Below are 72,089 nucleotides of genomic sequence, written 5' to 3'. Positions count from 1 at the left end.
CGGTACAACAACATATCAAAGGAGACAATATAAGTTGTTGGAAAATAAATTTTATAAAGTACAATAAAGTGTTATGTATAACTGACAATATACTTTTATACTCTTGACGATTGTTTGATCAGTTGGAGGCTAATCTAATCAGCTTTCTTGTAGAAATTAACTCTCCCTACATATTGAATTACCCGACAATATTTTAGGTCCATGAAGATAGTCTCCAGGGTGAAAAGGAAAGGAGATTGCGGACTCCCCGTCCTTTGAAATTCGATAAGATATTGTCTTGTCAGATGTTCTCACATCTCTCATGTTGTATTACTGTGGAAATAATTACATAACCAACCCCCAACCCACGAAAAAAATATACTAAAAGGATAAAGAAACGCAGGGTAATATTTATTCCGATATTTTGAAAACGCGTTCTCCAAATAAAGTGAAACTTTGTGGATTGAATAATTAGGTCATTTAACACCTTGTCATGTATCGAAAATTTAGTCACGGTACAGTGCGCAACTCTGGTAAATGGAGGAAGGAAAAAAACAAGAATCTCGTGCACCGTGTTGTTCTGGTCTCATGCAGCGTTGGTCAAGTCACTATTCGTTAGTCTTTATACAGACCAACTGCTTCCCTAAATTTGATTGAGAATTTGATTCGTTTTAAGAATGGCACGACTCACAGAAATTCAGAGGGGTCAGGCCATTCAGATGCTGATGCAAGGACAGCTGCAAAATCAGGTTGCTAGGCACTTTGGTGTTAAAGTTTCCACCATAGAACGTCTTGTAAGACGTCTTCGGGAAACTGGGCGATTGGCTGATCGACCTAGGTCAGGACGTCCGCGCGTAACGTCACGACGTCAGGATCGCTATATCGTCGTCTCTCATGTGCGTAATCGGCGCCTTACTGCCGTTGAGAGTGAACTTAATGTTCGTGGAAATCATGGGCGTCCTATAAGTTCAAAAACTGTAAGGAATCGATTACGAGAAGTTGGTGTAAGAACACGTCGCCCCTACGTTTGTCCACACCTTACCCCTGCTCGACGTCAGCGTCGTATGGCCTGGGTCGCTGCACATGCTCCAAGACGGTTTCCACTGAGGCAGTGGAGACAAGTTTTCTTCACGGACGAGTCTCGATTCTGTCTTTATCGATCTGACGGCCGTCAACGTGTCTACCGACGTCGTGGCGAACGCTTTACGGACGCTTGCGTTGTAGAGAGGGATAGGTTTGGGGGCGGTTCAGGAATGGTGTGGGGAGGAATATCACACGGGTTAAAATCTAACATAATCTAACCCTCCAGCAGGATAATGCTAGGCCCCACGTAGCAAGGATTTGCAAAGTCTTTCTGGCCAACAACAATATTCAACCACTAGATTGGCCGCCATATAGCCCTTATTTGTCCCCGATCGAGCATCTTTGGGACCAGTTGGATAAACAGGTTCGAAAGCGCCAGCCACCCCTTGCTACTCGAGAGCAGTTGACCAGAGCTCTGATTGAAGAGTGGAACAACATCCCCATAAGACGGATTAACGCTCTCATGAACTATATGACCAGAAGAATAAGGGCCGTGACCACAGCAAACGGCAGACACACAAGATATTGATGACTCAGTTAAATTTCAAAATCCTATGGGTCCATTCAATTTAATCGTTAGTACCTCTAAACCAATTGTCAGATGCAAAATACAGACTTTGGAACTTTTTAAGCTTCAATTTATCTGTAAGTATACAAAATTTCGTTTTAAATGAAGCCCAATTTCATACTTAATTTCTGGTTTAAAGTTCACCCTGCGTTTCTTTATCCTTTTAGTACATGTTGCGATTGAGTTCAATAATTGAACAAGAGTTACTTCCCCTTGATCAGTGAGCACCGATGCAAGCCACACCATACCAGCTCCTGCTAAGAAGGCAAGTTAGATAATAATACTCTGAAGTAGATATATGTGGTTATGAACTAAACAAGAAAACTTGTGCCGGGGTCAGATAACGAATTAATAAGAAGTATTCTTCATGACATGTCCGATTTAAGATGGTTCTGTAAACACGGCACGATTAGTTTTATGTATTCCAACAGCGTACACCAAATCATAATCAGTGATACACAAATCAGGCAACATTATTCTGTTTGTCACTTGTTATAAAAAGCGTTTCTTTGCTTGCTTGCTTGTTCTTTTGTTTGTTTATTTGTTTATTTGCTTGCTTGTTTGCTTTTGCTGTTCATAAAATCTATGCGCAAAACATTAAAATAAGTATGACTCCTCAGAAGTGCTACTAACATCCCGTTAACTTGATATGTAGTTTATAACGTGGAAATACAAGAAAGACATGTTAAATCATTGGGACAGTCTATTTATATATTAATTACAATATTCGCTCGATTTCAAAACACGTCACAAAATAAACGGGCACCTGACTAAGCTTTATAAGTAGCTTGACCCAGGCTCAATTATCCATCGTAGCTATTTCTATTGTTTCGTGATTGCGTTGTTAAAATTTACATCACTTCAATATTCTCTTCTGGCTGATCCTTACATATCCTTAATTAACAACTGGTCTTTATCTTACTGTGGTTTTTCACCAGACTTAAACTTTGCTTTCGCCCAGTTGTTTGGAGCAAGGAATAGTTTCGATACGACCAGCTGGAAACCATGCTAAACATAGGTGTTTTCATAGGGTTTTTTTCTTTTCTTGTTTTTAATTATTAAGCCTTGTTTCCAACCCTTTTTCATACCTCGTGCATTTGAAAACTCCCCTACATTGTTCCACAAGAAGTGTCAATTGTCAGTTGTGATGTCGTTCCTTACTCACTGTTATACAGATTCTCTGGGTGACTTTCTGAGAAAATCCCCAAGTACATGTATACCCAATATCTGTTATACATTTTCTTCGTGCAGGATGCGAGTCATTCCCTTGTCAACCCATTGATACGGACTCTGGTACACCTAATATGTAATGACGTCATTGCACGAGTTGCGGTAGGTGCCATAGAACGTTTGCCCCGCTCAACATTTAAAATAAAGTTCTGCGAACCAATTGTTTATTTATTTCAACTTTCTTCTCTAAAATGAAGTTATCGTAGACTCATTTCATACTGTGTCTCGTTTGAAATGGAAACTCATACAAATTGTCAGGTACGATAAAAGTGGCTTACAATTAATAAATAATGTGTAAAATGCTGGAAATGTTTCAACATGGTCAGCAGTTCAAGAAAGAGAACTCCTGGACCTACTATTTTACAGATGTTTAAGCACCATTCTGTGGTATCGCGGCCGAGACCTTTTGTATGTACGAACTGAACAAGGACCGAGCAATATATTACACTGATTAAATTATCTTTCTCTGTAGTTACAGTGTTGAGATCTACCTCATGATATCATTTACTGTTTAGTTGCATAACTTACTCGATAGTTACATTCTCTACTGTGAAGTTACGCTATGCGCTATATATTGACCTCTGTGAACTTGCCTATCATTTCTTTCTGTTTACTTGGTCGGGCTACATCCTAGGAAATTATAAGCCAAATATCGCCATTATAAATATGTTGGTTTATCAGAAAATGTCTTTTGAAACTTTTACAAAGATTTTATCCATATCACCATGAATATTGATCAAGACTTTTTTCCATCTTTGTCTGGAATCGTACAAGGGATCTATGGGCCGAGATTCCTTGTCTCTAGGTAAATCAAATGAATTACCTCAACTGAATTTTTTTTTAATTTGACCCCTTTATGATCAGCTGAATTGAAAATAATGCATTCATTTGATAGACCAAATAGTCCCTCACTGACCTTTTAAACGCCACATAATCCAGCATGTATCACCATGTAAACCCATACCTCTAGAATTGTCCTCTATTTCTCCTTCATTCGAGAATCAATATGACTGTCAGCCATAAAGCGTCCCAAACACTACAATACACTTACCGAGGACATTACTTCTGTTCTCACGAGCATGACCTCTAACTCATGAATATTCATAAAATGCGACAATGACTCGGGGAGGAGGTTTTGAAACCGCCTCAGTGTTGTATTTCCTTTGTTGATAAGGGTTACGGGGTACAATTTCGGCTGATACAGCAGTTTTCTATATCATATCGAATTCTAACGATATTGTACTGAAGTATTTTGTTTACAACGATACCAATTTATTCTAAACTTCTGCATGGTTTTCACTTTTGTGGTCACTTCGTGAAAGCAATCTTGTAGACAACTTAAGTTAAGTATGTTTTGATGTAAACAAAAAAAAAGCAGAATAGAATTATAACTGCCAAAAATTCAACCAAATTTCATTATAGAGTACTTAACGACAAACCTTCCAAACAATAATATGTACATACAACTTGTCAACACTACTCTAATATTAGGTCTTCAAACTATCACCGATCACTCATGCACAACGCTTTAATTTCATGAAGCAAAACTTAAGAAATTTTATACTGTTTTAATTGATTATTTCGTGTAGACGATTGTGTAAGATTGAACAGATGGATGATTTGGCAGTTTTCTACAGGTGTAAATTTGGCAGTTTTCTACAGGTGTAAATGAAGTCAACCATGACGGGTTCCCACGGTACCTGACTGTTGTCTGCAGGATAAATAAGATTTTTTTTTCTTTCAAGCGAAACAAGATTCGCGTCACCAAGACCTGATATAAAAAAAAAATTGAAAACATGTACCACATTCTTAACAATTTCAGTGTTAATGGGAAGTGTGACGTTACTATGACTTAAACTATGCACTACCTTACTTTTCATCAGAAAAATTAACATGAAAGAGTATGTACACCATTGTGTCGAACGAGATGAGCAAAATTGCCATTCAGTTCAGTTCGATTTATCAACCATACTCGATGAAAATATCTTGGCCCTTTCATCTCGCTTCAAGGCTTCATCAGGTAAAGATCCGAGGTGTGTTGTTCGACACTACCTACCCGTGGCGGTTTGTGTTTCTTGGGAAGGTGGTTAACCGCCTCGACTGTGTTGACGCTGTGTCATTAGGCAAGACACTTTGCCCTAATTGTTCTGAGCGGCATGCAACGGGCCTCCCTATGTTGTTCCGCAAGGTAACTATAAGGAGACGACTCAAAATCACCCCGACTGTTCATGGGGCGTTAAACTCGGTAAACACACATACAAAGTTACCTTATCCTGTTTTCAATTTTCAATTTTTATGAAGATTTATCCAGTGCCGACAAAATGTGAGGCAAATTATAGGGAAAGTTCTATCACAAATTTCCTTGGATATACAGAAATACAATTGTCATTCATAATATAGCAACCCGCCCGCCATTTTGTAATCTATTTATTACTGGTCAAGACAATAGTGGACCGAACGGAAACCAACTACCACCGAGAATTACATTAGCAAGATTTCTCAGTTTTCCACCGGTAATAGCGATGACAAACTTTTACAATCAAAATTCAAAATGGCCGCCATTTAACCATTGTTTTTTTTTAAATTTCAAAACTAAACGAACTCGTGACCAAGAATAAACTTGTTTTTTTTTCAAAATTAATAGTCGAACATCAAAATAATTGCTCAAATTAAAAATGGCAGCCTGCCTTTTTTCCGACCAGTCTAAAAATAGCACATTTCCAAAAGCAAATTACTAAACGACAGACATTTGCGCATGGAGACATTGTATAAATAAGAAGGCGAAAGCCGTAGATGTATTGCACGTTCTGTATTGATTGTTTGGTCATTTTGAACAGTTGGTCATTTCATGTTTGGATCGACAAAATTGTCTAGAAACCTGTTTGCGGAAGCACTGATTGTTTTTTTTTTGTTTTTGTTTTACCAAAGTTATTTTTTAATATTCCTCGCCGTCTTCCTCGACATTTTCATCGAGGGAGTCGACTCCGACCTCTTCGTAGTCCTTCTCCAGAGCAGCCAAATCCTCACGAGCCTCAGAGAATTCTCCCTCTTCCATACCCTCTCCGACGTACCAGTGGACGAAAGCACGCTTGGCGTACATCAGATCGAACTTGTGGTCAAGACGAGCCCAGGCCTCAGCGATGGCGGTGGTGTTGCTCAACATGCACACGGCACGCTGGACCTTGGCCAGATCACCTCCTGGAACAACGGTGGGTGGCTGGTAGTTGATGCCGACCTTGAAACCAGTGGGACACCAGTCGACGAACTGGATGGTCCTCTTGGTCTTGATGGTAGCGATGGCAGCGTTGACATCCTTGGGCACAACATCACCTCTGTACAACATGCAACAGGCCATGTATTTGCCGTGACGGGGATCGCATTTCACGAGTTGGTTGGCAGGCTCGAAGCAGGCATTGGTGATCTCAGCAACTGAGAGCTGCTCATGGTAGGCCTTCTCGGCAGAGATGACTGGGGCATATGTAGCCAGAGGGAAGTGGATACGTGGGTATGGCACCAAGTTGGTCTGGAACTCGGTCAAGTCGACGTTCAGGGCACCATCAAATCGGAGGGAGGCAGTGATTGAGCTGACAATCTGACCAATCAGACGGTTCAAGTTGGTGTATGATGGTCTCTCGATGTCCAAGTTACGGCGGCAGATATCGTAGATAGCCTCGTTGTCGACCATGAAGGCGCAGTCAGAGTGCTCAAGGGTGGTGTGGGTGGTCAGGATGGAGTTGTAAGGCTCAACGACGGCAGTGGAGACCTGGGGAGCTGGATAGATTGAAAATTCCAGTTTGGATTTCTTTCCGTAGTCAACACTGAGACGTTCCATGAGGAGGGAGGTGAATCCAGATCCGGTACCACCGCCGAAGCTGTGGAAGATGAGGAATCCCTGGAGTCCGGTACACTGGTCAGCCAACTTCCTGATGCGGTCAAGAACCAAGTCAACAATTTCCTTTCCAATAGTGTAGTGACCTCTTGCGTAGTTGTTAGCAGCATCCTCTTTGCCTGTGACAAGTTGTTCGGGGTGGAAAAGCTGGCGGTAGATTCCTGTACGTACTTCATCTGGAACATAATAAAGAATTGCCATTTAGTACTAAATATTATTTAAACAACACTTTCAATAAATCAATAATATTGTTAAAAGTCAACAGTCTAGCCTGGATCATAGTATTTAATCGATGGTATTCGGAGCATCTTTAACATGTGACGTCAGCATGGAAATAAATATCGTAATTAACCCTGGCGTTCTGACGTCAGCAGTGCACGATGTTTATTAGCAAGTTATTGTTTCGTAAAATCTAGTAAATTTAGTAATTCCATATAACATCCTAGGATTACGTATCTGTTTTACAAATTACCGTGGATCTGTATGTATAAATAGTAACATCGATGATGACGTCAGTGAATGTGCAGTACCTAATGTTCCATGAAGTAAATTATGGCTCTGAAGATCTCGATGCTGAAATACTACCTCGCATTTGACTAGGAATACAAGACAACGATACAACTGGTTACAGATAAGGGTCCAGAAGGACAGGATCTGTACCGCTCACATGGGTAGCTAAATGTGTTCATGGTGTCTATGTGAAGATGTGTCAGTGTGATGCAGGTTTGCCAGTATGATGAAGATGTGTCAATGTGATGAAGATTTGCCAGTATGATGAAGATGTGTCAATGTGATGAAGATTTGCCAGTATGATGAAGATGTGTCAATGTGATGCAGGTTTGCCAGTATGATGAAGATGTGTCACTGTAATGCAGGTTTGCCAGTATGATGAAGATGTGTCAATGTGATGAAGATTTGCCAGTATGATGAAGATGTGTCAATGTGATGAAGATTTGCCAGTATGAAGATGTGTCAATTTGGTGTGATTAAGATCAGAAATGTAGCAAAGAATATCTTTACGCGATACTCTTATTTTCATAGGTTTTTAACAATTTCAGCATCGACCTTGAAAGCATACCACTTGAAAGTAACCACATCCTAGTCACTGCTGGCAAAACACCATGACCTTGTGAAGACATTATTTTCACAAGTTTTCGTTGAAATTGACCTTTGACACAAACTAGTCTTGAAATGTGATCTTTCACCTACGTGTTTGACCTTTGTGACCTTTAAAGCTGACAAAGGTTACTTATAAGTGAAAACTTTACAGCAATCTGTCCCAGGTACAAATTCTAGCAAAAATTAAATTTTCAGAATCTTTTCGAAATAAAACAATGCATGACAGTTCTGTAATTTTCACTAGAGTTGCGAGAATACTTACCAACAACGGTGGGTTCCAGATCTACAAACACGGCCCTGGGAACGTGCTTGCCAGCTCCAGTCTCACTGAAGAAGGTGTTGAAGGAGTCATCTCCCCCTCCGATAGTCTTGTCTGAGGGCATCTGGCCATCAGGCTGGATACCGTGTTCCAGACAGTACAATTCCCAGCAGGCATTGCCCATCTGGACTCCGGCCTGGCCGACATGGACGCTGATACATTCCCTCTGTAACACAAAGGTCGGTGTTTAGTAGCAACAATCTAGAAAAAGAATCTACACCAGAGACACACAATGTCATCGTTTATTTCCGGATTGTTAAAATTAAAAGTTACACAGAAATATAAAAAAAAAAAAAAACTTTCTTTACCTTGATTTGTGTATAGTTTGTAATAGTTTTTTTTTATCCAGAAATTTGCAAGTTAGCATTCTATCAATATCAAATTAACAGACGATATTCGTCTGAAGTTCCAAACTCGATGACTCAAACCCAGCACATCGTTCGATAATGGATGACATCATTATTTATTAATAATTCGGATAATGAAGATAATGCTTTTATCTTCCAGCCTAAATTTTGTTTTGATATCTATTAAGGTTATCGACATGGACGGATGTAGATAAATATTTAAACTCTCCTGAAAAATAATGAGGTACTCTCCATACAATATATAGATCATCTAACGGGTGTACGATGCTGTCAGATATTACATTAGTCATAGCCTAGACCGAATGTATATGAAGAAGAGGAAAATTCGAATTTATTTTGGTAGCAGAATTCTATCATGTTTAAACTTACATTCTATTAAGATTGAAAAAGACATCAACTAAATTCGAAACAGTTTATGCCAAGCACATGGCGGCCCCGCCCAGACAGCACACATCTGCCGCGTGAACCGTTTTAATGATATGCAGGCTGCTACAGCGGCTGTAGGATGACGTCATCAATTGATCGCAGCATATGTATCATGTCTCACGGTTTTAAATTATAGACCTATTTAACCACGAACTAATAAAGATCGTGAGAAATATTACATACCACGACTTAATCCTGAAGAATTTAGTATATTTCACTATTAAGTTTTACATGACTACACAAGACATATTCATAGCCCCGAGGAGTCTGCTACATCAAGGTTTGTAGGTTCATCATCGCAATCTGCTTTGTTTCACATAGTTGTACCATAAATCACGTGGCTCTAAGTATTGTTCGGTAGTGAAATAGTAGTAGATGTAGATGTATATATATATACCACGTAGACATAGACTGAATAATAGTGAGTCACCCAGCCGTGACCTAGAGGATGGGCGGACTCCATGTAGCTCACGATGTACCTTATAATACACGTTCACTGAACAGGAAACCAACTTCACATTGCAAAAATTAACTTAAATTTGTATTTTAGAATTTGGCCAATAGTTTAAATTTAAATTTTAGTTTTGGAGACACACCCTCCCAAAAAACCCCAGCCCCCCCCCCTACCCCCACTCCCAACATAAACCCTGCCCAACCCCTCCAAATAACTAAGCAGTATTTTTTTTTTTTTTTTTTAAATATTTCCACGTTTTTTTCATATTAAATGATATTTAGCATCTGTATGTCTCTGACATTCACCACAGCAAAGAGTTCGGTTTAAAATTTAAAGACACAGATATGGCCGACATGACATCCAACTAGTTTGCCGGCCGGCAACTTACCGACATCACAATCTCATAAATAGCACTTAAGGAAACATATCAAAATGACAAGCAAAATAAATAGAAACAGTTTAACTTACCATTTTTGTTGGATTAAGATGGCGAGTATTTGAAACAAAGAAAAATTAGACACGCTAAACCTCAGATTGACCGGCGATGAGTCAGGAGGTTTTCTGTGCGGAGTGTGACTAGTCTGTTGAACCAGCTGGCTTTATAGTATCGCGTCAGTACATCATTTGGGGCCGCTTTCACCGCGTGCAGGCCCCGAACCAGTATGCGATGCCTCATTCATAATGCGCTTTACATCGATTGTGCTGTGTGATTCAGTGCACGTGTTCGCCGCAACGGTCACGTCATTTGTAGCATGCGCCGCGAGACACACGTGTGGCATATAGTCTGCTAGTCACATTGCACAAATTCAGATTCATTTCATATCAATTTTATTTTCACTTAACGGCGTAGATCTTCAGAATTTAGTTTTAAAAATCGTCTGAGAACACGGGAGCTGATTCAATGTAATATTCTGGTAGATGGCCGGCGGGTCCGTTTTCTTAAAAGCAGTATGCAGTTTTAACTAGGAAAAAATACATACACACATGCAAGTTCAGAGATCAGTGAGGTGATATCAAGCGATCATTGATATGTCAAAATGATGAATTCATCTAAAGATTGTGTTGGGAATCCTTTCATTACAAAGGAGACAGTCTTGTAGAAAATATACACTCCGGAATGTCTCTGAGCAGTATAAAATTTACGTTTCCTCGAAAACAAAAAGTAGTCACTTGTGTTTACACATTCTATTTGCTGCTGTGACGCTTTAACTATAAAAAAAATGTATGTTTAAGAATGACCATAACGTCTAAACTATTCATTTTTTTAAACTATCAAACAGCTGTTCTATCAGTTATCAGACATAAAGCTTCACCAAATGGAAACATCTGACTCCAGCTTGTATGGAAATCAATGAGCAAATTGCCAGGTTTTAACTAAATTGTTATTTTCCTTTAGGATCTATCAATTTTTCTTCTGTCAAAGAATTCTTACCAAATCTGAATTCTTTCATGTAGAAATTTCATTCTTAGACTCTGTCAAGTCTGATATCCAAAATCATACCTAACTTTGGTCTAGTGTTCAAACACATACCTACAAGTAATCTGGTGTTCTAACATACCTAACTTTGGTCTAGTGTTCAAACACATACCTACAAGTAATCTGGTGTTCAAAAATACCTATCTTTGGTCTAGAGTTCAACACATACCTACAAGTAATCTGGTGTTCAAACATACCTAACTTAGGTCTAGTGTTCAAACACATACCTACAAGTAATCTGGTGTTCAAACATACCTAACTTAGGTCTAGTGTTCAAACACATACCTAACTTTGGTCTAGTGTTTAAAACACATACCTACAAGTAATCTGGTGTTCAAACATACCTAACTTTGGTCTAGTGTTCAAACACATACCTACAAGTAATCTGGTGTTCAAACACATACCTAACTTAGGTCTAGTGTTCAAACACATACCTAACTTAGGTCTAGTGTTCAAACACATACCTTCAAGAAATCTGGTGTTCAAACACACCTACCTTTGGTCTAGTGTTCAAACACATACCTACAAGTAATCTGGTGTTCAAACACATACCTACAAGTAACTTGGTGTTCAAACATACCTAACTTTGGTCTAGTGTTAAAACACATACCTTCAAGAAATCTGGTGTTCAAACATACCTGACTTAGGTCTAGTGTTCAAACACATACCTAACTTTGGTCTAGTGTTCAAACAAATACCTAACTTTGGTCTAGAGTTCAAACACATACCTACAAGTAATCCGTGTTCAAACGTACCTAACTTTGGTCTAGTGTTCAAACACATACCTACAGGTAATCTGGTGTTCAAACATACCTAACTTTGGTCTAGTGTTCAAACACATACCTTCAAGAAATCTGGTGTTTAAACATACCTGACTTTGGTCTGGTGTTCAAACACATACCTAACTTAGGTCTAGTGTTCAAACACATACCTACAAGTAATCTGGTGTTCAAACACATACCTAACTTTGGTCTCGTGTTTAAAACACATACCTACAATTAATCTGGTGTTCAAACACATACCTACAAGTAATCTGGTGTTCAAACACATACCTAACTTTGGTCTAGTGTTCAAACACATACCTACAAGTAATCTGGTGTTCAAACATACCTAACTTTGGTCTAGTGTTCAAACACATACCTACAAGTAATCTGGTGTTCAAACATACCTAACTTTGGTCTAGAGTTCAAACACATACCTACAAGTAATCTTGTGTTCAAACACATACCTTTCAATGGTCTGGTTTTTAAACATATACCTTAAAGAAGTCTGGTATTTAAACGCATACCTTCCATTATAATACTTTTCATACACAAAGCTACCAGTAGTCTGGTGTTCATACACATACCTACCAGTAGTTTGGTATTCAAACACATACCTACCTGTAGTCTTGTATTCAAACACATATATAACACATACCTACCAGTAGTCTGGCATTCAAGCACATATATAACACATACCTACCAGTAGTCTTGTATTCAAACACATATATAACACATACCTACCAGTAGTCGGGTATTCAAACACATATATAACACATACCTACCAGTAGTCTGGTATTCAAACACATACCTACCTGTAGTCTGGCATTCAAACACATACCTGCCAGTAGTCTGGTATTCAAACATATACCTACCAGTAGTCTTGTATTCAAACACATATATAACACATACCTACCAGTAGTCTGGTATTCAAACACATACCTACCCGTAGTCTGGCATTCAAACACATATATAACACATACCTACCAGTAGTTTGGCATTCAAGCACATATATAACACATACCTACCAGTAGTCTTGTATTCAAACACATATATAACACATACCTACCTGTAGTCTGGCATTCAAACACATACCTACCACTAGTTTGATATTCAAACTGGTATTTCAACACGTGCCTACCTGTAGTCTGGTGTTAAAACACACATATAACACATACCTACCAGTACTCTGGTATTTAAACACGTGCCTACCTGTAGTCTGGTATTCAAACACATTCATACCTGTAGCCTGGTATTCGAACATATACCTACCTGTAGTTTGGTATTCAAACACATACTTACAAGTAGTCTGGTGTACAAACACATACCTACCAGTAGTTTGGTATTCAAACACATACCTACCTGTAGTCTGGTATTACAACACACATATAACACATACCTACCAGTACTCTGGTATTCGAACACAAACATACCTGTAGTCTGGTATTAAAACACACATATAACACATACCTACCAGTAGTCTGGTATTCAAACACATACCTACCAGTACTCTGTTATTCGAACACAAACATACCTGTAGTCTGGTATTCGAACACATACCTACCAGTAGTCGGGTATTCAAACACATACCTACCAGTACTCTGGTATTCGAACACATACCTACCAGTAGTCGGGTATTCGAACACATACCTACCAGTAGTCGGGTATTCAAACACATACCTACCAGTAGTCGGGTATTCGAACACATACCTACCAGTAGTCGGGTATTCAAACACATACCTACCAGTAGTCGGGTATTCAAACACATACCTACCAGTAGTCTGGTATTCAAACACATACCTACCAGTAGTCTGGTATTCGAACACATACCTACCAGTAGTCTGGTATTCAAACACATACCTACCAGTAGTCTGGTATTCCAACACATGCCTACCAGTAGTCTGGTATTCGAACACATACCTACCAGTAGTCTGGTATTCCAACACATACCTACCAGTAGTCTGGTATTCGAACACATACCTACCAGTAGTCTGGTATTCGAACACATACCTACCAGTAGTCGGGTATTCGAACACATACCTACCAGTAGTCGGGTATTCAAACACATACCTACCAGTAGTCGGGTATTCAAACACATACCTACCTGTAGTCTGGTATTCAAACACATACCTACCAGTAGTCTGGTATTCAAACACATACCTACCAGTAGTCGGGTATTCAAACACATACCTACCAGTAGTCTGGTATTCAAACACATACCTACCAGTAGTCTGGTATTCAAACACATACCTACCAGTAGTCGGGTATTCAAACACATACCTACCAGTAGTCTGGTATTCAAACACATACCTACCAGTAGTCGGGTATTCAAACACATACCTACCAGTAGTCTGGTATTCAAACACATACCTACCAGTAGTCGGGTATTCAAACACATACCTACCAGTAGTCTGTTATAAAAACATATGTATCTACTAGTAAACTTCTTTTTAAACTCAGTCGAGCATTATACAGCTATTCAAACACATTCCAACTAATATACAGGTGTTCAAACGCATACCGGTCGAAATACTGGTGTTGGCGTTTTAATTTAGTATTGTTCAAACTTTCTAAAATTATCCACAGAGCTGTTGTTGATATTTTGATTACATTGATATTAAAAGCATTTGTGTGTAGTGAAAGTAGCGAAAGTGTTTGTGAATTTCACCTAAATAAGAAAATAGAACATTAGACAAAGCCACTTCTTTGTATCGTCCTATTCTGTTTCCTGTACGGTTGGCGCCTCTCTCTCTCTCTCTCTCTCTCTCTCCCTCTCCCTCTCTCTCTCTCTCTCCCTCTCTCTCTCTCTCTTGGAATACATTTATAGGCATGTTGGTATTTTCAAGGGAACTAACTCATTAATCACTGGGACACTCGAGGGGAGATTTGATTACACCGAAAGGATTCAAAGACAAAGGGGGAAAACTCCGACATATCTTGCCGATGAAGAATATTGTATATCTCACATGATTGTGCGAGATTTCCTTCGAAATAAAATAGGAGAACTTTGGTGAAATCACCGTCTTGTCTCCACCAAGAGCGAATACATGGTCAGTGTCTTCAAAATATAAGCTGTGTTCTGGCGAGAGTGAAGAAAGAAGTGGCAAGCCTCTGACAGGCCACTTATGTCTTTCTGTCCAGAGCAGTGAATATGTGAATATTTATATATGTATATATCCAAGTAAAATCAGAAAATAATTCTGTCGAACTAACGCACGTGCTAAAATACAGCTGTTTTCCGTCACTGCCGAATACAGCACAAATATATGTGGCAGGTATTTTCCAACAACAGCAGCGCCAGTTGCAAGATAAATTGAAGTCTATAATGGAGAATAGGAGGGGTCGGAGGGACAATAATCCGGAATGGTTATGGGTAGAGGGCCACAAAATGACTTTATCTCCACATTTTATCTGACAGTGATCCTATCGAGATATCAGAGACAGATCTTACCGCCCTGATATTTTCCTGGTCATTTTATGACAAAATGGCCGACATGCGGCCATCTTGGATTTTGGAGCCGAGTTTGGCATTGTTACTTCTTAATAGGTAATGGATGGATTCCTTTCAAGATTGACTGCATCTGTCACAAATGTTTGACTTCGGGAATGATTCATAAACAGATGTCCCGCAAGCGAACATTTAGATTTTAAGACAGAGAAAGCTTGGTATTTCACAGAGTAATAGGCTGTTTTTAATCCGTTTGTAATTTCTCCTTTGTTCTTTCAATTGTGCTTAAGATGCATATTTTGAAAACTTTATTCGTCGATATGAAATGAACGACAAGTAAGGGGAAAGAAGAGAAAACTAAAAGAATTCAACCGACAAAAACCCAAAATGATCATGGAGGGCCAATCTCTCTGTAAGATCTCTCGTATTTATAAATCTTCTGGAAAACGTGTTAAGACATTTTCATTCTTCTTTTAAAGGAACTTTTTTAATACTCTTACTTGTAACCCAACAGTATATCATGTAACGACTGCCTCATTGGTAAACTTGCCCCTTAAGTTCATAAAAAAGCGATCGTATAGTAGAGAGGTAATGTGAAGTACATGTACTGTAAACGCGTGATAAATTGTACATTTTTAATTCACAATAGGTGTAATGCATTGCCTTCGGAAACACTTAACATTTAAATTTCTCGATAAACACATTTAAAACTCCAACTAGAACTGAACTCAGATGATTTTGGGTAAAGGACCTGTGCAAGTGGAAAAAGTGTCCGCGATATCCAATTATCTGTGATAATTATATTGACCAATGAATAAACGTGTTTCTTCAACTCAATGAATACATTCATATTATCTGAATGCATATATTCAATGCTATTAATATTTGTTAATGATATCACTGATGTTTATATGAAAGAAACGCGATATTAACGTGTCTAAAATTAATATTACAATGGAAATATATTTATGCGTGTACCATGTACCTTGCCTTCTCTGAAAGTGAACAAGGGAGAACGGACATTCTAGAACACAAAGAGTGACGAGGAGGAAGTATTCATAGCACGGGAAGTAATGAACATTGACAAGTTGCGTGTTTTGGCGGACAGTGTAGAGCAGATGTATGATTTTGTATATACAAATTCTCGATGTACAAAGCACGTGCATTACGCGCACACTCATCTAACGTCTAGTAAGCAAGGGTTAGCAATTACGGGTATTGAACGATATAATTTCGGCCATTTCGACCCAATTTTGTCAGGCCAGTCTTCAAACAATGCCCAATCTCTTGGGAGTGGAAACTTGGTGTAATGATAATAGCCCTTCACTAAATTGTGATGTTATTCATTTGGACTTGCAACAATTCTGCCCTTCACGTGGTCGAGGACCAACAGTATTTTATCATTCCGTCTAGGTTTTTGACCTTTTGTGTAAAGTGAAAAAGTATCTTGTAAATATGTATCACTATCCCTGGCGAACGTCCGGTTGGAGATATTAGTTATGGGTCTATTTTATATGCTGTCTTCATAAAGTACTTCAATAATGAGTATTTAAGTGGATTAAATTTTAAATATCTATTTCCGACCCGATCACATGAAACTGTTCACATCACAAAGTACATACTTTTTACAGAAATTAGTCCCCTCCAAGAGGATGAAAACCTAAATATTGATGGATCATGCTTAAAAAAAAAACCCATAGCAGGTTTTGCTTCGACTGGATGAGTGAGAATAACCAAACAATTCAACCAGTTTTCAATCAAGTTACCGAGATTTTTTTCCCCAATGTCACATCAAAAGACTTCTCTACCTATCCTACCAACTATAGGGGGAGTCCATTTTTATACGAGCATAAGTGACAAAACACTTTAGTAAAAATTAACATTGAACATACAGGCATTTAGTATGAATGTATCCTCCAAATTAAATATATTTCAGGTTAAGATTAATGCTTCGAGTAATTCTGGTGGAATATACAGCCTGATTATCAAGCCAATGTTTGTTATATTTTATGTATAACTTGAATTCAGCCTATTACTGTCATGCCACACTACTTGGAAAAAATAAGTCAGGAGGAAGTTTTTATCAGATCAGGTTTATTAACCGTCCCAACATGAAATATATCTTGTAAACAAACACAACATTGTAACACATAGCAAGGTGTATTGGAAATGTGAGTTAACAATGAGGTCCAGGTCTTAAAGACAACATATTCAATCGGGTAGTTAAAGTCATTTTGGCAGGAAATTTAATATTCCTCACCCTCCTCTTCTCCTTCACCCTCAACGGAGTCGACTCCGACCTCTTCGTAGTCCTTCTCCAGAGCAGCCAAATCCTCACGAGCCTCAGAGAATTCTCCCTCTTCCATACCCTCTCCGACGTACCAGTGGACGAAAGCACGCTTGGCGTACATCAGATCGAACTTGTGGTCAAGACGAGCCCAGGCCTCAGCGATGGCGGTGGTGTTGCTCAACATGCACACGGCACGCTGGACCTTGGCCAGATCACCTCCTGGAACAACGGTGGGTGGCTGGTAGTTGATTCCGACCTTGAAACCAGTGGGACACCAGTCGACGAACTGGATGGTCCTCTTGGTCTTGATGGTGGCGATGGCAGCGTTGACATCCTTGGGCACAACATCACCTCTGTACAACATGCAACAGGCCATGTATTTGCCGTGACGGGGATCGCATTTCACCATCTGGTTGGCAGGCTCGAAGCAGGCATTGGTGATTTCAGCAACTGAAAGCTGCTCATGGTAGGCCTTCTCGGCAGAGATGACTGGGGCATATGTAGCCAGAGGGAAGTGGATACGTGGGTATGGCACCAAGTTGGTCTGGAACTCGGTCAAGTCGACGTTCAGGGCACCATCAAATCGGAGGGAGGCAGTGATTGAGCTGACAATCTGACCAATCAGACGGTTCAAGTTGGTGTATGTTGGTCGCTCAATGTCCAAGTTTCTGCGGCAGATATCGTAGATAGCCTCGTTGTCGACCATGAAGGCACAGTCAGAGTGCTCAAGGGTGGTGTGGGTGGTCAGGATGGAGTTGTAAGGCTCAACAACGGCAGTGGAGACCTGGGGAGCTGGGTAGATGGCGAATTCCAGTTTGGATTTCTTTCCGTAGTCAACACTGAGACGTTCCATGAGGAGGGAGGTGAATCCAGATCCGGTACCACCGCCGAAGCTGTGGAAGATGAGGAATCCCTGAAGACCGGTACACTGGTCAGCCAACTTCCTGATGCGGTCAAGAACCAAGTCAACAATTTCCTTTCCAATAGTGTAGTGACCTCTTGCGTAGTTGTTAGCAGCATCCTCTTTGCCGGTGATGAGCTGCTCGGGGTGGAAAAGCTGCCTGTATGTTCCGGTACGTACCTCATCTGTAGCACAAAAACAGATAATTCAGATACAAGCCTCATTTAACAATCAGATCAGCCATCAAAGGAGTGATCAGCAATACAAATCATTTTATTTTCCAATTCAAAATTATTTCATTTAATTTACAGAACTCTTTGAATGAAGATTTGAAAATTTCAATTTGAGCAATAAATTTACATACCAACAACAGTGGGTTCCAGATCTACAAACACGGCCCTGGGAACGTGCTTGCCAGCTCCAGTCTCACTGAAGAAGGTGTTGAAGGAGTCATCTCCCCCTCCGATGGTCTTGTCTGAGGGCATCTGGCCATCAGGCTGGATACCGTGTTCCAGACAGTACAATTCCCAGCAGGCATTGCCCATCTGGACTCCGGCCTGGCCGACGTGGACGCTGATACATTCCCTCTGTAACACAAAGGTTTTACATAATGATACTATTCATCAAAACATATCCTACTGCAATACAGATACACCAAACTTACTTCTTATATTATTGGAGTTTTCAAAATTCATACAAGTTATATTCCCACTCCTATCTCTAACTAGAGTGATGAGATATTTGAAAAAAATTGCTATGAAATACTTATGTAGCGTACATTATATTAAGTAAAAAAATATAAAACTTGACAAATACCTATATATATATATTTTTCTCCCATTCCTTTATTTAATCATGCCAATACTACACATTTTTAATTTATCAATTAAATGTTTTGCTTTCTGTCCCATGTTGAACGACTTTTCATTTCAAACATTGTCATCCTGATTGCGTATTGCTTACATCTGCCTTGTGGCAAAATGTTCACATTTAAAACATGCGACATATTAATAAGTAATTAAATTTATAATCTCGACAACTGATATCCGGTTTATTCTAGAAGTTAACATTTAAACCAATGAGTGCAAAACATTTTAAACTGGTGACACACCTTTACAACGACCCGGACAGGAAATCGCTCAACCGTTGACAAGTTTAAACTTGTACACAAAGAGATCTAAACACCTGCTAATTTAAACTTGATTTAACCTCGTAATCGGATTGAACTCCCTTTTCCATCGACTATAAGATTCGTAAACTGCTGTTTTAGATACTCAGATATTTCATCGTTTCCTAAATTCCGAAATATTTCAACAATCACCTTTCTCGTAGCGTTTAACACGTGGCCAGGAGTAATATATGTTTTCGGGGAAAATACCACAGAGGTAGATATATTTCACATGAAAACTTGACCAGGTTTGGTTCTTCAGCCAATCAACGAGCTGGGAATGCTGTTTATTAATTTTATACGAAAAGTAACATAGTTTAACATAATAACAAGTATACAATCGATATCACCATGGTGACACGGACATCACATTCGCGTCGAAAAATCAATTTATTCCCTTTCAATAAACATTTCGGTATTCTTGTATCGGTATTTAGGTCAAGAGTATACTCCACAGTCCCTTAACCAAGTAGAAAATTCCATGGATAACAAATATTACTAGGTAACTCGGCAAATGGTCGCATCGTCATCCCGCCCAACTCGGTGGTTGAAATGTGTCGGTTATTTTTAGATATTTACCGGTAGAATAAGAGCTCAATAAATGACACACAACTGCTGCTTATATTCATGGTGACAGATTACAATTTTCCCAAAAATATGATCCATGATAGATTATAATTGACTTACCATGATGAAAAGTTGGTTTCAAACGAGTTGAAAGGGGTAAGAAGATGCCGGTTAAATCCTCACGGGGAGTTCGATGATCCGCTGGTGAGAAATTTGAATGGCGCGATAGCGGGTTTCTCGGTATTTATACACAATATTTAACTTTAACCCTTAACCTGGATTCTGATTGGTCGATTCTGATGTCATCTGCTGTCCTGCGTGTTTCCATTGGTTGTTCATCAGGAAGAACCTGTAAGTGATATTTTCGCCTCGTTGACCTGTTCTGACTTTGGCGGCAATATTACCTGTATCCCAGGTGTGACGTTAGCTTTGTTGTAGCAACTGTCACGTGACAGCTGATCGATCGGCCCATGTAGATAATATTGTAACACACGAGATAGTGTCTATACCCCGTCATAGATTTCAAGTAAGTATTGTATATATTTTCAACACGGCAATACTCACCTTTGTTTAACAATCGTTAAAACAATTGTTAGACAATTGACACTTCAATCATTTGTAATAAACGCCATTTGTCTTGTCGATACCTGTTTCGAATAATATTGATATTGCATTAGCAACAAGTTAAATAAAGCGGTTTCTTAAAGTGATTTTGTTTTGAAAGTTCATAAAAAAGAATTTAAAAAAACCAAACAAACATATAATTAAACGAATATAAGCATTTGATTGCACCGAAAGTTGCGCAATTATTGAAGGAATGTCTAAGTCATTATTTAAGAGAAATATTTGAACCTTACTATATTGTGATACTGAGTGAGAAGGGGGAATGGGAAATGGAAGAATTAGGAAGGGAGCTGGGTGGGAGAGGGGATAAAAAGGAATCGAAAGAGGGATGAATGGGGAATTGAGGGAGGGTGAATGGGATGCGAGGTGGAGGGGAGGAGAGGAAGACTGGGAGAGGGAAGGGGTGGTTATACGTTGGAAAGGAGAAAGAATGGAGAGACATTGATGATTATATTTTTGAAGGGTGAGAAGAGAATGATAGATTGGATAGATGTGTTGGGGACTGGGAGAAATGCGAGGAGACTGGGAGGAGGATGGGCTTAGGAGCTGAAGTAAGGTGGGGGTAATGGGATAGGTTATTTGAGAAGGGGAGAGGACCAAGGACGACGGAATTGGGAGACTTTGGATAGGGGAGAAAGTATTGTGAGAAAAGGACTGGATAGGGACAGCAAGAGAAGGATTGGAAGAAGGAATTGGGAGGGGAAATAGTGAGAAGAAGGTGGGATGGCGTGGAGGAGTTGAGAACTGCATCAGAGAGTGAACAAAATGTATCAGAGATAGAACAGAATGTATCAGTCAGAGAGAGAGGGGGGTGTGGTAGAATGTATCAGAGAGAGAATAAAATGTATCAGAGAGAGAATAAAATGTATCAAAGAGAGAGAGAGAGAGAGAGAGAGAGAGAGAGAGAGAGAGAGAGAGAGAGAGAGAGAGAGAGAGAGAGAGAGAGAGAGGATAGAATGTATCAGAGAGAGAGAGAGAGAGAGAGAGAGAGAGAGAGAGAGAGAGATAGAATGTCTCCGAGAGAGAATAAATTTTATCAGAGAGAATAAATTTTATCATAGAAAGAACAGAATGTATCAGTCAGAGAGAGAGAGAGAGAGAGAGAGAGAGAGAGAGAGTAGGGGGGGTTAGAATGTATCAGAGAGAGAATAAAATGTATCAGAGAGAGAGAGAACAGAATGTATCAGAGAGAGAATAAAATATAGGAGAATGATAGGGAAATGAGAATTCGCCTAGGACTAGGAGACCGGGGAAGGTTAGATTTTTGGACTTGTAAAAGAAGGAAATTGGGATTGTGAGGAGGTAAGTAAGAGGAGGTAGTTAGAATATCCTTGAATTCCCATCGTGTGCTGAACGTAGCGCCTTTATGCCGCAGGAGTGGACAGGTATCACACACACAAGTCAAGGCGTTGCACAGCAATAACGTAAACAACAAACAACAGTGTGTATGATACTTCTATATCTTACAATATGTTTACACAAGGAACGTCAATAGCGATCCACTTCAACACAAACTGAAATTAAATACATTCCCGTGTAGAATAAAGGGTGGAGACACAAAAACACTAATTACGGACCATAATTTTAATCATGCTTTGATGTATAAAGATACATGGTTATAATCAAGCTTTCGTGACATTCCAGTACTGATAGATATTTAAAAACGCGTTTTTTAATACTTCAGTATCACACAGGTGGTGATATGTAAATGATCCTGCTCAGGTGGACTCTTTTTTTAATATCTATCGCTTTTTGTCGGAAGCCTGTACATGTTTATAAGCTCTCACATAAAATCAATACAATATATATATATATATATATATATATATATATATATATTACACACAGTATATGATACATTGAAACATTCGGTTACACACAGTAACCTGAAGTGATACATTGAAACATTCGGTTACACACAGTAACCTGAAGTGATACATTGAAATATTTGATTACACACAGTAACCTGAAGTGATACATTGAAATATTTGATAACACACAGTAACCTGAAGTGATATATTGAAACATTCGATTACATGATAACCTGAAGTGATACATTGAAACATTCGGTTACACACAGTAACCTGAAGTGATACATTGAAACATTCGATTACACACAGTAACCTGAAGTGATATATTGAAACATTCGGTTACACACAGTAACCTGAAGTGATACATTGAAGCATTCGGTTACACACAGTAACCTGAAGTGATACATTGAAATATTTGATAACACACAGTAACCTGAAGTGATACATTGAAACATTCGATTACACACAGTAACCTGAAGTGATACATTGAAATATTCGGTTACACACAGTAACCTGAAGTGATACATTGAAATATTTGATTACACACAGTAACCTGAAGTGATACATTGAAACATTCGATTATATGATAACCTGAAGTGATACATTGAAACATTCGGTTACACACAGTAACCTGAAGTGATACATTGAAATATTTGATAACACACAGTAACCTGAAGTGATACATTGAAACATTCGATTACATGGTAACCTGAAGTGATACATTGAAACATTCGGTTACATGATAACCTGAAGTGATACATTGAAACATTCGGTTACATGATAACCTGAAGTGATACATTGAAACATTCGGTTACACACAGTAACCTAAAGTGATACATTGAAACATTCGATTACATGGTAACCTGAAGTGATACATTGAAACATTCGGTTACACACAGTAACCTGAAGTGATACATTGAAACATTCGGTTACACACAGTAACCTGAAGTGATACATTGAAACATTCGATTACATGGTAACCTGAAGTGATACATTGAAACATTCGATTACATGATAACCTGAAGTGATACATTGAAATATTCGGTTACACACAGTAACCTGAAGTGATACATTGAAATATTCGGTTACACACAGTAACCTGAAGTGATACATTGAAATATTTGATTACACACAGTAACCTGAAGTGATACATTGAAACATTCGATTACATGGTAACCTGAAGTGATACATTGAAATATTCGGTTACACACAATAACCTAAAGTGATACATTGAAACATTCGATTACACACAGTAACCTGAAGTGATACATTGAAGCATTCGGTTACACACAGTAACCTGAAGTGATACATTGAAACATTCGGTTACACACAGTAACCTGAAGTGATACATTGAAATATTTGATTACACACAGTAACCTGAAGTGATACATTGAAACATTCGGTTACACACAATAACCTGAAGTGATACATTGAAGCATTCGGTTACACACAGTAACCTGAAGTGATACATTGAAACATTTGGTTACACACAGTAACCTGAAGTGATACATTGAAGCATTCGGTTACACACAGTAACCTGAAGTGATACATTGAAACATTCGGTTACACACAGTAACCTGAAGTGATACATTGAAACATTCGGTTACACACAGTAACCTGAAGTGATACATTGAAACATTCGGTTACACACAATAACCTGAAGTGATACATTGAAACATTCGATTACATGGTAACCTGGAGTGATACATTGAAACATTCGATTACATGGTAACCTGAAGTGATACATTGAAATATTCGGTTACACACAATAACCTGAAGTGATACATTGAAACATTCGATTACATGGTAACCTGAAGTGATACATTGAAACATTCGATTACATGGTAACCTGGAGTGATACATTGAAACATTCGATTACATGGTAACCTGAAGTGATACATTGAAATATTCGGTTACACACAATAACCTAAAGTGATACATTGAAACATTCGATTACACACAGTAACCTGAAGTGATACATTGAAGCATTCGGTTACACACAGCAGCTTTAAGTGATAGTTAGAAACCTTCATTTACACACAGAAACTTTAATCGAAGCTGACAAATGGGATCGCTAAATTACACACGATAGAAGTGACACTCGGAAATCCTCGGCAATTACACACATGGAACTGAAGTGACCCATGGAAGCCATCGACATTCACACACAGAGACCTGAAGTGACACATAGAAACACTCGGCAGTTACACACAGAGAACTGAAGTGACACATGGAAACCTACGACAGTTACACACAGAAAACTGAAAAGATACACGGAATCCCTCGACATTCACACACAGAGAACTGAAGTGACACATGGAAACCCTCGGCAATTACACACATGGAACTGAAGTGACCCATGGAAGCCATCGACATTCACACACAGAGAACTGAAGTGACACATGAAAACCTACGACAGTTACATACAGGGAACTGAAAAGTCACACGGAATCCCTCGACGTTCACATACAGAGAACTGAAGTGACACATGGAAACCCTCGGCAGTTACACACAGATAACTGAAGTGACACATGGAAACCCTCGACATTCACACACAGAGAACTGAAATGACACACGGAATCCCTCGACATTCACACACAGAGAACTGAAGTGACACATGGAAACCCTCGGCAGTTACACACAGGGAACTGAAGTGACACGCGGAAACCCTCGGCAGTTACACACAGGGAACTTAAGTGACACAGAAACCCTCAGCAGTTACACACAGGGAACTGAAATGACACATGGAAACCCTCGGCAGTTACACACAGAGAACTGAAATGACACATGGAAACCCTCGGCAGTTACACACAGAGAACTGAAATGACACGCGGAAACCCTCGACAGTTACACACAGAGAACTGAAGTGACACATGGAAACCCTCGGCAGTTACACACAGAGAACTGAAATGACACATGGAAACCTACGACAGTTACACACAGAGAACTGAAGTAACACATGAAAACATACATAATCCAAACAGCATCATAACGATAAACATATTGTTACCATGCAAATGTTTGGTTATACGGACAATTAAACTGTCGAACACACAAAAACCCTCTTTTACAGACGGTAACCCCTACCTTCACATAGTTATATGTTAACATTTTCAGACTCATCATAACCCTTAATACTTCAAAACTCTCGTCAGATTCATACAAGTGATGAAATGATTCATGAGATTTTACTGGTAATATAATTTTTTACGGGCTTGGTTGGGTCCTTCTTTACCCGTATTGTTTAAGTGCATGGAAAAGAAAAGTTCCTCCTACCACTTCACCAATACCTAACGACGATATGTTTGCTTGTTCTAAACCTTGTTTGTTTGACAAATACACACATTGTATATTAAGGCCGGTCAATACCTTAAACACACATCGTCTTTATAATAGATCTAGCACATTCTTGCCATTGTGAATTGTCCCGGGCGATATAGGTCTGTTCTTAATTAACGGACCAACAGGAGACAGACTACCTACCGTATTGTGTAAAAGGTGCGGCGAGTTTGGTTAACAGGTTTAAATACAGACACGCCTGACTACGTTTACTGAATTACAACAGCATGAACGCCTGTAAGGACACGTCAACACAAAAATATCAATGTCATCGACATTCCTCCGATAAAAATATATGTAAATAACATGGCTGAAAATGACAAAAATTAAACCCTTAACCGACCAACTAGTCAATATATACCTCTATTTTAATAGTCAGTATATACCTCCAGTCTGCTAGTCAATATATACATACAGCCTACTAGTCAATATATACCTCTAGTCTACCAGTCAATATATATCTCCAGTCTACTAGTCAATATATACCTCCACTCTACTAGTCAATATATACCTCCAGACTAACAGTCAATATATACCTCCAGCCTACTAGACATTATATACCTCCATTCTACTAGTCAATATATACCTCCAGCCTTCTAGTCAATATATACCTCAAATCTACTAGCCAATGTATACCTCCAGTCTACTAGTCAATATATACCTCCAGTCTACTAGTCAATATATACCTCCAGTCTACTAGTCAATATATACCTCCTGTCTACTAGCCAATATATACCTCCAGTCTACTAGTCAATATATACCTCTAGTCTACTAGTCAATATATACCTCCGGTCTACTAGTCAATATATACCTCCAGTCTACTGGTCAATATATACCTCTAGTCTACTAGTCAATATATACCTCCAGCCTACTAGTCAATATATACCTCTAGTCTACTAGTCAATATATACCTCTAGTCTGCTAGTCAATATATACCTCCAGTCTACTAGTCAATATATACCTCTAGTCTACTAGTCAATATATACCTCCAGTCTACTAGTCAATATATAACTCTAGTCTACTAGTCAATATATACCCCCAGTCTACTAGTCAATATATACCTCTAGTCTACTAGTCAATATATACCTCTAGTCTACTAGTCAATATATACCCCCAGTCTACTAGTCAATATATACCTCCAGTCCACTAGTCAATATATACCTCCAGTCTACTAGTCAATATATACCTCTAGTCTACTAGTCAATATATACCTCCAGTCCACTAGTCAATATATACCTCCAGTCTACTTGTCAATATATACCTCTAGTCTACTAGTCAATATATACCTCCAGTCTACTAGTCAATATATTCCTCCAGTCTACTGGTCAATATATACCTCCAGTCTACTGGTCAATATATACCTCCAGTCTACTAGTCAATATATACCTCTAGTCTACCAGTCAATATATACCTCCAGTCTATTAGTCAATATATACCTCCAGTCCACTGGTCAATATATACCTCCAGTCTACTGGTCAATATATACCTCCAGTCTACTGGTCAATATATACCTCCAGCCTACCAGTCAATATATACCTCCAGTCTACTGGTCAATATATACCTCCAGCCTACCAGTCAATATATACCTCCAGCCTACCAGTCAATATATACCTCCAGTCTATTAGTCAATATATACCTCTAGTCCACTAGTCAATATATACCTCTAGTCTACTAGTCAATATATACCTCCACTCTACTAGTCAATATATACCTCCAGACTAACAGTCAATATATACCTCCAGCCTACTAGACATTATATACCTCCATTCTACTAGTCAATATATACCTCCAGCCTTCTAGTCAATATATACCTCAAATCTACTAGCCAATGTATACCTCCAGTCTACTAGTCAATATATACCTCCAGTCTACTAGTCAATATATACCTCCTGTCTACTAGCCAATATATACCTCCAGTCTACTAGTCAATATATACCTCTAGTCTACTAGTCAATATATACCTCCGGTCTACTAGTCAATATATACCTCCAGTCTACTCGTCAATATATACCTCTAGTCTACTAGTCAATATATACCTCTAGTCTACTAGTCAATATATACCTCCAGTCCACTAGTCAATATATACCTCCAGTCTACTAGTCAATATATACCTCCAGTCTACTAGTCAATATATTCCTCCAGTCTACTGGTCAATATATACCTCCAGTCTACTGGTCAATATATACCTCCAGTCTACTGGTCAATATATACCTCCAGTCTACTGGTCAATATATACCTCCGGTCTACTAGTCAATATATACCTCCAGCCTACTAGTCAATATATACCTCCAGTCTACTGGTCAATATATACCTCCAGTCTACTGGTCAATATATACCTCCAGTCTACTGGTCAATATATACCTCCAGTCTACTGGTCAATATATACCTCCGGTCTACTAGTCAATATATACCTCCAGTCTACTCGTCAATATATACCTCTAGTCTACTAGTCAATATATACCTCTAGTCTACTAGTCAATATATACCTCCAGTCCACTAGTCAATATATACCTCCAGTCCACTAGTCAATATATACCTCCAGTCCACTAGTCAATATATACCTCCAGTCTACTAGTCAATATATTCCTCCAGTCTACTAGCCAATATATACCTCCAGTCTACTCGTCAATATATACCTCTAGTCTACTAGTCAATATATACCTCCAGCCTACTAGTCAATATATACCTCTAGTCTACTAGTCAATATATACCTCTAGTCTACTAGTCAATATATACCTCTAGTCTACTAGTCAATATATACCTCCAGTCTACTAGTCAATATATACCTCTAGTCAATATATACCTCCAGTCTACATGTCAATATATACCTCTAGTCTACTGGTCAATATATACCTCCAGTCCACTGGTCAATATATACCTCCAGTCTACTGGTCAATATATACCTCCAGTCTACTGGTCAATATATACCTCCAGCCTACCAGTCAATATATACCTCCAGTCTATTAGTCAATATATACCTCTAGTCCACTAGTCAATATATACCTCTAGTCTACTAGTCAATATATACCTCCAGTCTACTAGTCAATATATACCTCCAGTCCACTAGTCAATATATACCTCTAGTCTACTAGTCAATATATACCCCCAGTCTACTAGTCAATATATACCTCCAGTCCACTAGTCAATATATACCTCCAGTCTACTAGTCAATATATACCTCTAGTCTACTAGTCAATATATACCTCCAGTCTACTTGTCAATATATACCTCTAGTCTACTAGTCAATATATACCTCCAGTCTACTAGTCAATATATTCCTCCAGTCTACTGGTCAATATATACCTCCAGTCTACTGGTCAATATATACCTCCAGTCTACTAGTCAATATATACCTCTAGTCTACCAGTCAATATATACCTCCAGTCTATTAGTCAATATATACCTCCAGTCCACTGGTCAATATATACCTCCAGTCTACTGGTCAATATATACCTCCAGTCTACTGGTCAATATATACCTCCAGCCTACCAGTCAATATATACCTCCAGTCTATTAGTCAATATATACCTCTAGTCCACTAGTCAATATATACCTCTAGTCTACTAGTCAATATATACCTCCAGTCCACTAGTCAATATATACCTCCAGTCTACTAGTCAATATATACCTCCAGCCTTCTAGTCAATATATACCTCTAGTCTACCAGTCAATATATACCTCCGGTGTACAAGTATATATACTATTTTAAATTCATTCTTATTATCCAGTAAATTAACAGTTAGAAATTGTGTTATTGCCATCATTAGAGATTTTGTACTGTCCCAAGCCAATAGTCTTGAAATTAATGTAGTTTTACTGTATCATCATATCCATAAAAAAACTTCAATAGGCTAAAGGGACCTGCATCTTTCACATAGCTAATTTAGCTTTTCAGTCATTTGATAAAGAAATTCAAATGACAAACTTGGAGCTTACAATTTCTCAATGGGGCCCAATTCCTTCAACCCAACAAGGTGTCAGGATCAAATGTTTATACAGAGCTGATTCCCATTAACTGAAGAATACTTCAGACCAAATTTTAGCAAAATCCAATCATTTCAACAGGACTTTGATTTGCTGCATTTCCCCTGTAGGGGCACCATCATTTCCTCGCCAGCAGTCAGAGATCTACAGTTAAAAAAAAAGAAAATTCATTCCCCTTCACCATAGATTTCTTCGGATCAAATTTGGGCAATATCCATCCATTCCTACAGGACGAGTAAAAATTTTTAAAGAATTTACCCTCCCATATTGGGTACAGGTTTACCAAAGGATGCTTCAGACCAAGTTTAGGTAAAGTCCATTCATTCCTGCAGGGTGAGTAGGTTCTTAAAGACCCCTCCCCCCAACCCGAACCAATATGTATAAAACTTGGTTTTCCAACCCCCTAAGGATGCTTCTGACCATAACTAGAAACAATTTTCAGTATAAAGTTGGCGGACGCTGCACCATGGCATAAGTTCACCTCAGTGGTCATTTGACCAGGTTTGTTAAAATTTACCTCACTGGTCTTTGGACCAGGTGAGCTTAAAGACAACAAAGACAAAATTTATAAGTTTCAGTTGTTTTAGTTACAAAAATATAAATATAATTGATATACATAAACTTTAATGCTATGGATTGGATCCAATAACAGACCCCGAGACAAGTACACTTACCTGGTATATACGTCAGACGGACACATGATTTATCTCCCCTTGTTGTAAATGTATGACTTACAATGCTTCAGGAAATAGGTGGACAAACATTTCACCCTTTATTTGTTTCCAGTTGCAAATAACACTTTATAATGGTGTAATAAGGAATGTGTTATCATAGATGATGATGAAATGATAATGTGGGACAATCCCAACTGCCTTAAAAAATGTCATGAATTTGTGAAAGTCTCAGCATTCAATATTGAGCGAGACAGTCAACTGGAATGATAGACAAATGGAATCCATCAAACTGTTTTAATTCTCCAAAATAATTTTTTTATCTGAAGGTTGGCAGATTATTTTGCACTAAAACGTGAAACAACCTGACTGTAAAGATTAAAACCGCAATCAGATAGCAAAAGATGAAATTTTCTAACATAAAAAATTTTTCACATATAATCATCGAAAACTTGTTCACAATTTTCCTTTTTTTGGGGGGTCTGTTTTGTGGATTTTTGTTATTACATAAAAATTTCTCATAACAGGACTGTTCTGTTGTTCATGGCAAATGTACTATATGACGTGTGTAATAACACTAACATGATGTTGTAGATAAATAATATGAACACAGGATTGTCTCAGTATTGAAATGGTACTATTCAAGATAATAGCCTGTTTTATAAACAAAAATATGAGATCTTACACTCATAACAAGGCCATACTGAATTCATCAAATGTTTTTAATAATTTTATACAAAATTTGCCTAAAATCACAGAACTTGATCATTGAAGTCATGATCAAACAGGATTTCCAAACTTCTTTACCAATTTCAGTGATAAAAATGAATTTGTGTTTTTTTTTCTGAGAAAACTATATATGCTTGATAAGAGCTATTCCAGTACAATATCTACCTGACCTTAGGACTACAAAAATAAATAATTTCCATCCATAGTTTGGTTTCCTACCTATTACTTTCAGGCAAATTATCACCTAAATGGATGGTACCCTTGTACAGAACTTGGAGTCCTGGGTTGGTAAAAGATGTTTTAAACTGGAATAGGCCTAAATAGAATGAACACATATTTATACTGAAAAAACAAGTTCCCAGTCTGCATATTAAAATCAACATACAATTGAACACAAGAAATCTGGTGTTGTGTCTATAAGGTGAACGATAGGAATGCTGACAAATTTCCTTAGGACCAGAAAATGGGTGTTGTAATACCTAGAAAGTAGCCCACATCTAACCCATGCATAGAAATACTGTGAATGAATATATTTTGTTACATTTTTGTACATGACGTTTTTTAAAAATCAGGTACAATGATAAATTCACATAACAATTTGAAAAACCTTCAAAAATTACCATACTGCTAATCTGGTGGGTTTTGATTTTGATAAAACATAAAAATTATCAAAAAAGGAATGCCTTTAAGATAAAATCACCAGATTTAGAGAACTCCAAAATTGGTTTCAGAATTTCTGTGAAAAATGAATCCTTTTAACACAACACAAATTGGTGTTATCGGAAAAAAAAAAAAAAAAATGTGTGTAATGCTTCAAGTGGCAAATAAATTGTTGTAAGATGGTAATGAAAATACATACCTCACATTATGTCACGATTTCTATTGACTCTCTACATATTAAAACAGTTCAGGCATTCCTCAGTTTCTCTATAAATACTAACATTCCTGAAATCATCCACATGTTTTTCAATTTACTCATCATTTACTCTACATCCAGATTCACATCATCAATGACGATCATAACACTTCTCTATCATTTTTTTTTGCTTCATTCCTCGTTCATACATTTTTTATTGGTTTCACTAACTTCAATCTAAGATCATATACATTGTCCATCAGTCTCCCGAATTTCAATCTCGGTTCATACATTTTCCACCAGTCTCACTAATTTCAATCTCAGATCATAATTTTCCACCAGATTCCCCGATTTCAACCTCAAACCATACATTTTCTGTCAGTCTCCTTAACTTCAATCTCAGATCATACATTGTCCATCAGATTCCCTGATTTCAATCTCAGATCATACATTTTCCACCAGTCTCCCTAATTTCAATCTCAGATCATACATTTTCCACCAGTCTCCCTAATTTCAATCTCAGATCATACATTTTCCATCAGTCTCCCTAATTTCAATCTCAGATCATACATTTTCCATCAGTCTCCCTAATTTCAATCTCGGTTCATACATTTTCCGTCAGTCTCACTAATTTCAATCTCGGTTCATACATTTTCCATCAGTCTCCCTAATTTCAATCTCAGATCATACATTTTCCATCAGTCTCCCTAATTTCAATCTCGGTTCATACATTTTCCATCAGTCTCCCTAATTTCAATCTCTGACCATACCTTTCCATCTTTTTCTATACGCTCAGTGAGACTGATATAGAACACTCATAGGTCAATCTTACAGAGCTAAAACTAAAAAAAAAAACTGCATACAGTCACAATCAAACCACAACAAATATATCAAGCATTCTTGTATTTGATACAAATTTTTCTTTTTAAACAGTCATTCTATCAGACCCTGACAAGTCTTGTAACATTCTTATTCCAATAAACAGACATGCTTCAAATATGTAAACAATACAAAAGTTGTTGGCACAAACAGGGTTGAGAATAAGGAGCAAACAAGAATACCAAAATTTTTTGTTAAGCAGCTTAAATCTGTGCAAGACTGTCTGTAATTTATGAATATGTTTTCCAAATTTTAAAACTACATCAACTATGATATGTAATTGGTCAAATATCATTTTTTTTTTTTTTTAAATTTCATGGAGTACATGTTCATATCTAAAGATATTTAAGATTGAGATTTTTCTAAAATCTGATGATCCCTGAGAAAAATCTTGATGTAAAAGCTGTGAGAAATGAATCTTGATGAAGGGAACCAAAATATGTTCTATCCCAAAGCCATTTCATTCATTCTTTTTTAAATATGACATATCAAAATTAAAAAAAACGCCATTTTCAAAGCTTGGAGGACCTATTTATATTTTTTTTCGAAATTATTTGCAATGGTTTCATGACTGTTAACCAGGAGATACCAGATGAGTACAAGCTCTGTCTAAATCTCATCTGACTGGCTCGGTAAACAACCATAGAAGCAAGCCTGCAGAGGTGTTATAGTTTAAAAACTAACACACAACTGACACGGTACCAAGTCCCTCGACAACGGAGAGTAAAAATGAAGAAAATCGATTTTGTGAATGAGTATATCAAGCAGAGGTATATTTGTATTATGGAATCAACGAGAAATGTGTTCATGTATCCCTGATATCTCAACAACATGTCATCATTAAATATAGCACTGGTCCTCTTCAATCCAATTATAAATTATTTTTTGTCCTGTCAATCTGACAGGACAGGTTTAACTTCAAAGTGAACATCCCACTGTCACCAAGCATCAGCTTTATCATTCTTAATGTCAACTTCTACTAACTTGTTTGTTTTCAAGGCCACACTTATATCGAAAAGGGGAATATTTGATCAGATATGTACTGGTCTTTTCTCCTGATTTTGAAAAAAATAAAAAATAAAAAATTCACAATAACAGCTTCAAAATTATTCATATTTTGGTGAAATATGAATATGATATTTTCTTGTTCAAGTTAAACCAAAAAGCAATACAACCAGATTATCTGATTTACAATGTCACAAACAAAAATTATAGGAAAACACTGGCCTCAGTAAAAAATTTAGTTAATTTTTTTTAATCATCTGTGATAGCCAAAAAATCCTTTTAGACTATTTCCCCATCAGATAAATTCTTAATATCCTGATTTCACAGTTTGTAAATACTGCTTAAAATATACCTAAAACAGACACAGAGATATTTGATTCAATGTAAAATGATAAAATTGAGAATGGTCACATGATCATTGTGAGTTAGAAAATATCATCTACCTTGTAGTAGATGAAGATGGTGTTTTTGAAAACCTCATTCACACTCCTCCTGAAACTAAACTCTCGCTAAACTTATTCTGATTCTAGTTCACACACACTCACTCTGTTGTCATTGCTTCCGTGCAGAACTATCACCAGACAGAAAATGTCGACTTTTCCGCTTTGTTGTCCTCCTCAGCGTCATATGACTTGACACACTGCCTTGAACAAATCCTCTCAAAGTACCTTGTGGAGAGAAATTAGCACCATTATTGCTTTTAGAACTGTGACTTTCCAAGCCACTTATATGATTGTTTTGCACACAGACACCTCCGAATACATGAGAGGCATGACCAGAAATCCCGAGAGAAGATCGCGGGAGGAGTGGGACGGGGCTTAACTTGGCTTCCCCGCCAGATGACCCTGGCGAAGACACACCTGAAGAGGATCTAATGTCTGGACTACATTCGACCCCAGTAACACGCAGGGGAGATAACTGTAGTGATCCTTCACAAGGCAAGTCATTCTCTGACCCCACAGCACCATTACTATGTTCCTCAAATTTGTTTTCTTCACTCAAGTCTGTAAAACAAAAGCAACATCAGTTAAGAGGGGATGCTATGATAGCAGTATCATTACAGACACCAAACCATGCTCAGCGTAGAAACTAGAATTTATTTATGTTATATCATTTTCAATATTCCAGAGGTCACATCATTAACTATTGCTCCCTACACCTCTGCTGTTCCATGTACAACACCTGATGAATTAGACGAGAAGACTAATTTGACCCTTTGATGTACATCAAATGAATCTTGATGTGACATAACAGTATATTATTCTGGCTTTGAAGTGTGGTTTAGCTCCTTTGTTATCTTGGAAGGAGCGTATCACTCTATGATTGGTCAGTGATTGTAACCCCTGGCATATCCAGTCTATGATTGGTCAGAGATTGTAACCCCTGGCGTATTCAGTCTATGATTGGTCAGAGATTGTAAACCCTGGCATATCCAGTCTATGATTGGTCAGTGATTGTAACCCCTGGCATATCCAGTCTATGATTGGTCAGAGATTGTAACCCCTGGCATATCCAGTCTATGATTGATCAGAGATTGTAAACCCTGGCATATCGATGATTGCCAAGATATTACAAAGTATAGTGTATCTTCAAACTATCATTTTATTGTGTAAAATGCCTAGATAGTGCTACACAATCTCTGGCTCAAAACACTGCAATCAGTTTATTACAGGTCAATGCACAGTTTGTTTTCATTTCTACAGCACTGAACTAGATATGGGTGGGCTTCAATACCCAATATGGACCTAATGCCAGATGAACATGGTATAAATAAATCTACCTACCAGTGCATCAGTTCAAACATATCATAAAATGTATCATGAAAACTGTAACCATGTTCTAAACATACATTACAAAAGTTTAGGTAAAACTACAGTCCAAGGTAGATAACTGTTAACAATATGCAATTTTTTCCCACAAATAGATTATTTTATAAATTCCAGTCATCAAAACAGTGCAAAATTTTTCATGAAAAAAAATAGTGTAAATAAAAACTAAATAAAACATGACGCTGCCTGAATCCTTCTTGCCTAGAAGTAAGTCCTACTTAAAGCCTTTTGATTTAAAACCTTTCCTTTTCTCTACTCGGCCCCTGTCCCTTATTTGGCTTAAAAATGCTCCACAAAGGGCAATGAAGCAATAGTTTAGGACACCTACCATCATACTCAAGGAAAGAATCATCGTCTTTCTCCTCGTCCTCTTTATCACCATCATAACCTGACAGTATAGATTCATCCATGATAGCACTCTTTTCAATAGAGGGCGTCGCTGTATTCTCACGACCCTCTACACTGGGTAACTTCCTGTTAAAGCAAAACACCGAAGTGATCAGCACATCCTTATAAAATAAAAACTTAATTTAAAGTATTACCTATGAATCTAATGAATCTATCAGTTTTTCTTTTTTCAATAATTGGTTCATAAATGGGTAAAGTTAAAAAAAAACAAAAATATAATAAAAAAAAAAAAAAACAAAAACAAAAACAAAAAACAAAAGACAAAAAACCCACCTATATATGTAAATCATCAAAATGAAAGCTAACCTTTCTTGTCGTGTACTTATTTTTGAAAATCAAATATTGTTGATTTCATTTTTAATTAATATGCCAATTTGTTCTTTAGTTGAATATCAAACATTGTAGAAACTGATTAAGAAAAAAATACATATATAGAATCACTGTGATGAAAACTTACCGATCACACCTTCGTTTCTTCCTGGAGGGGGACAAGATGAGTTGGTCATCATTTTTGAATTTTACGCAGACATCAAGTCCCTGCTGGATGTGATCTGTCACGCCCAACATTGCACACAGCTCTTCGTAACTCATAATCTGAAATCATACACCATTTCCTATAGTCTTCTGGAACTTTCCCCGATGATAGTAAATATTGTTTTCAGATTCTTGATAATTGGAACTTTACGTCCTAAAATGTTGCTATGGTAACTGGTTTATTCATTTAAGATGGAGAATTACATTTATTTACAGTACCCAAAAAGATTTCCATATGAAAATCTTACCTCCATTTCGCTGACTTCCAAAAACTTTTTGTCAGAATAACGTAGTTTTACAGCCTGAAGGGTGACGTCTCTATGGTCCACAACAGAGCCTTCTAAGAAACTGAAATGAAATAAAAAAAAGTCTGTTCCAGTCTCTAAAACTCCGAAATACATAGCTTAGCGAGTTAAATAGGATTCAACAATTCAACCTCAGATCACCAGATAGTCTTATCAATCTAAATTTACAACTTAATGAAATGTTAATGTTGAGACATTACTGAAATTAATAAAAGTTCACCTTGCCTTTATTATCAAGTGCTAGATTCCTCCTTGCATTATTTGAAATTTCACAACTTTTCACATCAAAACATGTCAAACTTTTACAGACATCAGACCTTGATAACACCAATATTCGAACTTATAGTGTAAAATTTGTGTTTCTTGTGATAAAACCAACGGGAATAACAGACACTCACCATTTCTCATGTACATGGAAAGCACATCTACTGATGTCTTCTATCGTAAAGCCGGTAAACTGAACCAAACGTTTTGGCCAAGGATCGTCTGTAAGATCAAGGAAACGAAATATGATCAATCTTGAATGGTGTTTTTTATCTTATAAGGTAACAGGTGTGTTTCTATAACAATGCCTCAGTGGTACATGTTAAAAGGGTGCTAACATTACTGACCTATCAACACAATGTTGTATTTGCTTTAACAGCTCTTGTGTTTTGTGATTATCTCCCCTTTACCAGGACAACACTACAGTTTACCTTTATTTCCATGCAAAAGTTTCTTTTCTTATTCAATGCACTATGTTTCAGAAAGGCAACATTTTTATTTTCAAACTGTTGTTGAAACTGTAAGGTTTCAATCTGTAACAAATGATTGATGGTGGAGGTTCAATTCCTGCAGCAGGCAATGATTTTTAATCAAAAGGCTTTTTTTCTTTCAAGAAAATAATTTTCTTTGAATTTTTCTTTACAAAATTGTGAGTTTCAAAATTTTCTCTGGAGTAAGTTTAATGAAGAGTACTCTCATTTTTTTGTAACCATACATATCAGATATGGTTAGTCTTTTTTCAAGTACAATCATTTTTGAGTAATTATGAGTGACAAAATTCTGATCTTAAATATCCATCAATTAATCAGACAAATACCAATGTACGAAAATTGCTACAACATGTACAAGCATTGACTTACCAAGTCGTGTGAGTATGCGTGCCAGAAGGACGGATGCTGCAGCAATCTCGGTAGGCTTATATTGGCCCATTTCTGCCTGCAGTAGACACAACTCGCAGATGTATTCTGCCAGAAATGAACTTTTCCTGTCCAATCTCGCCAACAAGGAAAACAGCTCCACGAAATCAAAGCTGTTGGCCACCCTGATTTTACCACGCAAAGTGGCTGTAATCTCGCCCATCATGCGCACCACATCTTCGTACTTGTATGTATTGTCTGTGAGCCATGCAGCCTCACGAATCGTGATAATGTCTTTACCTAAAAATCTGAAACAACCAATAAGTGCGAAATTTATTTCTGTGTTTCTTCTTGTATAGAAGGACTGCAATAACAAAGAATTTATGTAACAGACTTACTAATGTTTTCAAAACCAGACAAAAAATACTAAAAATTGATACCGTAAAAACCCATGTAATGTCCGCACTTTTTTTCAAAAATCAAAGTTACAGAGATATAGAGGAAATGAACTTTTTCCTTCCGACAATTCATATCATATCTCCTAATTGTGTTCTTAAAAGCCAAGCATACCTGATATTATCGTTCTATGGTTTTTTCTACCTCAACCAAACATGATTATTTATGATTATTTATTATAGTTTCCATGGTTAATTCCTTCCAATTTCTCGTTACAGGTTCGTATTGTGTCAAAAATTGTTTGACTTTGTCACATTAAAAATTATGGATCGTTTATCAGAAAGTCTTAATACATAGCAGGCCGGTTTAATAGATTGAAGTTGTCTTCCTCTGTCTGGTCGTTGTAATAAATGGCGTTCTCGTCGTCTGATGGTGTGTCAGTAGGGTCAGTGGCGCCGTGGGTCATGGGCGGGTCATGTTACTGTATAGTTATCGTTAATTGGCTAATCACACGCTGTCACTCACTCACACTCGAGGTGAGGAGACGACCCAAGCTGTTTATAACACTGCTGGGCTAACCCTTATCAAAACACCAATTATCGAAATGAGGACTTGTCATACTGGTAAGCTTACTGTACCATTATGGAGAATAACTTTGTTATAAACAATTAAGTGAATTCTTGAATGGTACCTGTAAGTTATACACAATGCGACATGCTCTCGGCCATTACGACATTAGCGTACGTGAAATGAAATTGGCAGCTTCAATTTGCATTTTTTACCCGCGGACATTACATGGACAGATTTTTGTGTTAAAAAAGGGGTGCGGACATTACACAGATGCGGACATTACGTGGGTTTTTACGGTAATAAGTCAAATATGTATACAATGAACCGTGCGAGACAAAAATTAATTAAAAAATGCCATAAGATTGACCAGTCTGTCAGTAAAAACATTTACCTAGAACAAAGGACCATTGCTGCAACCCCCAGGAGCTGTAATTTGGAGCGTGTTGTCTTATGAACCTTGAGATATCTGTCTACTACACTAACAGCCACATGGAGAGTTTGACTAGAGAAGTCTTTCATTCCAGCCACTTCCACCAGCCAGTCTACGAGGATGTAACGCATCGATGGTGTCAACTCATGTGAAGTTTTGAAGCAACTCTGAACGTTAATAGGCGTGACAGAACGAACAAATTCACGAACTGTCAATGCTGCTTGGTCGAGACTAACACCACAATATATTTCCTTGGCATAAAATTTACACAAGCTTAGTTGTGCTTCCATATTCCCCAGTTTGGCAACTTGTCGCAGCTGTCGTATACTTTCTAGTCTTGATGCACGGTCACACACGCGATCCTGCCAGCACTGTTGCCAGTGTAGATAAGCCCCGAGCCCAGACTGATGTTGTGCAGCCTGCTGGAGATACAGCTGAGCCTCTGTACTGCCATCCTCTTCCAGTAGAGAGACAGTTTTAGCTACACAAACCTGTATATCTCCATTGTCAGGATGCTGTCGAATAAAGACAACAGTATAGATAAAATACATAAATACTAAATAAATACTAAGTATCAATTAAAAATAAATTACTACAATTAAAGAATTTTTCAAAACATTGAATTATGTTGAGCTTTATTCTTTTTTTTTTCTTTGTTGCAGGGTTAGATTTTTAAAATGTTGTTTTCACATCGTTGTCTAAAATCCTTGTCTCAGAAACCTTAAGAACAAGTCTGATTGCTGAGAAATACATATTCTTGTGAGAGACATTCCCAGCAGATCAGAATTTTATGTAGACACATTGACAACTTACCTCTTCTACAAATTTCTTCATATGTGTAAACACTGTCTCCTTGCAGCAGGCACCGTTGATTGACCAAGGAGGACGGATAAAAAGCCAGGAAAATGGGTCTGTTCCTGGTGTGAGACTCTCGATCTTACAGAACATGTCTGCCGCCTTCTCACCATTGCTTGTTACATGACACTCATCCTCAGGCACTGCAAAGAGCAGATTAATCATTAACATCAAATATTTTGGTCAAAAACAGGCAGTTTCTTCAGGACAATAATACTTTTCTTTTCCCAAAACTAAAAACAATTATACAGAAAATATTTCTCCATTTTCCTCATTCTTAGTAAAATCATGCTAGAGCAGTTAAAATGGTGGAAACAAATATAAACATTGTTACAACTTACATCCTTCATTGTAGAGGTAGGCGATAGCTAGCTTGATGAGAGCTTCTATATTTCCAAAGTTTGCAGCTCTGAAACAGATGAAAAAAAGGGAAACTGTTATTAAATCAGTTCTCAATCAAACATGTACAAAACAATGCATAAAAATTTACCATTGTCACTGATAGGACTTCTGTTTTCTCTGTTGACAAGAAACTCGTCAAATGAATTGAGAGAATCTACGCAATTTGTCATTCTTACCGTTCAAAATGTCCAAGATTATTACACATTGGCCAGTTGTCTTGGAAACTTGCCATTGCCCATATTGGCGAGTTATCGTCTATCATGTCTCGAAAGTAGGGGTGTACCTAGAAATGGAAATGTATTAACGGTTCGTTTACATCAAAGTCATGTCTAACAGGGACTAAAATATCTTCCTCCATTACACCCAGGTAAATAACTCCCGGCCCATTTAAGTTTCATTATATTCAACCAAGATTCACAGTGTGTACATGTTCATATAAATTTATCTGGTAGTAGCCACAGGTTAGTTTATTCTCCTGTACTTAACCAACCCTGACTTCAAGTAGGAAATGAATTATTGGCCCCCTGGGCTCAATTCAGGTTAAATATTATATAAAAACAAAACTGACATATTTTTGACACTTCATGTGAACAGTGGAAAATATTTTGACAAGGCTTAGCAAATTTTATCCATAATCATTCTTCTGATAAATATAATGAATTTTTTAGACTCAACTTCCCAGGAAAAAACTAAAAGTAAAAATTCCAACAATGTACTTTAAAAACAACACCAAGTAAAGAAGAATATCTCCATGAATTCCCATAACAACACATACATTCAAGGGCCCTAGCTCTACCTTGTGTTTCTCAGTCAAATACATGGCAAATATTTATTGAAAGCAAAGAAGAGCTGGTAGGATATATGTACTTAACATGAGTGTTATAGGTACATTTTCAGCTTCATTTCAATTAAAACTCTTGATTTACAAGTAGCAATAAAGAATTCCTTCTCTCCAGAAACAGCTGTCATACGTACCATTTTCATGTTGAGAATATCCCTAATGTGAAGGCCTTTGAGAATATAGAGGAGGACTTCCTCTGGAATGTGCCATATTGTCAGTTGGTTGTGTTTTCTAGGACGGAGCTGCATATGCATGTGGACAGGTATAAAGGTGTTGGGTGACTTTTGGAATTTACTGAGGGCAGATAGCACTGTAAGAAAAGAAAACAAAGTTACTGGATGTATAAACGTTCTGCAAAAAAAACAAGTTATTGGAGACAGAGAGTACTTAAGACATAATGAGCAGAAATGGTATTTAAGACATAACAGGGAGCCAAAACTGATCCGATCATGGTCCAATCACTAGACAACTATAAAACTACAGGAGCTCAAACTTATCACATTCTTCTCCCATAATTCACAAGTTAGTTCCACTTTTCAGTAGGGAAACAACTAATATATGCTTCAATGATATGCACCATGAGTTGATGTCACCATTTTAACAGGTGTAACAATATCATGTTGCCAATTGACCACATCACTCATTTAATAAAGAATTCGTGAAATATTTCAATTTACGACTTACAATTTGTTTCGAATCCCATTCACTTCATTATCAACTTTTATCAGGACAAATTACTTTTCGTGACAATGACAATTTTTCAAATTTGCATTCAAAGTTAAATATGTACCCCAGATTACTAACAATTCTAATAAGCTGATTTGCCAATAAAACTAGCAGCACTTTACAAATGACTGTCCCATGTTACAAATGATATGTGATTCACATTACATTTATATCCGATACAGTTCCAAATTCCAAATATCAAAGAACTGGGGAAAAAATCAATGTTATTTTAGATTGAGAAATTTTCAGTCTTGTTATTTCTATACATTGTGGAAATAAGAAAATGAAATGACATGCAGAATTTTTCATATCAACTCATGGATATTTGAATTTAGGTACAAGTAACCTTATTTCAATCTCAATTTTAAAGACATGTGCTTCAAAACAAAAATATAGTATCTACCAGTAACAAATTTGTGAAGAGAAATAAATAATACACAATGAAAGTACCATTTAGAAATTTTAACAAACTTGTTAACATAACACACAAGAAACACATGTTATCATTTTGAAAGTCACAAGCAACACCGGTCTCTGACAGCTGTCTAAACATGTTGGTTTGATATTCACAACAATATGTCATAACTGCTTTAAATTTACTCCAAGATCGGTAATTCCAGTGGCATTTTGTTTTTAGAAAAGTTATACTTACGAAAAGAAACAAAACTCATGATTTCCTAAATATCTTCCGTGTTTCCATGAATTATTCTCGGGTAGAATGAAGAAATGTCAAACTGCTTACATTCCGACTCCGCTTCGATACAACATATGCTTATGCTATTTTTAGTATCCACAAGGGCATTCCCGATAACGATTGGTTCAAAATGTAAACAAGCGTCTACATGTCAAAGCAATGAACCAATCAAATCCAATGTCTAAAACATGTTTGTGGAATGTCTGCTAACATGTTAATTTAATTTATGAATTACATGTCTGAACACATATGCCTATGATTGAAAGCATTGTTATCGTGCTACGCATATAGATCAATATGCACTATCTATAAGGCTAATGGATTTTTGTTCGAGTAGAGCAACAGGTAATGTCAAGTATCGGGGATTCCCCAATTCAGCTTTCTCTAGTGTTGGTATTTCAAAATTGTTGGCCGTTGAAAACCGTTTCTAAACATTTAACAAACAACAAAGACATATATTTAATAATGTGTTTCGTTAGATAACAATATAACTCCAAAATATCATGATAATAGTATCCTCACTGTCGCAAAAGCGCTGGCCAGCCGTTTGGCCGGTGTTGGTTCAAAAATCGAAACATAATTTTCAAACCGACCATGTTATGTCGAGGTAATTTGAAAAATATAGAACAAAAATAATAATTCATAAACAACACATGGTTTGCATTTAATTTCCTTTTGATTTTAATTTAATTAACCCCATGTTATATATCATGAAATCAACCGATATTATTTACGATAATCAGTTTGAGGGCGGGACAACGCTGAGGGTGTCGCGTAAAGTCATAATAAAACCCCGTCATATTGCACATTAACTCTAAATATCGACCTATGTGGAAAATATCCATACCATAACTATTTCTCCATATGAGAGAGTACACTTGGGGGGAAAATAGGTTTGAACATCTTTCAATTTTCAAGTCTTCGAATCAACCGCCTCCCATCATCATTGCTCGAAACCGTTAGGCCTAGATTCATCGCAGGTTATCACAACAAATTCTGAACTACCATACACGTAACACCATGATCAGCAGTATTCTGTCCAAAAATAAATACATACCTTTCATTTCTGTTCGTCAGTTGTTTTTGAAACTTATTAAGTCATTTATGAAAGCGATTTTGACAACAGCAACCGGCCTGCGTACTGCACTCCAATGTTGTGGAGTCTACTGAACCATGCTGGTAAGCTTCGCGCTGATTGGCCAATTTACTCGTCGTTTGTAAACGATAGGAAGTGAGTTACCTTATCTTGCCATTGATAACGGTCTCGGCGCAAATAACAACAGTCTCCTTGAGCTGTCAGTCAGCGATGAAACAGTCACTTGGTGACATCTAAGTATCTGGTAAAAGAAAATATAATTTACTTTCTATAAGATTTTAATCTGTTTTTTGTTTGGGTAGGTTATTTACGACCGGGGACGTAGGAGTCAGTAAGGGACGTGTAAAACAGTATTCTAATACTTCAGTTATGTGTCCCTGGAGTCAGTTGATATTCATAGGAACATAAGGTAATTTTGATTTTATGATAATAATCAGAAATTATGTTAACTATATAGCGAAAATATTGTTTAGACAACTGTAATTAATAGATAAACAAAAGAAAAAAAAACCAAAAAAAAACCCCGATAACTCGATAACTCAAATAATTGTGAAAGGATATCCTACATAGGGATTTTAACACGAAGAATCCTGAATTTTACGGATAGCTTTTAAATATTTTAACAAATTATTGTATTATTTACGGAATACACGTGTATAATATTTTCAATTATTATAAAATATGCACCTTGTGACGACATGAAAACAGCTATAATTAAATGACTGTAACATGTAGGCATTTATTGTGACGTCACCATAGAAACAACATAGAAAAAAAACTAAATTAATGAAATAATGTTATATAAAGAATGTGCCAGACTTTTCCCTAATGTTTTCGGTGTATGATTCTGTCGTCGTTAAATATATTTAAATAATTGATAAGATGATACTGGTGCGTGTGTATCTACCATACGTTCCTGGAGGATATGAAAATTAAATTAAACCGGTTTGTGTTCGTTATAGAATATATTAATTATATAATTATTAGCTCTAATCTTAACACATTTTATAATAAATGTTTAACAAAACATCACATGCCTCTGTTTGTGTTTACCTTGGTAGATATCTTTGATCCCATTACCAACTGGTCTTTTGGGCTGGCTAATAGCACCAGTAATTAAGACCTAGTGCTGACCATCTTGAATGTAAATCAATGATCCGGAACAAGTCTAAAGAAATATAAACTTGCTTCAACAGATTTCTGTCTCTGTTAGGTATTTGTGTGTGTGCCTTTTTTTTTATCCAGAAATGTACAATGAAATGTGGTAAATCCTGATTGGAGAGCTCCAGGATCAGGTATATTAATGTAAACAAATTGATAAACATTGTTTTAAGTTTCTAAATGATCAATTTATAAATTAAATCGGTCAATGTCGGGATACTAGTAGCTTTTATGTTGCCCTAGTAACCTCATCGACGTTGACTAAAACGACAGAGGAAAGTTTCGTGGGTTTCCGACGATTGGTAATTTAAGCCAAGAACATACAGTTTGATACGTATTGTTATCAGTGTCTAAACTACATCTTTGAAATATAGAAATTAAAATAAAGTTCTTGATTTACATCTCCAAAGCTTTCCATTCAACAAGTTGGTGTTTTTTTTATTATTCTTATTGGCTGTTGTTTTCGTCTAGGATTTACCGTTCATGAAGTATTGGAGTGGTCAGTTAAGATCGGTATCATACATGTAATTAAATTGCATTGTTACGATTCTTTTTATCTTACAGCACGTTGTGCTTAATTGGATAAATACTTCCAAACATTCGCTATAGCGATGTTAACTGATATGGAGCTAATTGTAGTATCGTTAGATCTGTTCAGAAGTTGATAAAACTAAAAGCGTTTCAATACACTTGTTCTGAACTGTTTGTCGTTAGCACTGAATTGATATAAAATCTATGCTATCTCTTTTTCTCTTTTCTTTCTATCTTTCTATCTATGATTTAAACTAACAATTGTACGTCTACGAATTACATATTTTCATGTTTATAGTATGTGTCACGTGCAGTATATGTCAATTATTTGTAATTTTATTAATGGAGAAGAGTTAAAAAAATGTTAGAACTTGTCTCTGAGCCATTTATCTGCTACTGATAATAAAATGTTTACATCACTCCAAAAGCATTTAAATGTCAGAAAAAAGCTTCGTTCAGCATATATAGATACGTTATATGTATTTTACTCACCATTTCATGAAACTACTCCTAATATAGTTTATATTCAATTCGGAAACGGATGAGGAGCGGGGCCGACATTTGCTCGCACATATGTTTTTTGTATCTAACATAAACATTTTGTATTTAAATCAAGTGAAGAGTTCAATTTCTGATACAGACACATGATATACGTACAGAAATTTTGTTTACAAAAGTTGTTTACAAATCCCCTTTTTTCGTTAGTTAAAACTGTTTTCCAAATTTTCGTTAAAATTCAATGACAAGATAATGATGATTCTCATTGTTTGTACAACTAGTGAACAATGCATTTAGCGTTTGTATTCGACTTCACTTCCCAAATGACAAAGATAATAGAAGGGATATTGCTCTTTTATCAAAGTCCGGTGGATATCTAAGTCGGTGGATATCTAAGTCGGTGGATATCGAAGTCGGTGGATATCTATATACAGTGGATATCAAAGTCGGTTGATATCTACGTCAGTGGATATCTAAGTTGGTTAATATCTAAGTCGGTGGATATCCAAGTCAATGGATATCTATATCCAGTGGATATCTAAGTCCGGTGGATATCTAAGCCAGTGGATATTTAAGTCGGTGGATATTAAAGTCGGAGGATATCTAAGTCGGTGGATATTTAAGTCGGTGGATATCTAAGTCGGAGGATATCTAAGTCAGTGGATATCTAATCCATGGATGTCTAAGTACGTGGATATCTAAATCGGTGGATATCTAAGTCGGAAGATATTTAAGACGGTGGATATCTACGTCTGTGGATATCTAAGTCAGTGGATATCTAAGACAGTGGATATCTAAGACAGTGGATATCTAAATCAGTGGATATCTACGTCAGTATAATACAACATGACTGTGTGGAACAACTTGTATTTCGTGTTTACTTTTGATAAAAAAAATGTCTTTTACTCTAATATAACGAATTTTGAATTGATTTCTCTTGAACCCGGAAGATAGGATCTATTTGGCATTAGGATAACGACACAAACAAAATCTTAAAAAACCAAATATCTATATATGACATACTTATGTACAATAACTGTTTCTATATGGCGAAAGGTAAACCAGATTCTGTGAGATTTAAGCATATATTCAATACAATATAATGCATTGCAATACAATTTATTAAAGTTTCACAAATCACATTATAAAGTAATCAAAAAGCTGTTACATTGACAGAAATGAAAGTGATATCCTGTCTATATCGGGTTATGAGACGCTATTTCAGTTACAGATATGGCTTGTGAAATAATTTTGTATTAAGTCGGAAGATCAGGACACCAACAATTAATTCAATTCATCCATTTGTTGTTAATTAGAAATTAGTTGGTCATGGACCTTAGTCGTCCTGTCCACGTCGTTGGTCACACCTGACTGACCACTCAAGGCCGACACGTGTTAATACGTTGGTGACGTGCCACTGACGAGGCGCCCCGAGGTTAGAATGGCGATAACGGACAACCCATATACCGCCCCAGGTGGTAACAGACAACATGTGAATAACAAACAGGTAACGACCAGTCTGGACACGTGGTGGTCAATAACTGGTCATTGTTAACAAACTGACATTAGTCAATACTGATCAATCAATAATGCAGATCGATGTTTTATCAGTGTTTTCACGATGTAGCGCCCCGACAACTTGCCAGTTTGACAGGTGTGACCAGACTTAGGATTAGGTGCTTATCAAAACAGGTGTATAAACGTCATGTCCTTATATCAAAGCAACTGGGCTCCTCCCCTCCTCTAAAAAAAAGGAGGGTAGGGATAGGAGTTTCACCTAGAACAATGTTAAATTAGTTAAACTTAAAAAAAAAATGCTTCAGACATTTTTTTTAAAACAAAAATTTCATACTTGCAATTGTCACCTAGGATGTTAAAACGGAATAGGCAGACAATAATTAAAAAGATCGAGTGACCAGCCTTGATTCTAGGTGTTAAAATCCCGAGATAACGGCATTTCTGAAGTGGTAGAGGGGCGTTGTCTTTCAATAGGTGTTTGGCAATCAGTTACCTAAGGGACTTATAATTTGACGGTTTCCGTTTGATCTACAAATAGTCCTCCCATTAGTCCCGGAACAAGGACGTTGTCGGTTTACAACTAAGCCTGTCAATCAATATTCTAAGGTGTCTCAACATACATTGTATGAATCCCCCGTGGCATTAAATTCTGGAGTACAATCTTGATACATACACTCCGACCATTCCGAGAGATGATGAATCTTAATGTTATGTAATGTAACCAATAAAATATAAGCCACCCCCTCCATCTTTTTTTTTCACCCTTTCTTGGCAATTTCCTCCTGTTTAAGGTGACTGTTTCAGTCACCGTTTACAGGGCCACCAATGGTTTCTGGATAGGATAGCCATCCGATTCTTTTCATAAGGGAGAAGTTTTATCTGCAGTCAAAGAAACTTTTTAATTATTTTGTTACTTTTAATGAGTGTATAATATATGTATATAGGTTGACTTTTTATGTTTTTTTTTTCCTTAAAATCCAAGTCTGATTTATACCCATTTAGTCTACATACACACTGGTCCCAACACACCTTTGCTGTTGCCTTAAAAAAATAACACTTATATCTACATTCTTTAGGACGGTATCTTTATTTCATATTTTTATCTTTTAAATGATATGTAAAATTTACAAGAGTAGTAATAATATTTGTACACATTTACAAAGAAATTTCATCAACATTGATTACACAATTGTTCCTAGGCATCGCCGGACACCCTCTTCTCAGCATCATATTTACATAGTACTTTTTAATGTAAAATCAAGCCAAATGCAAGCCAACAGGACAAGATTTTGGCCTGTATATGTTTATCACAGATATATGTGTGTAGCCTTTCTTCTGTGAAGGAGCTGTATCCTCATGTCACAAGACAGAACTCAGTAATTCTAAACCCTACCAGTTATTACAAAATAATCCTATCATATAATTACTTGTACAGAACTATAAAATTAAATTATCGATGGTGGGGATTTATGAAAACATCTTGACTTTGTTTTGATCGCTACAGGAATAGACAGTTACTAATTTTTAAAAGACATTTTCTTTCCGCAGATGTCGCTGTTTTATCAAGATATAAACAGAATTGACAACTTCATATGTGAATGTACGCAAGATTGAAAACTTTCAACAAGAGTAAATATTCTAGTGACAGAGTGGAATGTGACATGAAAGACTTTTTTTTGGTGAATATTCAGGACAACAATCAGATCATTGACCAAGAAACACTCCAGGCTTTTAACCTTCATTGCTCTCAGCACGTGCACTGAGGGCCAAGGACACGCGCCGCATGGCAGGTTGTACGTGAGGGAACTCTTGGTTAAGTCTGTCTACGATGGCGCTGAGAGCTTGCATACGGTCCACCTGCTTCGTACTTTCATTTTCTAGTGAAGACTCCGATTTACACAGCATAGTGTACTTTCCATCTTTAGCCTGTTGGAAGTACTTTGTTTTCTGTTGTTTTTCTAGAATTTCTGTCATGTTCTGTAATTTAAAAAAAGAGGTATGTTAAACAGACTTAAAACAGGAAAAGGTACCTATAATGGAACATTAATAATCTAAATGTGTTGCTACTCACTTGTTCACACTACCACAATATTTATCCTGAAATAAGACCATGTCTGGTAATAAGCCCATCCATACTTAGTGCTGTTCAAATGAATTACCAACAAATTATATTTTATTTTCTCCTAATAAGCCCATCCCTTGAGTGTTTTGGTCCCCTGGGCTTATTGACGGTTAAACAAAGACACCATTTAAGATCCTGGGCCTGTTCTATCTAGACAATATGTTGTTATGTGAAGATGAAAATTACACCAGAAAAGTTTACTGTTTCTGTTTCTGTGAAGTTTCAGTTTTCAATTTTACTGAGTTGAAATACTGACCTTCTGCTTGACCTCTAGAAGTCGTTCTATATCACCATCCATGGTGTCAGAATTACTTTGTAGATGTTGGACAGTAACTTGGTTCTGTTCCAGCTGGCTACTCAGTTCCTGCTGGTGGTCCCGTAACTCCTGTATCTCACTGTCACATGAGTTAGCCTCCTGAAAAAAAAATAGCAAATCACAAACTGATTTTCTTGCAAAAACTAGATACCACACTGTAGGTAACACTTCAGAAAAGTGTGTAAAGTTCTGTAATAGCAAAACATACACCAGCCTGATATTTGTACAAATTTGATTGAGGTATTCAGTTGTGTGTTCATGAAGTTAGTGTAATGGCTGTTTGTTTCCATAGTAACAGAAAACATTAAAATTGAGATATTGCCAATCACAAAGCATGGCAGAAAATAAGTCAGATAAGCACAGTCTAAATAAGATGATGAAATGTTGTCAGTGGAAGAGCAGACACAAATTTCTAACTGGTTGTGCCACAGGAAGCACTTACTTATCAAACATTTCATACTGTAAAATATTATATATTTGTGGGACTGAATTTTCGTGGTTTTCCAAAAAGTTAATTTTTCATTGACGTCTGATTTTGTGGATACATGAAGCTCAATAAATCTACTTATACCTATTTTGAGGATTTGAGGATAATAGTACCCACAAAATCCATGAGTATAAATTCCACCAAGAGAATCAATTATTTTACACACAGTTCTACACACCAGAAAACTTTCAACTGTTTTGTTTGTTTCACACTTTTGCCATGAGAAAAAAATAAATATTTTATGTAAAATGTAACATTTTTATGTATTTTTAGGCAAAGACAACACAGGTCTTTTAAATGAGGAGCTTCATGGGTTGGTGGAAAAAAAATCTAGGCAAATGTTGCATGTGGAAACACTTATATTGTACCTGAATTGTATGTTTAATTTTCTTTCTTAGTTCAGCCATTTGTCTTTCAAATGTTCCTTTAGTAAGAACATTCTTGTTTGTCTTCTGCTGGGCGTCTCCCCGTGTGACAATAGTGTCTCTCCTGTAAACATTAATTTGTAGTGATTAATTTATCATGTCACCATCTTTGGAAAGTCAATTTCGCATCAGTGAAATTTTTTTATAATTCTTGACATTGGTGTGAAAAAATTTTCATCATCTGGGGGGTTCTCTGCTAAATCACTGTGATTTGTTGTGCATAAAGTTTGTTGTATCATAAAGAATTATTATTTGGTCCTTCTGATTCCATAGATGAATAATTTTCACAAAACTCACCTATATGCTATTAAAAATGCATATGAGTTCTTAATTGTTTGTCATTTCAAGGCCATATGAATGCATGGATAACACCTTCTCACAAAATCCCCCAAAAATAGTAACCCATGAAAATTAATTATTTAACAGTATGTAATAAAAGGATTACCGTGACACTGCTTTCTCCATCTCCTGTATCATCTTCTCTTGTTGTTTCATCAGCTGTGTGTGGCGAACTGTCATTCGGTGTATCTCTGCGTTCATAGCCTTAATCTCGCCCTGTCCCACCTCGGAGTCCACAGCCGCTCGGGTCTCGCGCGCCAACTGGGTTTTCTTCTCCCAAAGCATTATCTGGCGTCTGCAGGGGAGATAATTCATCAGGAGGTAAAATAAAAAATTCATCACAGATCACATTATTTCCAACATATGTTGAAAAACAGAAAAAAAGAATAATAACCATTACTAATCTTATTGTTTGATCATGAAGTAATTGGTATGTACTACAAATTGAAAGGTGTTTACCTTCAATCAGGAAATGTTTGCGATGAGTTATTTTTGTGAATTTAATAACACATTTTGTCCTTCTGTTATTAAATCCTACAAATTTCATGAATCTGTGATTTGCAATTCATCAAATCGAAAAGATATTGTATCTTTTCACATTTCATTTTTGTCAATTTATGCCATTCGCAAACCTGCTTAAATAAATTGACACTAAAAGTTTCCCATTTCACAGTACAATGACAACGAGCTTCAACATGGAAACCACTATTATGACATTTTCACTGTAATGTACAGTAATACTTAATTAATATCCCACTTTGCTGATCAGTAGAACTACAACAACTGCCCTGCAATAAGCCCACACTCCAAATCTATGTATTTGTAAAAAATTTAATTTGGGCTTATTGTGGGATAAATACAATAAGGATACATACTCTGCTTCTACAAGGCTGTTGAGAAGTCGTTCTTTCTCCTCCTTGATGGAGTCCAAATTGGCTTGTTTCTCAATAGAGTCGAGCTCTGCCTCCTGTAAGTAGCAAAACAACAATCAGAATAATTTAACACAGGAACATCAATTAATCAGCATTTACTTTTAAAACCATATAAATGGTGGAACATCCTCAGAATTAAAATTGAATATTACAGCAGCTTGAGTAAACGAAATAACATATGAGGAAACATGTTATCAGATCACAAAATATAGGTGTTTTTTATTTACATATTTATTTTTTGATATACTGAAAAGAAAGTTATTTTGGGAGAGTTTTGTTTCACCACTTTTGAAGACAGAATAAAATTGGAAAAAACTGATACAAATCGACATACTTTGAAAATAAAGTTAGTACTGTACTTATGATAGAGAAAAGCACAGCCTGTTTCGTTAGTTCTGTGAAAAATGAATCCATTCTGCTTTGAACTTTTGATAAATCTGTGAAAATCTGATTGATTGATAAAAGAAAAAAATTCACAGAAATTATGACAATTAATTAACCCATAGTGTTAGGACTGATAAAAGATGAACAGTAAGTCAGACTTGTTTGTCCTACCTTGAGGGCCCTGATGAAGTCCTGTTCTAGCAGGATATTATCCTGTTGTAGATTGGTTTGAATATTGGTCTCCTTATGAAGGAGCTGGTTCAGTTTTAACATGTCATTTTGCATGTTGGTGATGTTACGTTCGATATCATATGTCTCCCGTCGTTCCTCGTCTATGTTTCCTGTGTAAGTAAAAACAAGTTTTATTAATCCTCGGCCTTAATGTTTACAAATGTCTCTGTCATTCTTCTACTTTTCTTTGTCTTAGGATAAGAAACAATTTTGGAAATGTTGTGACTTTACAGTATGTAAATCTCACCTTGTGTACGGATCTTTTTCTGTGAAAGGATCGTGAGCTGTTTTTTCAGTTTCTCAACAGATTCTGATTGGCTGTCCTTCTCCTTGGTCAGATGGACTAGTTCTGTTTGCTGACGGAGCCAAAGCTGCTGAAGTTCAGCAATCTCCTGGAGACGAGCTTCTATGGATTTCTGCAGGGAATTGATGTTGATTTCCAATGGTCCAAGCTCCACACCCTAAAACAGTAGAAATTAGATACATTATATATTATATAATGTATGGTGTCTCACCTGTGTACATTGTGTAGTGTTTCACCTGTATACATTGTGTAGTGTTTCACCTGTATATATTGTACTGTGTCTCACCTGTATATATTGTATTGTATCTCATCTGTATATATTGTATGGTGTCTCACCTGTATATATTGTATGGTGTCTCACCTGTATATATTGTATTGTGTCTCACCAGTATATATTGTATATATTGTATTGTATCTCATCTGTATATATTGTATGGTGTCTCACCTGTATATATTGTATGGTGTCTCACCTGTATATATTGTATTGTGTCTCATTTGTATATATTGTATGGTGTCTCACCTGTATATATTGTATGTTGTCTCACCTGTATATATTGTATCTTGTCTCACCTGTATATATTGTATGGTATCTCGCCTGTAGATATTATATGGCGTCTTGCCTCTATATATCATTATGGTGTCTCCCTCTATATATCATTATGGTGTCTCGTCTCTATATATCATTATGGCGTCTTGCCTCTATATATCATTATAGCGTCTCCTGCCTCTATATATCATTATGGTGTCTCCCTCTATATATCATTATGGCATCTCGCCTCTATATATCATTTTGGTGTCTCGCCTCTATATATCATTATGATGTCTTGCCTTTATATTTTATATTTTGTTTCAACATTCTATACCATACTCACCCCTGCATTGCTGATGAGCACCTCCAGTTTTTTATTGTACTGATCTATGATATTCTGCTTCCTCTCAATGATTGCATTCCGTTTGACGATCTCAGCTTCGCTTCTGTTAATGATGTCATTCTTAGCACCAATTTCTTGATCCAAACCTCTCATAATTTTATCCAGTCGTTCAATTCTTGTCTGAACATTGGAAATCTCTAGTGATTCTGATGAAATAGTGTTCTCAACTTCTGCCATTTGTGTCTCCTACAAAAGAATTGAGGTTGCCGTTGGAACTTCATTGATTGTTGTTATTTTTAGAAAATAATCGCCAGGAATATCAAAATAGCAATATTCTTGATTCTTGTCTGATCCTACTTTTCTCTGTAGATGAATTAAGTTAAAAAAAAAAACAAACTGTTTATTTGGACTTTTCTTTAAAAGAGCTTCGAAAAAATAACTTTTAAATTAAATTAGAAAATATTTCTAAGGACATATGGCCCTGCTTTGATGAAAAAAGAGCTAACCAATCAGTGAAGTGGAAAAATACAATAACATGCGAGACCTTTTGGTGCAAAATGCCTTAGAAATGAAATTTGGTAAATATGAGACTTTGGGGCTTTTCTTGTTTATCAGTTTGACCAGGGTGGTTTATTTGTGAAATGAGGACAGGCCTACTGATAGGATTTTGCTTTTCAATGAGCCCTGACTTTGCCTTTTGAGGTCTTTATTGCAGGTCCATTCACATTTATGCATGCAATGTAACATCTGGGGTGCTGATAAACCAGTTTGTCCACATAAATGAACAGGTCCTTGGTATCAGAGAAATGGAGCTCATTATAACATAATACAGACAAACATCACACTAAATAGTGCCTTACTTGGAAATATGATCCACAAGCTTACTTACCAGCTGTTTGGTGAGCTCCCGTTTTTTGGCAGTGAGTTTGCGAGTGTACTGAGAGGCTTTGTCCATGGTCAACTGACTTCTCATCTTTTCCATAATAGCATCTTCCAACTGAACTTTCTCCAGGTATTCACGCTCAATTTGCTTCCTCAAGGCGTTTAACTCATTCATACGCAACGTCTTATCCTGAAGTGAAAATATGAAATATGCAAACTTTGGTAAAGTTTTTGTAAAATTATTGATTTACATTGGTTGATTTCGTAGATGTACATGGATTACTTAAAATAGAAATTATTTTAACTTATTATTTCACAGTAAATTTCTTAGAGTATAATGTATTCATAAAATTATTGAAATAAGAAATATCATTTTTGGAGAAACTGAAATTGGAGCCCCACTAAACTATGGCATACAACAGTAATGAAAAGTAGAATAAGAAGAGCGCTGTCAGAATGTTTTCTTACTGTAACGGCACGGTTAAGTGCCTGCTCCGTCTCATGTAACATCCTGGTATAGGTTGCATATTCTGCTTTCAAAGCATCATGCTTTGCTTGAGATTGACTGAGCATTTTTCTCACAGTTTCAATGTCACGCTCAGTCTTGTTTAAAATCAATGTCAGTTTTTCGTTTTGTTCTTGTTCCTTGAAAATGGACTTTTTATATCCTTCAATTTCAGTTTCAAGGGATAATACTTTCTGTTGTTGTTGTCTGAAATAAGAAAATAGGGAAAATCACACATTGGTAAATCACACAGGACATGATACTCTATAATCTAGACTTATAAATCACAGATATATTTATCGATCTCGCTAAAGATGTTAAAATTTTACTTATTACGAAATCATAAATTCAGAGATATTAGTTTTTATTCAGAGAAAAATTTTCTTAAAATCAATTGTATTTTCAAGAAACTTCATAATTTTTCCTTGAACTTATCATCTGGATATTAGTAAAAATTTCATGCCCTTTCTTTGGAAAGTACAAAAAAAGACTATTGTTCCTGAACTACTCATACATAAGTTTGGTATTGGTATTGTTTATCTGTAATTCAATGCTATTCACAATAATATCTGTGACCTTCAAAATTGGTAAAGGTCAAATTTCTTAAAAAAAAAACAACAAACAAACAGGTTGAATATTATTTCGTACTCTAAAGCTTCTTGCATGGCTGAATGAGCTTCGTCTCGCCGCCTCATTCCAATCAGAGAACTGTTCCACTGCTGGAAAAGTTGCTTCTTCTCAAGGCCAATTGCCTGTAAACAAAAATATGTAAAGTGACAAATGTCCGTTAATATCATAAATAGACAAATGTCTGTAAACATCAAAGTAAAGTGACATGTCAAATGTCAAAGTGAAAATGTCATCAAAGTGACAAATGTCTGTAAACATCATAAAGTGACAAATGTCTGTAAACATCATAAAGTGACAAATGTCTGTAAACATCAAAGTGACAAATGTCTGTAAACATCATAAAGTGACAAATGTCTGTAAACATCATAAAGTGACAAATGTCTGTAAACATCAAAGTGACAAATGTCTGTAAACATCAAAGTGACAAATGTCTGTAAACATCATAAAATGACAAATGTCTGTAAACATTATAAGGTGACTTTAAGTAAAAAGATGTCTGTTGAATCTTGTTGTAGTCCAATGTTAGTTGTTTATAGATATTTATGTACACTGTTCATTCATAATGAAATGATTTAACAGTTAGTCAAAACCAGATATGGCTTTTGAAATGGTTCTGGGGTGTAGATAACACATGTGAATGAACAGTCTCATTTCACATCCATTATCACTATTTAATGAAAACACAGGAATTATTTGATGATACCAACCTCAATTTCCATGTGAGCTTCAGTGAGTGCCTCCTTGGCGGCTAAAGTTTCCTCTGTCTGTGCTGTGATCTGTGCCTCATACATAGCGATTTCCTCCTTCAACTTGTCAACTCTTTCCACAAGGCGATCAACAAACAGATCCTGTAAAAACAGTTGATAATGTCGTCAAACTTGTATTCTAGTTTCACAACAACAAATGACCATTTTAGTATACCAAAAAAAAAACATCTACCGGTATGTAATTGATGCTTCAGGTCAGTTTAAGTCCTCAAATATCATTCATGATAAAAAACTGCTCTTGTTCAAAAGTTTCTCTTGAAACAGTCTAGTGGATGCCTCTAGTGAAGGATATAAATAATTTCAAAATACAATGTAATCCAATAACAATGGCACACAGTTAACAATACTTTTGAATAACTCTTTAATATTGAGAGATGATATTTATCCAATTAAATTTTTCTCAAATAGATTTTTTTGTACCTGTTTTTGTTTTTCGATTTCCGATTTTGACACTTCAGTTTCAGCTTTCTCAGCAGCCCTCCTCATTATGGCTATATCTGACCTCACATCTTCCTTTGCATTTTGCATGTAGAACAGACGAAGGGCAAGATTCTCAACCTCGCTCTGGAGCTCAGAGTCTGATGAGAAGAGAAATGATAGATGTATAATGGTACATGTACAGCAGCAACAAATATTGTCATATCAATCTCATTAGTAAGTATCAAACTCCATAAGTAACTTCCTAAACACTTGTTTCAAAATTATTATAAAAGAAAAAAAACAAAAATTCATACTCCAGAAATCTTTTTACTATGAATATCTTCATTGTCACCTCAGAAAAAAGTATCCTTTTATTTGGACAAAAGGATTTTTTGGTCTTACAAATATTTGTGACTTTGAGATAATTTGATATTAATTATCAAGTCCAGACTATAAGTAACGAGTGATTGAACATTTGTGTGTATTACAAAACTGACTAATGTACTGAAAGGCATGTTGTCTGACCACTAGGTTGATTCATGTCTAAAGGGTATGATGTTACTGGGAAGGGTTAAAGATGTACTTCAGTAGCAATGTTAAGCGACTTTGTTTCCATGGTAGAAGGGAGATAATAGTAAACCATATCAATTTAGTCAGCCTGAAAAAACTTGTTTTGTGCAAATTTTGATGAAACTTTCACGTAAAATTTCAAAACAATTTTAATGATACTTCCAATGATGTGTATGAAGCCAAAATCAGTCAGATCAATGAAATTAACAGATGGATGTATACTATCTTGACGTAGAACTTTAGTGAAAGTAAATATACTATAATCAGCGTTAATATTTCTAGAAGGAAAAAAAATTTACATTTCTTTTTTTCTTTGTTGACTGTTGTTTGGGAATCCTTGTACATTGACCGGACATCCTGGAGTTGTTGTTCCTCTTGGATTCGTGCCTGAGCTAGCTGGGAGTACTCGTCATGATTTTTCTCAAGCATCATCTGGTAGCGCGCAAGCTCCTGCTGGACACCGTACAATTCTACACCAAGATCCTCACGTTCTTTTTTACGATTCCTTAGTGCCTCCTCCTACAAAAAGCATATATGGAGCACAGTAAGAACTTTCTCAAAACCCTTCTGACACCCAGAAATTGATATATCTTTATCTGATAATAAAAAAAATCTGGTATTTTTTGTGGAGGCTCAAATTTGAATGTTTTCCTAAGATATTAATCACCAAAAAAATTATCATTTGATAAATAGCATGTATAGCAAACTGTCCCCAAAGTAAAACAATAAACAAAATAAAAATTCAATTAAGACTGCTTTTTTTTTAGTATATTGCATAGACACAATCGTACCTTTATCAAGGTCAACGGACATTGGAATTGAAAGCAAAGAAATTTCACTTTCATGTATCTCATTTCCTCATAAATGTTACAAATTCCTTCTTAACGAAGACATAGTTTTTTAGGATACTTACTAGTTCTCTCAGCTCCAGTGAGACCTTCTCATTTTGCTTGTTTAGGTGGGATTTCAAAGCATTCTGGAATCTTTGCATCAATGGCTGAAAAAAAAAATGAAGTATGTTGCATCAGTTTCAAATTTAGAATTATTTTTCTATCTTTTTGAGTTAAACATATTAACACACTGAAAGAGAAGTAACAAGTGGTCATGTTTACAAAAGACCTCAGTTTTCATGAGAACCAGAAAAAAAATGATCAGGAAACTTAGAAAATTAAGTTTAGCAAAATAATTATTCAATTACATGGTCTGGATCCAGGACAACCATATCACCATCTTCATCACTTCCTTCTGACTCTGCTTCATCTACATCTTCCATTTCTTCTTCATCATCATCATCCCCATCACTGTCGCCATCCCCGCCCCCATCGCCTCCATCACCTCCTGGTGGACGATGAACCAGAGCTCCGTAGTCTGTGGTGGGGGGTTGCTGTGGAGGGGGCTGATAGTTGTATGCATCTTGGTCAGCAGACATACCCTGTCCACCTGGATGAATGAAAATTGGGTCAATACAGCGACTAATATTACAACATATTTACCTATTTATAAGCCCATTCCTCACAATAAGCCCACACACAAATATTGCTGTCCTATACAATTATAAATCAATGCTATTTCATTGTCTTCTAATAAGCCCACCCCTGACTTAAGTTTTTATGTTGGCCCCCTGGGCTAATTCCAGGATCACTTTTGTATAACCTTGACAATGTCTAGAAACCCTACTGGTCACATCCTATACATAGGAATCATTTTAAAGGTTATGGATGTTACAGTAAAGGATGTTATTTTCAATGATTCAAAATTTCATGGGACAAAAAAATGTTTGAAGCAAAATTGATATTTTTGATCAAATGGAACTTAGAGAAAGGTTTACAGCACGTTTCATATTTCATTTTCAAGGTATTTGATTCTCTGGATATTTTATCAATCTAAATAAAACGGTTAAAAACTAAAAATAGCACCACTTGAAAATATCGAAAAATAACAATCTCCATCAAAAAAAGTGTAGCAAATTAGCCCCTCCACCCTCCCCCTACCCAAAAAAAAGGAATGTACTTTTATTTACTGTAGTATCATGCATTGATTTTGAAATGAAATTATGGTATCTCTCTATCATAGAACATCCCAAATTCATTTACATAAATTATTCTTTGATTCCAACAATTCATAGCAACTTTGGTTGAAATATGTTCAACCGACACATAAGGCTTTCAAAGCTTACACATCCAATATTCCACACTGAATCTTGCTATTATCTTCCCATTCATTATGTTAAATTCAAGAGTCTTAAGGAATAAGTATAAGCTTCTAAAGAAAATTGGGTTGAGACCTGTATTTATATATTTCATTTTACACATTTCTTTGCCAATAAAACAAAATCTCAATAAAGAGTCGGGCCGGATATTGGACAAGAGACCTACACACCTTCAGCAGTTTGTGGCGGTGCTTTAATGCCATGTTGTGGTGAAGACAACTCATCATCTGGAACTTCAGGTTCCTGGGCTGGCTCTGGAGGCTGTTCAGGTTCTACTACAGCTGTAGAAACAAACACCAGGCATATAATACAAATACACACATAATACCTTAAATATTTGAAATTGTTGTGAAAGCTGACTTATCAATGATTCAAATTCTTGTGGTGTTATATGGAACATATGAGGACAAAAAAAAGGACACTGTATTGAAAATATAAACAAATTAATTTTTTTTTTTATCATTTTCTGGTTTCATGATTGTCTTCTTTCCTGGAAAATAGGGAAAAACTGTTGATTTAAGGAGTCATAAAAATATTGCCTTTGGAAAATAGCAAATTTTACAGTTATAAAAGGAACCTGAAAATTAAGATTCAATATATACCCCAAGATATAGCTAATTGAAATTGAAAATTAATGTATGATCATATGAATTTAAAGAAGCATACGTTTAGCACTTGTTGGTCGTGACTTGGGTTTGCCACTGGTGGGCCTAGACCCCCCTTTTGCTGCTGATGTAGGACGACTGCCAGTTTGAGATGGGGGTCTGTTTCTAGAAGCAGGACGTGTTGCTGAAGTAGGTCTCTCTCCAGCAGCTGAAGCCCTTCCACTGCCGGCAGGAGAAGCAGGTTTGGCTGATGTTGGACGAGATCCTGCTTTTGATCCTATTCGAAGATATATACACTTTTTAACAATCTAAAAAAGTTTTCTCTTTTCATAAAGTAAATTGTCATGAAATTGTCTTATTTCAAATTAAGTCAGAGATTAAAAAAAAATTGATAAACACTCCTGAAAAATATACAGCCATTGAATATGAGAACTTCATTATCCAGCAATAAGCCCTTATCTGGTAATAAGACCACCTATATCTATATTGTTGTTTAATAGCGTTCATAAGGATTTTAAAAAATTACATTTCAACGTCCTAATAAAATCTTATTCTTTGACTCTGAGAATGAAGTATGGTCCCGGGGCATATAGTAGCAGATAAATACAATGCCTTACTATTTGCAACTTGAAAATTAAAAAAATCTTCTGATTTTTGTATACATGACATTTCATGACTATGACCTGGCATCACAGACCTGGTCTTGCTGATGTTGGACGGGAACCTGATTTCACTGAAGCAGGGCGGACAGGATCTGCAGGTTCTTTGTCTGCTTCAGGCTCAACTGGTTTTTCCATGTCACCAGTATCAAACTATAAACACAGGAAGATTATAGTCATTATGTGTTTGTTTATTAGAACAACTTCACACAAACATTTTTATTTATACAACTGATTGTCAACTTCCTCCTTGTCGTATCGGACACTTTCCAACATGGGAGTATTCACCGTTTCCTACAATGCATAAATTCTAAAAAAATGTTTTGTAAAACAAATCACAATGCCTATATTTTGAAAAAAAAAAAACATCATAACGATGAACACACAAATCTTTCAGGTTTCTTTTAATCAGGAGTGTGTGTGAATGCGTGGGTTTTTCATCTCTGTCAAATTCTGATAAAACCCTGATTGCATAATTTTATTTTTTGTGAAAGTATATATAATGTAGCACCAATGCTACTGTTTCCTATATAAAGATTGTGCATTTCTCCTTAGCCAGATTTTGAATTGATTTTTAAGTCATTATATTATGACATGCAAGTCCAATTTAGAATCCACAACATACAACATAAAATCTATAAAAAAAACCCCTTGTAATGCTGCTTTATTGCATCAATCATGTGATTATAATGCATTTAGCAGTTAAAGTTTCCCAGATGTGGACAGCATAATTCTTCTTACACATTCAATATTGTACTTACCTCCTGTAAAGCTTTCACTGTTGCATCTGCTACAACATTTTCTAGGCCAGGTTTGTCACCAGACGGTGGTCTGTAGAAAACGACAAAACCATGCATTACACACCAGTTTATATATTACAGAAACAGAGTCTACTGTGAACAGTTGAATATTATTGGGTTGTGGTTGATTCTAGCACTAAGGTATTCTAATTAAGATGATGACATTTTTAGCTCCACACTAAATTACAATACCCTTGAAAAGACTGCCCTCACCATAAACACTAATACTCTAGTAAGGACAGCCCTCAACATAAACACCAGCAATCTTTTGTGGACTGCCAACACCATACACATTAATATTCTGGAGATGACTTTTTTTGCAAGGCTGTCCTCATCATCAACACTAATTACTCTTGTATATCCTTGTGAATACTGTCCTTTTCATCTAATACTTTTGGGAGGATGCATACTTTCCTCACCCTTCACAATGAAGGATCACTGTTATCACAAACAACGATATTCTAAAATAATGACCGTCCTCACTCTAAACAATTACATTCTAATGAAGACCATTATCACTGCAAACAAAAATATGCCTGCTCCTGTGAGGACTGTCTTCCACTAAAACAGGACTACCCACAGTTTAAAACAATAATGTGACACTCTTCTGAAGACTGTCCTGACCATAAGGCTAGAAACGATATCATTGCGGGCATTGCCTTTGCCTTATTCTTCAATTACTTCCCCATAACATTCCGTCCTCGTCAGAAAATTGCACACAATCATCATATTTTCAAATATGTGGAATAGTTCTTTAACCAAGTTCCAAATCAATAATCGACATTCCATACATCTGGTTTCGACATTGCAACGCCCCCACCAAATGTATGAAATCTTAAATTCTGTGACTTTCAACGTTGATGCATGCATAATTGTTAACATTACGTTTGCTGGCAATAGTGAACTATCTTAGTGTTCAAAGCTTTGTGTGATTACTACCGAGAAGACATTATTTACCTTTCTTCTTGGTCTGCCATGTTGTTTGTTGCTAAGCAGGAAATAACATTACTATGTATTGTGGGTAATTTACGTTCGACACTCTCTTGACTTTACGTACTATTGATTAGATTATTCTTGAAAACCCTGAATGGTGGAAGTAAGCCAATGAAATAAGGTTTTACATACGAGGATATAATTAGATGATTAACGAAAAGAAAATAATACCACGATTTCATCAACAACATGTCACTAATATTTTGTGGATATTTTTGAATTGCCATGGGGAAAAGCATGGTAAGTTACTAACTTCAGCGAACGTCGCAATTACATATCCTTCAGGCAGGCGCATATGTGCTGAACCACGAAGAAAACAAGAGATGATGAAGCTGGTGACGCTGACGATCGATATGACACACTGCCCCCTTTACAGTTTATACAATTACAGTAAACTTAATTGTACACTTTTGAACTAAGCTACTTAATCGCCGTCACATTGTTTGTTTCACAGGAAATTGGATATTTGCTACAATAAGTATGTATGTACCTGCTGTCATCTCGAATATATATACCATCTGCCATCTAGGATGCGCTAATTTACAAACATTGATTTACACGAGAGTAGTGTAACAGAGGTCATTTATTATATAAAATTTTCCGCAAAGAATCAAACCTTAGGCCTGTGGTTTACTAGCCTTACGCTTTACTGATGGGATTAAATATAATTGCTCCCTTAGCCGAGTTGGTGATTAAGCAGCTAGTATTCTACCAGGGTCATGTATGGTCTGATATATGTATGTACACTCCCATCAATGCATAACTGTCTCCAAGTGGGCACCAAATCTAATATTAGGTCATAACACAATGATGCTGAGGACTTGGATGAGCATTGAACCTGAGTCAGTTGTCTGAATTATAGCATTGTACTATCAAAATTTTCTGTGTCTTTTTCACTTCTTTTGATATTGGGTGAATATCAGAACTTGAGCCTTGTGAAAATTGAGGGGAAAAAAAATAGATGACCTGAGCCAAGGACATCATTTCAAGGATGTCATATATTGTGGAAATAAATTGTCATTTTCATATGCATAGCACACAATGACCATTTTTGACAGTCATGGAACATGAACCTCAGAATAGCTTGGACAATACCTACTTTCTAAAAAACAACAGCTCTATAAATGGTGTTGAAAAAGCATGAGTGATAGGGATTGTTTTTTAATTTTGTAATTCTACTTAATACCTAGTAATAGTTTTTTTTTTGTGTGTGTGTGTGTGTGCATGTAATTTTTGCTATATTGACAAATAATGCATGCAAACACTGAAATTTTGTAACATATTTTCAGACCCAACATGTTATTTCTGTTTATACATGTAAATACAAACTACACTATCTAAAGTGAATTGTAATGAATCAAATGTAGTTGCCTGTGATATCAAGTGTCCTTGTAAACTGACCACTGAACATTATAGAATTGTAAATGTACATATTAAGCAGCATTTTCATCGGAGATAACCCTTTGTAATTTTTTTTTTATTGACACACATTTCAATCTCTAAAGAAGAAAAATGACAATGAAAATAACATTAAAATCAGGACATTTATAGAGCAAATTTTTTAGAACTCATGATATGTTAAATGTTTAATGAGTATCACAGCATGGTTAAAACATTCAATGATTTGTTGTTAGAAGGCATAGGGTAACTAATTATGACATGAGTTATGCAAAAATCTTATCGGATTATTAGAAAATGTAACACTATTTAAATGCCTTGTAAATATCTATGATAGTGTGTAATCAGGAAATAACCCTGAAAGGATATCAAACTTATGTAATATCAAATGCTGATGGTAGCGTAAAATAAGCATTTCGATGTGTGTGCAGCTTGCAGGGCATTCAGTTGGCCCTGAACATTTGATATTTTCAGAAGCTAAATCACAAATATGAAGGGTCAAAATATATGTGAAATAGACATTTCCTTTTAAACTTGAGTGTCAAATCTCATTTTTTGTAAACTACAAAAACATACTCTACACTGTTCACTGAATGCCCTGGTATACATAATGACAGTTGGTTTCCACGATAAATTGATAACGATTTTAATACCTTCAAAGGCACAAGCAGCTTATTTCATTTTCTTGATTACTTATGTTTATCAAAATGAGACCTATTTAAAAGAATTGCTAGAAAGTCAGAATAATTGGTCTGGTTTGAGATGTACATGTAGTAGATTGGCAGACTACATCCTTAGATGTGTGAATATATTTGTAAACTCCCTAACAACTACAGTTGTAATGGAGATATGAGAACTGGATAAAAAGTTTTCCTGAATTTCTGACTCATGAATGAATATTTGCTCTACATTGTGTTAGATGAAGATTTATGGATGAAATCTGACAAAAATGTATGTAACTGTGGAACAGAATAAAATTTAGGTTATAAAATGGTTTAACTTTTTTCAGGAAATTCTGATTGCTGTTAGGAGCTGTGGGAAAAGATTTGTTGAAACGCTTTGAATTCAGAAGGAAGTCCATGTTTTCTCCGCCACTTGTCTCCATGGACCCTGTCATGGCATTCAGCACTATATTTAAGAAGGCTTCCAACTTTCTGGGGATTGGGTCAGATTCCCCAAAACATCCTCCTCTGGATGGAGAGATCATCTACTGTAAAAACAATGTATGTGTGCATCCCCCAGCACCCATGACAATGGATACAGAGCACCACCCTGGCTATCTCACTCTCAGGTCACAACAGGAGGAGGTAATGATTTCAGTTTTGGGGTTAAAGGTCAGAGATATGGGGTTAAAAGTCATAGGTTCATATTTATAAGGGTGAAGGTACATGATAGAAGGTCACAGATTTAGGGTAGCTGACAAGTCTTTAGGTGGTACATGTTTGAATTTACTTATCTAGAATTCTAGTCACCCTCTAAAGTTCTAGTCACTGTCAGAATTCTAGTCACAATCCAGTGTTCTTGTCACACTCCAGAGTTCTAGTCACTATCAGAATACTAGTCACAATCCAGTGTTCTTGTCACCCTCCAGAGTTCTAGTCACTATCAGAATACTAGTCACAATATCAGAATACTATCAGAATACACAATCCAGTGTTCTTGTCACCCTCCAGAGTTCTAGTCACTATCAGAATACTAGTCACAATCCAGTGTTCTTGTCACCCTCCAGAGTTCTAGTCACTATCAGAATACTAGTCACAATCCAGTGTTCTTGTCACCCTCCAGAGTTCTAGTCACTATCCAGAAGTCGCTCTCCAAAATTTATCAAAGGAAATAGATAATGGTATGATAGGTGAAATATTTGCTTTTTTCCTTACAGAACAATGGTCCTACTCTGATTCTAACTTGGATACCTAATTCCTCTCTAAAGAAAAATCCTCGTAGCATAGAGAACAGCCCCAACCGCACTGATGTGTCTACACCTAAAGTTAGTCCACGGCGGCCCCCACGTCCGGACTTCGCCCGGTCTGACCAGCCCACACCTTCCCCTAGCAGCTCCCCACGAGGTTCATGTGTGTCCGCCAGCAGTGATGTGTGTGATGGTCCAAGCACTAAAACACACAAACGTATTAGCATTGACAACAGCAGTGTGTTGTCAGAATGTTCCCGTGATGAGTATTGTGATAGCTGGGCGCCACACGAAGATCATGGACGCAAGTTAAGTACCAGTAATAAATCTCAAACAGATTCAGGGATAGGTCCTGATGAGGTGCTGCAGAACAATGAGCTACCTGCCTCAAGTGTGAGTAAAGGGGTCAGAGTAGGGCTTACTGTCAATAACCTACATTGTCAGAAAGAGGGCAATACTAATGGTAAAACGACACCTTGTCTCGACTCGTCCTCACCAGACACCAGTGATGGTCTGACTCCTGAGGAACAGCTTGCAGCTATGCTCAACAGAAATAAACTGCGTGCTAAACCTACAAGAGATCGAATAGACTCTAATAAATCTGTTAGTATTGAAATGAATGGTGACAATTTAGTGGTGGTAACAGAGGAGGTGGACAGAGCAGATAAGTACGATTTACAGGACTGTAACATTAACAAAAATGACAGTAAATTTGACAGTAGTAGTTCCACAGATGTAGAACAGAACAGTGTGAGTTCCGATTCCACACATCCAAGTCCGTCAGGCCGTCATTACAACAACATGTTACAGGAACTCAGGGAAGATATTGATAATAATGGACATATTGAACAGCAATCTCCAAAAACTTGTCCAAATGTTCCCACTGATTTACAACTGGCTCCATCTTCAAAAAGTTATCAGAACGATCTGACAACACCAGATATCAGTGTTACAAGGTACCGCCTATCTTCCTCCTCCTCCACTAGTACATCAGGGCCTGATTCTGGCCCACCAAGTCCCTCCCTCGTCTCATCTCCTGACTGGGACCAGCCCCCAGACACGCCCTCAAGTTGTGAATCGGGTGCACATAACCTTACTTTTCCTAACAATTCCCTTGGCTTAGGAGGAGCACGGCGTGAAAACAGATGTGCAAAGGACCAAGTGTGTGGTGTGTTCTCTGTGGATTTAGGTAAGTGCCAGTGAAGTGATAATATATCATTTGATAAATCAACATTGCTTTTGGAATTAAATCAAATATATTTCCTCTGTCTGCTGATACCAATATATATGAAGAATTTGTTATTTCAGGACAAATGCGGTCACTGCGCCTGTTCTACAGTGACCGAGGCTGCAGTAAAGGACAGGTAGTCATTGCCAGCAGAGAAAGTCAGTACAAAATTCTTCATTTCCATCATGGAGGCTTGGATAAACTGGCAGAAATATTTGATGACTGGAATTTATTTGCCAAAACACAAGAAAAGGTAAAATTACACAGTGGTTCAATACGGTTATCAGTTTTTTTTTAGTAAAATACTATTAAGTATGTGTAGTTGATACAGTTTTGAAGTAAAACTATCCTGCATTGATGCTTGGACTTGGAGTTTCAGCTTTGTTACTTTGAATGGTGTGAAACTGGAAATTAAAGGGTTAATACTCTTCAGAATCCCCCTTTTTATGTTTAGATGAAGAAAATTTGATCAAATCTGGTACCAGATCATTCTAAAGGGGTCTTACAGGAGAAGTAAAACTTCTTTCATGGTTCAGGGTATTTGATAAGTATAACATATTAACATATAAAAGTACATCAGAGCAACGACTAAATACGCGGTTTTATTTCTTCTCCAGAACAAGGAAACAGATCGAAATTACAGCCAGTTCTTAATTGTGCGACCACAGCTGACAGATGAACAGTGTCATCCAGAGGAAGGTGTGTATGGAGTTGTGTGTGATGAGATGTGGAAACGACATATGACAGTGGACGGTATTATAGAGGAAGACTTTCAACTCCGCAAGGTAGGAAGTCCTGTGCTGTATATATTAGTAATCATTGTTACAGAGTATTTACTTCTGTGATCTGGAGCAGTTCTGTACTGTATATATCAGTAATCGTTGTTACAGAGTATTTACTTCTGTGATCTGGAGCAGTTCTGTACTGTATATATCAGTAATCGTTGTTACAGAGTATTTACTTCTGTGCTCTGGAGCAGTTCTGTTCTGTGTTTATCAGTAATCATTGTTACAGAGTATTTACTTCTGTGATCTGGAGCAGTTCTGTACTGTATATATCAGTAATCATTGTTACAGAGTATTTTCTTCGGTGGCTTGGAGCTGTACTGTACTGTATATGTCTGATTCAGTAATCTTGTCGTTGTTACAGAGTATTTACTTCTGTGATCTGGAGCAGTTCTGTACTGTATATATCAGTAATCATTGTTACAGAGTATTTTCTTCGGTGGCTTGGAGCTGTACTGTACTGTATATGTCTGATTCAGTAATCTTGTCGTTGTTACAGAGTATTTTCTTCTGTTGCATGGAGCTGTATTGTACTGTATATGTCTGATTCAGTAATCTTGTCGTTGTTACAGAGTATTTTCTTCTGTTGCATGGAGCTGTACTGTACTGTATATGTCTGATTCAGTAATCTTGTCGTTGTTACAGAGTATTTACTTCTGTGATCTGGAGCAGTTCTGTACTGTATATATCAGTAATCATTGTTACAGAGTATTTTCTTCGGTGGCTTGGAGCTGTACTGTACTGTATATGTCTGATTCAGTAATCTTGTCGTTGTTACAGAGTATTTACTTCTGTGCTCTGGAGCAGTTCTGTACTGTATATATCAGTAATCATTGTTACAGAGTATTTTCTTCGGTGGCTTGGAGCTGTACTGTACTGTATATGTCTGATTCAGTAAACTTGTCGTTGTTACAGAGTATTTTCTTCGGTGGCTTGGAGCAGTATTGTACTGTATATATCAGTAGTCATTGTTACAGAGTATTTACTTCTGTTGCATGGAGCTGTACTGTACTGTATATGTCTGATTCAGTAATCTTGTCGTTGTTACAGAGTATTTACTTCTGTTGCATGGAGCTGTACTGTACTGTATATGTCTGATTCAGTAATCTTGTCGTTGTTACAGAGTATTTACTTCTGTTGCATGGAGCTGTACTGTACTGTATATGTCTGATTCAGTAATCTTGTCGTTGTTACAGAGTATTTACTTCTGTTGCCTGGAGCTGTACTGTACTGTATATGTCTGATTCAGTAATCTTGTCGTTGTTACAGAGTATTTACTTCTGTTGCCTGGAGCTGTACTGTACTGTATATGTCTGATTCAGTAATCTTGTCGTTGTTACAGAGTATTTACTTCTGTTGCCTGGAGCTGTACTGTACTGTATATGTCTGATTCAGTAATCTTGTCGTTGTTACAGAGTATTTTCTTCTGTTGCATGGAGCTGTATTGTACTGTATATATCAGTAGTCATTGTTACAGAGTATTTACTTCTGTTGCCTGGAGCTGTACTGTACTGTATATGTCTGATTCAGTAATCTTGTCGTTGTTACAGAGTATTTACTTCTGTGGCTTGGAGCTGTACTGTACTGTATATGTCTGATTCAGTAATCTTGTCGTTGTTACAGAGTATTTTCTTCTGTTGCATGGAGCTGTATTGTACTGTATATATCAGTAGTCATTGTTACAGAGTATTTACTTCTGTGATCTGGAGCTGTACTGTACTGTATATATCAGTAATCATTGTTACAGAGTATTTACTTCTGTTGCCTGGAGCTGTACTGTACTGTATATGTCTGATTCAGTAATCTTGTCGTTGTTACAGAGTATTTTCTTCGGTGGCTTGGAGCCGTCCCTTCGACATGAAACATGGCCTTTTCTATTACATTATTATCCCTATCGTTCAACTCACGAGGAACGAGAACACATTCGTAATGACCGTTACATCGATTACCAGAACATCAGAAAAAAAAGGTATGTTAAACTTGAGAATTTTAATGTTGCAGATGGTATTTATGGATGATTTGTGGCAATGTTGAAACCACACACTCATGTATGTCCTTGATGACCCAGGTTTGATTCTCCAATCAGATATGACCATATGCAATTGCGTTTTCTCTCACTTTAAGGCCCCTGGTTTCTAAGAATGATTGATATAAGTTGATATACTGGAGGTTGGTTTAGTTTTAGTGATATACATCTTTTTTATTATAAACTTTATTTATTTTATTGTGAAATAAATCATTCAAATTATACTAATCTCTCCTGTTATCCCAAATGGAATCCTGGGAGGGGGTTTGTCTGTGGGCGGAAACTGGAATACCTGGAGAAAACAAACATGGTCAGACAGATGACTCCTTACATTTTCACATCTGTTTGGGGAATCAAACTCCAGACAAAGAGTTGAAAGACTAATAGAATCTTCCCCTACCCTGAGGGTGTGATAGAGAAATCTCCAACCCGAGGGGTGATTTTTGTTGTTGACTAACCCGAGGCTCTGCCGAATCACCCAGCGGGTTGGAGATTTCTCTGTCACATCCTCTGAGGGTAGGGATTGATTATTTTTCTCCCATTCCATTATTTCCGCCACGACGTTAAAAAAAAAAAAAATCCCACGGTACAAGTGTCTGAATGGCGCATGAATATCAACATTCACGTTTCCAAAATTCTACATTCTTCCGCGATAGCAAAATGACAGACTACAAACGCAATATGAATAACCATTAGAAATATTCATTTTTTGGAAATTAAATATTTTAATTAGCGATAGATACATGGAAATACTTGTATTGAACAACATTTAACTCCGTATCATTTATTAAGGTAGGGTAGGCTTGCTGCGATGTCATGGACAAAAAGGGGATTTCCCAGTTTATAATGACGTCAATTGTTTATGCACGCGAAAAATTGCAATGGTGTGAGTGTCACGCATGTGTTCATTCAGAATCAGAGTCATAGATGATCCTCCGACGTTTATTTGTGTTCACTGGACAAGGATTGTTATAGTTAATGTTAACTGTGATGTTACAGTCGCGCATTACGGAACCTGCAAACAAAGCATCCACTCGTCGGTTTGAGTAAGTTGTGATAGCCGACTGAGGTCACCGAGTGCAGTCATGTGGGATAGATTTATCCTCCATGGGTGTTCCACATGGGACATGTCTATCCTACATGGGCAGAGGTGGGAGAAAAGTGTGTTACCACTATACTTTTAGTCTTCATCTGCAAGTTTTGTCTGGCAACCAAATTGAGATATTTGGCCCGAGATCTAATAAATGTTACCGGTTTTGTTTCTGTCATAAGATTGGTAGGTGTCAATATTACCTTTGGATATCTTTGTCTTTTAAAAAGAACGGAATCAGTTTTTAAAACTTTCGCATATATCATCACTAGGTGAAATCATAGTGTGTTTTTAGGACATCAGTGTCTGCTTTGTGACCAAGAAATTATTTTTTTATGTTT

The 72,089-nt window shown here is 36.7% G+C and overlaps 5 protein-coding genes across 5 annotated transcripts in view; 1 reads left to right on the top strand and 4 right to left on the bottom strand.

The window, feature by feature from the left end:
• Positions 1 to 5,654: 5,654 nt before the first annotated feature.
• On the bottom strand, positions 5,655 to 10,017 carry LOC132563376 (tubulin alpha-1 chain-like). The gene is made up of 3 exons (XM_060228140.1): positions 9,904 to 10,017; positions 8,131 to 8,353; positions 5,655 to 6,925 (listed from the first exon to the last, which is right to left on the bottom strand). The coding sequence occupies exons 1-3, from the start codon at positions 9,904 to 9,906 to the stop codon at positions 5,796 to 5,798; spliced, it is 1,356 nt and encodes a 451-aa protein (XP_060084123.1). The 5' UTR covers positions 9,907 to 10,017; the 3' UTR covers positions 5,655 to 5,795.
• A 7,181-nt stretch (positions 10,018 to 17,198) lies between these two features.
• LOC132563377 (tubulin alpha-1A chain) lies at positions 17,199 to 20,272 on the bottom strand. The gene is made up of 3 exons (XM_060228141.1): positions 20,168 to 20,272; positions 18,677 to 18,899; positions 17,199 to 18,497 (listed from the first exon to the last, which is right to left on the bottom strand). Exons 1-3 carry the CDS (start codon positions 20,168 to 20,170, stop codon positions 17,368 to 17,370), a joined length of 1,356 nt encoding a protein of 451 aa, XP_060084124.1. The 5' UTR covers positions 20,171 to 20,272; the 3' UTR covers positions 17,199 to 17,367.
• Positions 20,273 to 34,497: 14,225 nt separating this feature from the next.
• LOC132563372 (cyclin-F-like) lies at positions 34,498 to 43,033 on the bottom strand. The gene is made up of 12 exons (XM_060228135.1): positions 43,015 to 43,033; positions 41,771 to 41,946; positions 40,972 to 41,078; positions 40,735 to 40,802; positions 40,352 to 40,536; positions 39,500 to 40,053; positions 38,146 to 38,450; positions 37,420 to 37,507; positions 36,965 to 37,064; positions 36,640 to 36,776; positions 36,103 to 36,248; positions 34,498 to 34,949 (listed from the first exon to the last, which is right to left on the bottom strand). Exons 1-12 carry the CDS (start codon positions 43,031 to 43,033, stop codon positions 34,498 to 34,500), a joined length of 2,337 nt encoding a protein of 778 aa, XP_060084118.1.
• A 6,031-nt stretch (positions 43,034 to 49,064) lies between these two features.
• On the bottom strand, positions 49,065 to 63,329 carry LOC132563371 (coiled-coil domain-containing protein 40-like). Its single transcript, XM_060228134.1, has 21 exons — positions 63,277 to 63,329; positions 62,281 to 62,350; positions 61,558 to 61,672; positions 60,922 to 61,137; positions 60,426 to 60,536; positions 59,245 to 59,486; positions 58,960 to 59,043; positions 58,346 to 58,565; positions 57,477 to 57,634; positions 56,997 to 57,137; positions 56,308 to 56,411; positions 55,623 to 55,866; positions 55,162 to 55,344; positions 54,273 to 54,518; positions 53,344 to 53,557; positions 53,037 to 53,206; positions 52,425 to 52,516; positions 51,656 to 51,844; positions 51,154 to 51,274; positions 50,239 to 50,397; positions 49,065 to 49,837 (listed from the first exon to the last, which is right to left on the bottom strand). Exons 1-21 carry the CDS (start codon positions 63,294 to 63,296, stop codon positions 49,592 to 49,594), a joined length of 3,345 nt encoding a protein of 1,114 aa, XP_060084117.1. The 5' UTR covers positions 63,297 to 63,329; the 3' UTR covers positions 49,065 to 49,591.
• Positions 63,330 to 65,813: 2,484 nt separating this feature from the next.
• Positions 65,814 to 72,089, top strand: part of LOC132563368 (uncharacterized) — an 11,572-nt gene continuing 5,296 nt past the window's right edge. The window contains exons 1-5 of the mRNA XM_060228129.1: positions 65,814 to 66,017; positions 66,590 to 67,808; positions 67,928 to 68,100; positions 68,465 to 68,632; positions 70,453 to 70,601. Of these exons, the coding sequence (XP_060084112.1) occupies positions 65,814 to 66,017; positions 66,590 to 67,808; positions 67,928 to 68,100; positions 68,465 to 68,632; positions 70,453 to 70,601 (1,913 nt within the window). The remainder of the gene's footprint in view (positions 66,018 to 66,589; positions 67,809 to 67,927; positions 68,101 to 68,464; positions 68,633 to 70,452; positions 70,602 to 72,089) is intronic.

Source organism: Ylistrum balloti, unplaced genomic scaffold (assembly GCF_031769215.1).
Source record: "Ylistrum balloti isolate Yb309-2 unplaced genomic scaffold, AGI_CSIRO_Ybal_v1 Utg371700, whole genome shotgun sequence".
In the NCBI taxonomy this organism is placed as follows: domain Eukaryota; kingdom Metazoa; phylum Mollusca; class Bivalvia; order Pectinida; family Pectinidae; genus Ylistrum; species Ylistrum balloti.
The sequence above is the reverse complement of the archived record's forward strand: the minus strand, read 5'-3'. Positions and strand labels throughout refer to the sequence as shown.

Coding starts and splice junctions, on each gene's coding strand:
- LOC132563376 (XM_060228140.1), bottom strand. Junction 6,926..8,130: donor TCTGGAACCCACCGTTGTTG/GTAAGTATTCTC, acceptor ATTATGTTCCAG/ATGAAGTACGTACAGGAATC.
- LOC132563377 (XM_060228141.1), bottom strand. Junction 18,498..18,676: donor TCTGGAACCCACTGTTGTTG/GTATGTAAATTT, acceptor TTTGTGCTACAG/ATGAGGTACGTACCGGAACA.
- LOC132563372 (XM_060228135.1), bottom strand. Junction 40,803..40,971: donor AATCTTGGACATTTTGAACG/GTAAGAATGACA, acceptor CATCTGTTTCAG/AGCTGCAAACTTTGGAAATA. Junction 36,249..36,639: donor AAGAAACGAAGGTGTGATCG/GTAAGTTTTCAT, acceptor TTGCTTTAACAG/GAAGTTACCCAGTGTAGAGG.
- LOC132563371 (XM_060228134.1), bottom strand. CDS start 63,296: ATGGCAGACCAAGAAGAAAG. Junction 62,351..63,276: donor ATGGCAGACCAAGAAGAAAG/GTAAATAATGTC, acceptor CGTTTTCTACAG/ACCACCGTCTGGTGACAAAC. Junction 59,044..59,244: donor TTGTCCTGGATCCAGACCAT/GTAATTGAATAA, acceptor TTTTTTTTTCAG/CCATTGATGCAAAGATTCCA.